The sequence below is a fragment of the Neolamprologus brichardi genome, chromosome 22, assembly GCF_056152115.1.
Source record: "Neolamprologus brichardi isolate AB-2024 chromosome 22, ASM5615211v1, whole genome shotgun sequence".
Classification (NCBI taxonomy): domain Eukaryota; kingdom Metazoa; phylum Chordata; class Actinopteri; order Cichliformes; family Cichlidae; genus Neolamprologus; species Neolamprologus brichardi.
The window spans coordinates 18,957,910-19,029,998 of NC_142124.1; the positions used below are offsets into that span (position 1 = coordinate 18,957,910).

General features: G+C 41.4%; 3 protein-coding genes across 6 annotated transcripts in view; all 3 read right to left on the reverse strand.

The window, feature by feature from the left end:
• The window catches only part of elmo1 (engulfment and cell motility 1 (ced-12 homolog, C. elegans)), a 100,396-nt gene extending 78,620 nt beyond the window's left edge, over window positions 1–21,776 (reverse strand). For 2 of the 4 annotated variants that reach the window (XM_087834578.1, XM_087834574.1), the window contains exon 1: window positions 21,624–21,775. The gene's annotated coding sequence lies outside the window, so the exon portion shown is untranslated. Of the gene's footprint in view, window positions 1–21,623 lie in introns of all 4 variants that reach the window. The other 2 variants (XM_087834576.1, XM_087834577.1) reach the window with 2 other exon arrangements.
• A 6,466-nt stretch (window positions 21,777–28,242) lies between these two features.
• Window positions 28,243–36,834, reverse strand: rp9 (RP9 pre-mRNA splicing factor). Its single transcript, XM_006787726.2, has 6 exons — window positions 36,542–36,834; window positions 36,307–36,337; window positions 36,066–36,195; window positions 33,004–33,095; window positions 32,526–32,587; window positions 28,243–29,515 (listed from the first exon to the last, which is right to left on the reverse strand). The coding sequence occupies exons 1-6, from the start codon at window positions 36,685–36,687 to the stop codon at window positions 29,305–29,307; spliced, it is 672 nt and encodes a 223-aa protein (XP_006787789.1). The 5' UTR covers window positions 36,688–36,834; the 3' UTR covers window positions 28,243–29,304.
• Window positions 36,835–37,828: 994 nt separating this feature from the next.
• rmp24 (ribonuclease MRP subunit p24) lies at window positions 37,829–60,033 on the reverse strand. The gene is made up of 5 exons (XM_006787725.2): window positions 59,721–60,033; window positions 53,789–53,811; window positions 52,419–52,639; window positions 39,338–39,531; window positions 37,829–39,037 (listed from the first exon to the last, which is right to left on the reverse strand). The coding sequence occupies exons 1-5, from the start codon at window positions 59,813–59,815 to the stop codon at window positions 38,836–38,838; spliced, it is 735 nt and encodes a 244-aa protein (XP_006787788.2). The 5' UTR covers window positions 59,816–60,033; the 3' UTR covers window positions 37,829–38,835.
• Between the last annotated feature and the right edge of the window lie 12,056 nt (window positions 60,034–72,089).

Below are 72,089 nucleotides of genomic sequence, written 5' to 3' on the forward strand. Positions count from 1 at the left end.
CAGCAACCACTCAACAACTGGATTTAACATTTTGCTCTGATTCTTCCTTCCCATGATTATACTTTTAAACACAACTCTAAAACATAGACAAACAAATGAGAAGTGGCCCGATAACAGATGCAAAAAGTTGCTATGTATGTACCTTCATCTCTTTACCAATGTAATGAGTAATGACTGAATGTATTTATTTATCTAATTATATCAGGTGTTTACAGCATCCATGCATCATAAAGCGCTGAGAAGTGAACAGACAAATATGGTGACCCACTGATCATGAATGAGGTTCATCACTACTCTGTGATCAATCTAAATGGAAAGTGTGATATTTTAGGATATGTAAGCGCTTATGAAACATGAACTGCATCATCAAAAATACCCCTGTGTGTATATTTAAATCAGCACTTACAGTGCGCGTTGTCAAGGGTGTTGCATAAGGTGACTATTACACGTTGTTTTTTTCCCTTACTGATACACAATAGGCAATGTACTCTGTTCAAACACAATCCCTTTTCTCTGTAGATTTAAAAATAACATGCCATCCTCGCCCATTACATAACTCAATATCAGTCAGCACCAAGGTCGGCGGCGAGAGCTTTAAAACAGAAAAGAAGCGCGCAATTAGGTGTTTACCCCGGAAGCCTTTCCACTGCTGGCTACAGGAAAAAAAGTGTGTGCGAGAGTGTGAGAGGGACCTTCTGCTCTTGGGCTTCTTAGCAGCCTTTCCAGGTCAAACACCCAGTCTCCACAGCTTATTTATTCCAAACAGAACAGAACAGCAGGACTGAGTTATGGAAATACTTTGTGATCCAATATTGTCTTTAAAACTAGATCCAAACTTGTAATCTGTCGCAGCGGTAGGAAACATTAAGTTTGCTGGGATCCAGCTGGGTTGAAACCCATCAGTGTGCCGGATTGTTACCACTGCTGACGTGTGCAATCAGCAAAGAGACCTTAACGTCTACTTTAGTGGAAGGCAGGCTTAGACCCTTAGTAATAATAACGGGATGCATGCTTAGAATTATCATAAAAACACAGTACCATCACAAATTCCTCCAAAGAAAATTCCGCATACTCAACCAGTGGTCGGTTCAGACTTCACCATCGGGATTTTTAAACGGACCTCAATGAAATCCTGAGGTTGATAACAGCGGTTTCTGAACCTTAAATTACCTCAGCTAGAGATTCTGGTTAAAGAGATAAAAATGTCAGTTATGCTATGCATGTCTCCAGTCTCCAGTGGCTGGTCTGGCTGTAGGCCCGTGGGGTCTGGGGTGTAATCAGCTTACATATTTTGGACTGTTAGAATGAAGCAGGAAAGAGGGGGCTGGATACTTAAAGGGACAGATTGACTACTGATGTGACTACATTTATAGTCATAACAGTAGAAATGGCTTTAGGTAAGGTATTCAAATGCACAAGCACTATTTAAATGTCATGTTCTAAATATATTTATTAGAAATAAACGGCTCCACAGAAAACTCAAAGAAAGGAGGCTTATAATCTCAAACCTTTGATGTTGAACAAACCCTGACAATGGTGCCGACTGACTTTTTACAGTATGTAATAATTGCAGCACAGACATATAACAAGTTATTTATTACAAGCTAACTAACTGCTTAGTGAGACAATATAAGATAAAGCACTCAAAGACCTGAAGAAACTGAAATCTATGGGAGATAGAAGACTGTTTAAAAGCTTATTTGGGGAAAATTCAGTGAAGTCTCTATGCTGTGTTTATTAGAGTTGACTTGTGAGTATATAGATGCAGTTCATTTAGATAAATCACTTTACAATAACGGCCCAAATGTGATACCATGATGACTACCAAGTGGGGAGTAGGGATATCTTGATAACAGAAATTTAGTAGTTGAGACCAACAGAATTACACGATTCTTAATACCCAATTCAATACCACGGAACAACAAAACAAAACAAATATAGAATCTTACAAAAAAAAGCAATTCTGTAAACAAAAACAAAAAAAAAAAATCAACAACAGCTGAAAAAAGAAGTTGCTAATATTAGATTTTGTTGACAGGACACTGAATGAAATGTTTGGATGGTTGCCGAGTAGCCTACTATAGTTACTACAAGGCACAATGTTAGTTACATTAAATCAGGTTAAGTATTACACGTTAGCCATTGCAAACATTTGAGCCTATCCAACATCTAACAAAAATGGTTAGGTATATTTCAGAATTACACAAGAAGGATAATACTTTGGATGCTGTTAGTGTATTTAGACCATGTGTCGTTCAGTTTCTCAAGCCAGCCAAACTCGTATTTGTATGATCGTATTTTATAAATGTGAGTTTACATTTGTGAATTAGGTGTACTACAATTATGTTGCAGCAATCACAGCAGTATTAACAAATGTGACCAATGACCATTTTCTAACTCTCTCATATCAAAAGAAAGAACAGATAAACCAGCCCCAACTCCCGTTCCATCACATGTAAATCTAATACAAAATATATTCTTTTGTCTTTCTCTGTCTTTTACATTTTTAAAAACTGAGGTAAAACAAACTTTTGGCTCAAAAATAAAGAAATAAATCAAAAAACCACTGTGGAAACGTAAATGTCCGTTCGCTGTTAACAAAACCAAATATGAAATCTCTTCTTCAACGCCATAAAAATGTGTGTAACAGTTGCCAAAGCCACAACTGTGTGTGATGAAGAAAAGCATTAAAGTGCAATGCTTCAAAAGCGGCAGAGAGTTGGAGCAGAAAGAGTTTGAGCAGAGCTCCCCTCTGACTGATCACTGCAGACAACAAAGGGCTGGAGCCTCAGGGGCCACGCTTCAAGGAACAAGCCATCCTGAAAAAGTTCCCTTGACCCCCATCTGTGTGTGTGTGTGTGTGTGTGTGGAGGGTGTTTAGTGGGGATGGTAGGCACACAACAAAACCCTGTCAGGTCACATGACCAAGGCGGGGATCTATGGTGCTTTTCGATTGGATAGAAAGGGAAGTTATAGAACTAGGTCTATAGTCCCATTGTCGTGCGAGGTATGTGTTGGAGGAGGTGGAAGGCGTTGTAACACAGGGAGGAAACCAGCGCAGCATTTTTCATTCACAACCAAAAAAATCTAAACCCGCCTCCATCATAGAGTGACCTTGACTACTCTAGCAGAACACTGAGCGCATCCGAGCACCACTCTATCACACAACCCTCCCGCCCCTCGCTCTAGGTGGGCGCATTTCAGAGAAGCAAACAACCACGTAAACATTTTGCCTATTTTAAAACACTGACACGGTTGAGGTTATGAAACTGGCCTTCATTGAAAAAACAACCGACCAACCAAATTTAGGACAGGGAATAAGTTATAACAAGCTCCAGTTTCATGCTATGTTACCAATCAACCCTCGTTTCTGGAGGGCAAATCAATAACTCAGCTTTTCCAAATGCCAGCTAATCTAGCTCATTGAACCTGCCACTGAGGTCATAAAAAAATCCTAACAAAAGCATCAATTGGATAATTAAATTGCTTCCTGTCGTGTTAAAAAAATACCTTAAAAAGGTAAAACGTTCTTCAAAGTCAGTTCAACAAGGTCAGGCTAAAAGCAGTCTCTCAAATGTGCAGTTTAGCAATAATCAGCCCTGAAATTTGTGTTCCTAAAATGCTAAAATTATACACCAGACGGCAGGAAAGAAATGCACCGGACAAAAGGTTATTACGGAAAACATGCATACATAACCACAAGCTGGAGACAACAGACATCACACTTGTCTTTTATAGCCTCCTCTGTGAGGTTTCTCATTCATAAAACACAGACGGTAGTTATCTCTTCGCAGCTAAGTGAAAACTGCTCTTGACGGGTATTCATCTCTCAACAGGATTATCATTGCTCGTAAGGAAGGAAGTGTTGGTACGGCTTCTGTGTGCTAAACAGCAAACAGAAAAGACAGATGCTTTGGGAAGTTACGTGCACACTCAGGATCCTACGAAGCTGCAAAAACAGAGCACACGCACTGTTGCCGACCAGGCGTGAGCTAAGTGTACATCTCAGAATAGAGCAGAGGGGATTATGCAAGAACAATACAGTAGCTAAAGGCTTAGTTTCACTCATTTTGGAGAGAAAAGAGAGCGGCACTGCCCTAGAGCACGGGCAGTATGGCAATGTTATGCTAATTACTGTGAGTGTTAGTCTTAATGTGTCACACAGCCCACCTTGCCAACAGAAGCAACGAGGATAGATGAAGATACTGTAACCAGGAAATATAAGCACAACTTTAAACTGCTCATCTTTCTGCTACTATATTTTATTTTTGCTGCTTGAAAATGTGCAAAGTAGAATGTTCCGGTTGTTCTGAGGTTACTGACAACAACTACTTAATACCATGTATTGTATTTCAGTCTCACCATTCGCCAGCCATATTGGTATTATCTCTTGTGTGGGCAGTTTTATTTAAGGCAATGTCTACATTAACTTTGATTTCAATGGTCACCAGGACATTAAAAATACTGACCAGTGGTACCTCTCAGCCTCCTAGTAGATTCATGCATGGTATCAATTTCAAAATCCTACATTGCCTTGTTCTCAAGTTATTGCATTCACAAGGTTTTCAGAAAACTTGATCTACCTCCTTAACGTCAAGGTCACTGAGAATCAAACTTGTCCAAGAGTTTTAGTAGACACGCCTATGGTATCAATTTGAAACTCCTAAGTTGCTCTGTTCTTGAGTTATCGCATTCACAAACTTGGGTGTCCATGTCGCCCGCCTGCAAGACAGGGTGATGACAATACCCCAACAGCCTTTTACGGCTGAGGGATAAAAAAACCAAATGACTAGAATCTGATTTAAAGAAATAAAAGATGGTTCATTCTTTCCTCTGACCCTGCTTTCTAAATTATCTTAGAGCAAACTTTCTCTTCTATAACCCCTGTGGTTCAGGTAAGGGAGGGATTACATGTCCGTTTGCCTCCACACCACGTAGATTTCATCAGATGTTGAACGTGAGGGTCCGTGCAGATGTCTGCGTGTCCGTGTATGTTATTGTGACTGCGCACACTTCTCCGTGGAGAATTTATATTACAATGCACCAAGTACATATTTGCTCAAGGTGGCAGACTTCAAAGAAGTACAACAGGACTAATAACTACTCGGCCATCGGATCTCCAGCTCTTCTTGTCTGCAGCTGAGTAAAATTGAGGCCTTAGGCTGAAAAAGTATAACGGTGTAAAGTTCACTCGTTTATACTATATACGCAGACCGTGTAAAACACGGACGTAGCTTAAACCTGGATTTTATCTGAAGGACACTGGATGGCGACAGCTGTAGTTGCTACACGTCTTCTGGTCCCATAAAAGTCTATGGGGAAAAGACTTTCTGACTTGACCTCAGTAAGAACTTTCCTGCTGAGTTTATGGCCTCAGTCACGCATTTATATCATACTAAAAAACACTGACGGCTGCTAAGGCTACACTTCAGCCTTCTAGTAGATGTGGTATAAATTTGAAGATCCTCTGTAACTTCCGTCTTGACTTTTATTGGATTCAGAAGATTTAAAAAAAAAAAAAAACAGAAAAAAACCTCTGACCTTGACCTTGAGGCTGAGGTCACTGTGATTCAAACTCGTCTAAGATTTTTAATTTTGGTATGAATTTGAAAATCATCTCGTTCTCGAGTTATCGTGCTCACAAAGTTGAGTGTCCACGTCGCCCTCCCGCCCAGCAGAGTGATGATAATATATCAGCTTTTTATGGCTGAGGGGTAATAAAAAAATAGCTGCCTTGGATAACGACTTGCGATTGACAAGTTGTTAGCCAATGAGCAAGCAGTTTCACAGTCAGACCCGCCCCTCTCATCATCTTTTACACCGTCTATGGCTAAATGAGAAACAACTGCACCCATTTCATGTGCGCTTTAAAATATCTTTGGTTATATGCCTATGTTTGTTGTAAAACCATGACAAGAGAAACAGATTTATGAGTGGTCACTGAAAAATATAAAAAACAAAAAAATTACTTGTTGCATTTCATCATACACAAACAGGAGCGAACACACCATTCAAGCCCAGCTTTCAAATAAATCCTTTCATTTTTAGTGAATGTGTGCCTGAACAGCCACAGTTGAACAGCTCTGCACCTTAACACGCTGGTCCACAAGTTAGATCTGATGATATAACCATCCTATTCCTATTACTGTTGTTCACATACTGGAGTGTTTGACTGTGATGCTTTGAAAGGTGCTGGTGTTCTACATCTTTTTCAGCAGCAAAAGAAAAAAGCTGTCACAGCAGTGAGAGCATACGCTGACTTACAGAACCAAAACTAGTTGTGGACGCTTTGAACAACTCACCAGGTGGAGTGTGGCGAGGTAACAAACAACTGAACAAAAGGAGGACTGGCTGCCTTCTTATCTGGTGAGGTATGTTTGAGATGATTTCAGATTTAGGTTAACCATTTACAAAAAGACAGGAACTATAAAATTGCTCATACAGCATACTATTTAAAAAACTAACAAAAAAGGATACAGATATTAACAGTGTGATGAGAAAAGCATTACAGATATGACTACAGTCTTCAGGTTTTCAAATGAAAGGTTACTGTTAAGCTGATGACTAGAAAGCTCTTTCAGACCTGTTTTGTTACATATTATGAGCTTAACTCGCTCTGTTCACTGCACTGGCAGAGTTGGCATGTGCTCCATTGAATCAAATGGGATGTGAAGGACTGGGCATCCCGGGTCAGGGAATTTCCATTGCAAATGATTGCTGCTGAGCTGCTAAGGCAAGGCTTTCTTTTTGTTCGGCATTTAGACAAACATACAAACCGGGACTGCTTTCAGACGGTATTGTATCGGTGTCAGAGGGACCCACACAGATGCGCACACAGGAAGATGCTGGATGTTCTCCCTCAAACTCTAGACTACATTGTAAAGTTTTCCATGAAGCATTGATTGACTGTTATTGGGGGATGTTTGTGTTGTTCAAATGCAGAGTTCAGTGTTTGTGTGCATGACAACACACATACACACACACTGAACATTGCTCAGGTAGGATTTTTTTTTCCAGTTTCTAACAAATAATGCGAGTTTTCCTTGATTAAAGCTCATTTTGTTTTGACTTTTTACTCTTTAGTATTCAACACTGTTTTTTCTCTCTCTTGCCAACACACACAGACACATATTACTTCTATTTTTGTTTCCCGATTGTGAAAAGCCTGTCATGCCGTGCACCACAGTTTTGTCATTTACTGATGCAATGTGGGGATAAATTAGAAGCACTTGGTTTAATGGGTAAGAGCTGTTTGCTGCTCCCTAACAACTGCAGAACTGTTGCCATGCAAAAACAAGTTGACATGAAATTATGGATAAATGAATCATGCAGCACTTGGGTTACATTTCAGTCATTAGTATTTGCACCGATTTCACAACAGCAATATACATGGAAAATATCACGGGAATAGGCCAACTCTAAGTTCTTTGCTGAAGAAATATGGGAATAAAGAAATGCTAAAAAATAAAGCAAAAAGTTAATATAAGTCCTTTTAAGTCTGCACTATAGTGCAAAAAGTATTCCTTGATGTGAATATGAACTTGAGCGATGTCCCATTCTTGATATATAGGGTTTAATATGATGTTGGTCCACCCTTTACAACTGTAAAAGCTACAACTCTTCTAGGAATGCTTTAGAAGTGTTTATGGAAATTTTGGCTCATTCTTCCAGAAGGGAATTTGTGTGGTCAGACACTGATGGTGAACAAGAACGCCTGGTTTGCAGCCTCTGCTCTCATTAATCTCAAATGTGTTCTATCAGCTGGAGATCAGGACTCTGTGCAGGCCAGGCAAGTTCTTCCATACCAAACTCGCTCCCTAAACTGTTCCCACAAAATTGGGACCGTGAAATTATCCAAAATGTCTTGGTATGCTGAAGCATTAAGAGTTCCTTTCACTGAAACAAAGGGACCGAACCCAACTGCTAAAAAGCAACCCCACACCATACCCCCCCCCCCCCCCCCCCTCCACCAAACTTTACACTTGGCACAACGCAGCAAGAAAAGTACTGTTCTCCTGGCAACCACCAAACCCAGACTCGTCCATCAGATTGCGAGACAGAGAAGTGTGACTCATCACTCCAGACAACACGTCTCCGTCACCACAACAACCGACACTTTGCATTGCATTTGGTGATGTAACGTTTGGATGATTGGTCATGGAAACCGATTCCTTGAAGCTCTGTACACGTTCTTGAGCTAATCTGAAGCCTACGTGAAATTTGGAGGTTTGTAGTGATTGACTCTGCAATAAGTTGCCAGACCTCTGGGTCTACAACTTAGTGGATTAGTTGCCGAGATTCCCAATCACTTCCACTTTGTTATAATACCACGAACGCTTGACTGTCCAATATTTAGTAACAAGGAAATTCCACGACTGGACTTGTTGCACAGGTGGCATCCTATCACAGTACCATGCTGGATTTCACTGAGCTCCTGAGAACGACCCATTCTTTCACAAATGTTTGTAGAAGCAGTCTCCATGCCCAGGTGTTTGAGTTTATCCACCTGTGGCCACAGAAGTGATTGGAACACCTGAATTCAATTATTTGGATGGGTGACTGAATATTTTTGGCAATATAGTGTACTTTTCGTTTAGAGTTTACATTTCTGGATTTTAGCTCAGATCAAATAGTTCGTGTGTGTTTGCGCGCCCACGCGTTTGCAGAGTTAAATACAAGTCAGCTGCTGCCGCTCATCCCCCTTTAAAGATGAGGTCTTTGAACGCCAGACAAGAGCAGCAAATGAGAGCAGCACAAGCATATGCAGATGAACATGTGGAAGCTGACACAGATGTGAATGAGACATTCACTTTTTAACGTCTCTCATTTTACATAGAGCCTCAGCAGTATTAGCTGAGGTTTATGGAAATTTTTTATGCAATGCAGAGCACCGAGGAAAATGACTTGCAAAAGAAGTTTAAGGTCAACATGTAGTTAATATCCTGCATTAGTATATCCTAGGTCAGAAAAATAAAAAATAAAGAGCAATCCAACAAATGGAAGGGCATACAGGCCACTGAGCTCACTCTTACAACCAAAAGCTGAAGATTTTCTATTTGCTGTTAACTGAGAAATTTTAGCGCTAAAAGAGCCTTTTGTTCTTAAGGTTACTTAAGGTTCGACAGAGGGCCCAAGCGGGTCGTGCTGTGAGGGTGGCTGAGGGCGTTGACTGTAAATGTGTGAATGAATCTTAAGGAAGTTCTGAGGGTGCGTTTGGCAGCACATATTGCATACATACTGATTTTTAAAATGTATTTCTCCATCAATTGAGCGTTTTTATGCTTTCACAGTATTTATATAGCACCAAGGCACAAGACACCTAAACAACACAACTTCCTACCATGTGCATCCTACATAAAACAATTGCTCTTCCCCCGCTTGAACGTTGCTTCTCATCCCTGCACTGAACAAAAACCACTCTGTATCGTACTGTGACATTTCAGGGGAACTGATAATTTGGTCTGCAGCTGCTACAGTGTTGCACACTTAACTTCACAAGGTACATCTTCTAACGGAAACATGGTCTGCACTTAAACTAAAATCAATTGTATCAGAGGATTACCATCTCCACTGAAGCATGTAATAACCAAAGGGTCGTATTATCATCATAACTCAACAAATCATAATCCGCCGCTGCACCTTTAATGGCTTTTAAAAGTATGTCAAAGTCCAAGTTGTTGCCACCAGTCATATATTTAATGACTGTGCCCCTCCACCGAAGTGGCAGTTATTCTGCCCAGCTTTGAATGCACTATCCCCTGTTGGGTTGTAGCCTAGATTGAGATGTGCAAAAAGCCCGAGAACATTTGGGATTGATTCATGGCTATTTTTACTTGTCCTACTTGAAATAAATGGTTCAGATACTCACAGGAAGATGTCAGGCACTGAAAGGGCTTATTGAACTCATAAAAAAATATCACTGGAAAGCTAAATGGTGTTGGAAGAGGGTATGCTTCAGTGTAGAGGTTTCAAAGAGGGGGAAAAGGCACCTTTTAATAGTAGAGAACAATAAGCTATCCTCTATCCATTAGCCTGTTATTGAAAGACTGCTGGTATTCTGACGAGTGAAAATGAACACGTTGGAAAATGTTCATGCGAGCAAACGCACACACACAAACACACAGCCAGAGGGCTTTAATAAAAGGTGTGGTGAAGAAGACGTCTCATGTGACCTTGCACCTTGACAAACTCAGTCCACGCGTTAGCAGCGTTTCCAGCAGAAGCCACACACATGCAGAACTCCTCTCCACCAGAGCAAAAATTACTCCTCTTATTAAGACATAACTCTGGAGAGAACACAGGCCCTCAACAACACTCATTACCTTAGCATATAGCAAGCACGCCACTGTTCAGTGTTGCTGGCGCTACAATTATGTTAGCGCTGATGACTATCATCACAAGCATAATAAACGCTCTACGGGAACACTGGCATTATGGAAGATGTTTATAGGCTCTCCTGTGGAAATCTCTTGCCGCCATTGCCACTTCTCTGTTGCATAGAGTCACACACACCCTGCCTGCACACACACACACACACACACAGGCTGAGTGTAAAGCTAAACTGTGTATCTGGTCTAGGTGCTATGAAAGGATTCAGTCACTTCACACACCAGCCATCTACTTGCTGTGACTGGCACAAGTGAGTAGGAACAAAGGAGTCACTGTGGCTGTCACACACACTCCTCGTTACACTCACCCTTTGCCCTGCCAGCTGTCTCTTCATCCCCTCCCACTGTCCCCCAGCTGTGGCTATACATCAAGCAAACCTCAATTCCACACGCAAACACACCCAGAAGCACGCATCTCCTGGGTGGCTTCAGGACCTGGTCTGACCAAAACACTCTCTTCCTCCCTGCTGCGTGGTCACTGCCTATCTGCCACACTGAATGACTGACTGACCGCACTGTTGGGGGGCACAATGTTTTTAGCCATCCACCGACGGCTCATCAGCGTCACACCACTGCACACATCCACAACAATGAACTCATGTGTGCCACGGAAAACATGGTGAGGCTTATTTTTGAGAATATTTTCCACATGAGGCAGGTTTTTTTTGTTGCTTTTAAAGTCTCCAAGATGCTTGTTATTGTTCTCTCTCTTGCCTGCTAGACTTATTTCCCCAGCCACTTAGGGCGTACTACGCCCTTTAACCACAATGCCCTCCCCCCTCTCCTGACAGTTGCCCCGTGCCCCACCACTGGGCTCACCCTTTAATTTGTTAACCCCCAAGCTTTGCCCTAAGCTTCCCACTCTCCACCCCCTTCCTATTATTTATTTACCCCCCCACCCCACATCTTTTTTTAACCATATGCTACAACCATGCCCTCCCCTCAATATGTTTACCCAGTGACAGCCCTCAGCCTGGTCTGGTCAGTCACAAACCAGTGACAATGCCAGCTCAGCCTCCACCCTAGCAGTGCGGTGACTGGCCACGGCTAAAACACTTTCATCCTGTATGCATCCCCAGCCCAAGTCATACAAAAGCTATTCATTTGGGCTTCACCCATGCCCTATAATTGTCAAGCTATGTAGTAAAATTGAGGGGTGAGGGCTTTGCTTGTGGTACAGTGGCAGCAAAAGCAGAAATGAGGCTGAAGTCTGGCTATTTATAAACTGGGGCAAAGGATTCAGAGGTTCATGTTTGCCTTTTATGGGTTAATTGCTTGTAACCCACATTTTTGCGAAACAGAGACAGAAAAAGAAGGAAGAGGAAAGAGGGAAAGAAAAACACCAGTGGTGGGTATTCCACAGGCCAGGCTTTCATTGCTGTGGGTGCGATGTCATTGGAATGATGTAATCGGTGCATATCAAGCCCTCATACTGTACATCTTTTCACAGAGTGTATGGAAACAGACACGGTTTGTTTCAGCTGGTCAGGCTGCCCTGTAATTCACACTGAAAGCAAATTAATATCTGATAACATTGGGCTGTGGAGTTCTGTCTGTGCTTTTTGACCTTTGTCTACGTACTTTCTGTCAACAGGAAAAGGATCGGTTTACACGTGGATATCGACAGGAAGTGGCTCACCTTGTACCTTCTGTTCAGATGAGGCTTGTGCTATATAGTAGCTTTAAGAGCAAACCACAGTAGCTCTTCTTAACCCCAATGGGAAATCGCACTTTGCATGTAGCAAACCTTCACTGCTTTTACAGAGTGTCCTGCATCTGACAGTTCCCCTATTATTGTAAAACTGCCCTCGGTATTTCCTGTACCTTTCTTCTACTTTGCTGTCTGGGCTGGAAAATGCAGCTCGACAAGTCAAACATGCACACACACACACACACACACACACACCAAAAATACAAACACTGGGTGTTAAGCTTCCCCTCCAGACAACAAAAGAACAGACACAGCAACAAGCCCCGAAGGCAACATTAAACCCAGCTTGTCTGCCACTACAATACCCCTCTTCTTTCAATAGAGAGCCATGCTGTGACCAAGCGAGCTGAGCCGTATGTGTTATTCCTCACTTCGACATAGCAGGGTAAAAGATAAGGGCTGAGCGCACAGTCGACGTGTGACATCCACAGGAAATGGAAAACTCTGATGTGTGGCCAGCACAGACCAGCCAGGGTGACACGGGGTAAGACAGGTGGTTTGCAGATGGAGAATCTGAGCGAACCACAAACGGCAGAAGAATCCCGAGCTCATCACAATGATTCAGCCGAGTGTGAGAGCAACAAAAAAACACGGTGTTTATTCTCAGATGGCACGAAGAACTCGTGTCTATAGACACAACAGTGTGACTGGCAGAACTAACAAGAAGCAGAAACTCTGATAAGAACTAAACAGAAGACAAAATATTTGTCTCTGCCAAAGAAAACCATCTCCCACATGGGTGTCTTGACATAGGCATACTCTGCTTTTGACAATGATGCATTAATTTTGTTGTGAACTCAGCTGGCACTCTTATGCTGTACTAATTACTCAGCTCACGAGGCAAGAAAGAGACACACAGAGGCGTTTTTCACACGTATTTCTGATCAACTTAACAAACCTGGGCAGTTACGTAAAACTAATATGTCTTTGATAGTTTATTGAGGTGGGATGAGGCAAGTTTGGACCAAGCATCCATTAGCTTTCTGTCTTAACAGCCTCCACTAGTATCTACTCAGCTCAGCCTTGATGGTTTTCCATTAGGTGTTACTACCTGGTACCAGGTACCTTTTTAGTGCCTACTCGTCCGGGGTTACAAGCTAGCTGAGTTAAGCTGAAAATGTGACATCGTCAGACTGCGTGCCACTGATTGGCCAAAGATTGTCATTCCTGGATGAGTCACAATAGTGACTCCTTAACATGAATTAAAGCCGGCATCTTTGAAACCTGCAATGACGGAAATAGCTACACACAAAACAACACGGTGGTTCAAGGATGAGGCGTAGACGTTTTACAGCACGAATACCATCGATGTCCTCTATTGTTGTGTTTGTGTCACATACAAATGACGACACGAGACTTTTGGCAATAACGACCCCACGCACATTGAAATAGAAAACTGCCCAAAGAAAGTAGAGTCAAGTTGAACCGAGCCGAGGTACTATTGGAAAAGAGGTAAAAGAGCTTCACCATCTGACCTGATGCTCTTTGACAGCTCGACATCCCCCAGAGCGAGGCTTTGGGAGGGCTTCTTTTCGCTGTGGCTGTTTTCCAGATCAAATACCCTGCTTGAGATTTTTTCTTCCTTCTAACAAGCGATAACGTTGCCATCAGGGTGTGACAACTAATTATGGTTTGTTGTTTTCCCGGCTGCTTAGAGCCAACAGAAACTCACCTCAGGCTGCTACTGAGCTGTACAGTGGCAGCAAGAGAGATGACCAATGAGGCTTGGAGCAATGATGCCCTGACGAATGCTGCTGCTGGTCAGTGTGTGGGTAGTGAGGGTCAGAGACTGGGCAATATGGATATGTGGAGCTGTATAAATGGAGAAAACATGACGATAGAAGATAAAGACGCGTCAGAAACACTGATGAGAATGCTAGAAAAAGAGGAGGAATTAAAGTCTTTAGGCCAATACATCGTCTTCATTTGCGTAGCTCTCCACCTACATGCAGGATAGAGAGTGGGATGACACACATTTAACCAACACAAAGGCTATGGGGATGCACTTGCATGCAGTCCTGCAGTGAAAAGTTCAAGTAGTAATTGGGTAAAGGGTTGGCCTGAACTGGAAAGACATCAGTCTTACCAGAGTTCACCAAAAGGAGGAAGAAAGTCCCCCTCCTCTGCTGAAGCAGACATAAAGGACTACCACAAACATGAGCAATAGTGGCCTTTGTTTGTAGTTTTTCCACATATTTTTGAAACTGGTCCCGAGTACCAGCAAACTGCTTGAACAGGCAGATGTGCATCTGCAAAGCCCAGCCCAGCTCTAAATCAGAACCACTCTTTAAAAGAGCGACATAAAGATTGGGTATCCGAGGGATGCAACCACGAGAGGGTGAAATATCAGAATGCTCTGCTTCTCAAACGCTCTTGCGCGTTTTGATTTATTCAGAGAGCCAGAAGCAGCTCCAATATAAAGCAACATATCTTCAATCCAGCGCTTGTAGTTCCCGGGCTTGGAGAGAACGTGCGAGCTGGTGACCTTGGTATATTACGAGAGGCCCTCCACTCCTAAATCTCATCTCTGTAGATGTAGCCTTGACTTGTCTAATAGAAAACACTCCTGCTGCACTGACATCAGAGGCGTCAAGCCAGAGAGGGATAAAATTCACAATCTCGGCCCATACATTAATTATACTGTTCATTTAGCCAAGCGTTATCGCACCGTTCCCCTCACCTCTATTCTCACATTAACAGAAATAACCAGAAATGAAAAAGCTCGCAGCAGCAACAAGAAATATAGCAAGCACCCAGAAAGGCTAATACATGAAAATGTGTTCATATTTATGTGTTAAGGCTTGTGAGGCATAAACACCATTAAAAAAACTGCAGCTACTCATTTTAACAGTATCTTCCTCTTTTTTTTTGCTTTCCTTCAAAGCATTAAATTAAGTCTTAACAGAGTTGCTTTTAACCAATACATAAATCAAAGAAAATTCAGACTTTATAATAATTGCTCAAATTCACTTTTAGAAACAGAAGAACAATGAAGACAGATAAACCCACAAAAACACAACAACACTGGAGATGAAGGGTGAAATAGGTTTGCGGGTTTCTCACCTCAACTGTAATTCACTCTTCTACAAAAATGTAAGATTTTTAAAGGCCATTTTTGGGTAATTCCTTCAAGCAGGCTCTGCTGGATTTACAGAGAGTTCCCAAAGAAAACCAAGAGAGCCTCAAGCTCTTGTTAAATTTACTGAGGGACTCGTGAGGACTTCTCGGGACTTTGCTACCTTCTATCTCATCCAATAACTGCCGAGCTTAAAACGTGCAGCCCTGAAAAGCCGTTTTCCAACATGCCCGTAAACTTTTAACAACGTCACTTGACAAGCAGCACATGTGAGAATATTAAACGGTCTTTAACCTGCCAGCTTCTTAGGACGAAGTCTGTGTGACATGTAATTGCACCCTTGTGAGAACAGCACGGGTGAGTGGGCGTCCTTCCTCATGCACACTCTGTCCAGGTAGCACTCGTCCCTTTAAACCACAGTACTTCCACTAGTGGAAGTATCTCTGAAATGGTCATTTTATGGAGTTAAAGTGTAAAAATGGCTGAAGTAAAAAGTAAAATAATAGAAAACTTTGGTTTCTATCAATTTACTAAAAAATACTCTACTTATTGCAGCACATAACACTCTCAGACCCAGTAAAGGACCATTTAAAGAACTGTTAAACTCTATGCAGCAGAACTTAATGTTTTCCTTACATTACTTTACCGTAATAAAAACTCCCACCAGCACCAACAATGAAACAGAAGGGCCACAGTCAGTCTGGTCAGAAATTTGGGTTTGTTACGCTGCATGTGGAGTAGCATGGAGCCGCTAGCCTCAAGCAGACAGAGGTCTAAGAGGTTTAATACCAACCGAGTATCTAAATAATCCTCAGATTCCACGCAGTTCCCTCTCTATCCAAAAGGCCTTCATTTATGCTTTTTTTCCCCACTTACGCAATAGTTCTCCAAAACCAACGCTGACATTTGCAACTGGTGGGGCTCCAACTTTAAAGAGTTTACATCAGATGAAAGTCAAATAAATGCATCAATAATTTTTCGTTATTTTAGTACGATGAAGTGTTTGCCTTTTATGTGCAAGGCAAACAAGTTCATAAAAGTCTCTCTCTCGACTTCCACAAATCTAACATCAAAAGGATAATAAAAAATCAAAAGCACAGTTCGGGGAGAGCAGCGCTGAAAACTAGGGCACTTCCATCAATTCACGCTCACTTAAGATCCAAGTGGACAAGACACTTAGGGGTACGCTTAAGAACCTAAATCCTCAAGTTTTTATCACTGAGAACAAGAAATGCACTTCTTAGCTTGGTAACGGTCTTTATTTTTTTTAGTGGATAATAGTTTTTTTAACCATTAGGCAGGTCAAATTAGTGAGTAGTGGAGTAAATGTACAGTGGTGGATTGTCTTCAGTTTTTGCAGGCTGTCCAAATTGGTACCAAGGGCACCTACCGGCCAGATATACCTAAAGAGATTTACATTCCCAACTTTGATTCCTTTTAAATTACTGAGATCAGGACTCAGCAGTGACTTGTGTGTTCTTCAGTTAATGTTGGCACATCATATTTTTATGGATTGACAGAAAGAGGGAACAGAAGTATTGATACAACCATCGATATGTGGTCACCAGAAGACAGATTAGGTGGTGACCTGTAATATTAAACACCACCCAAAGGCCTCAGAGACACACGGGGGGGTGGGGGGTGGAAGCTATAATTAGTTTACAACATAATAAAACCTGGTTGAAGCACCTGGGTCATACTGACACACGAGCAGCTGTGAAAATGACACAGGCAAGCAGTGGAGAGAAATAAAAACTGACACAGCAGAGAATTTTGCAAATCTTTGCAGCACCTGTGCACACGTGCCATAATTCATGCACCGAGTGATGCTGAAAACACACAGCACGTGAGCACGATCCAACTACAGCAGGCCCTAATGCCTACTCACAGTCGGGCCATCTGAAAAAGTGGCCAGCTGTAAATGTAAAATCATCTCGAGCCTCTCGCACAGCTAAGTGGGGATATAGTAGACAGAGAGGCTATCTATTCGTTTATCCTACTGGGTCAGTAGGCTCTAAGCCTGAGAGCCTCTTAGCTAAGAGATGCTAAATACCACAAACACAGAGCAAGAGAGCTGGCTAACCTCTCACTCGGTATTTACAGAGCTCTGCGGCAGAACCACGGCTGGAATGCAGCGGGCAGAGCAAACATACAGAGGGATCCGTATGAGTTTCTGGGTCATCTAGGGCCGCTTCGTGCCACATGAAGTCTAGACTTGGACCGAAAAATTCACCGATGGATGGTCTACGCTTAAACTGATTCATATTCTGAGAATGGATGGGCTCGGTGCCCGAGGAGCAGGATATGTATAGTTACACAAGCCCAACCAAGGTTAAGGGTCAAAACGTACCCACGAGCATGTTGCCTTATGCAACCGCCAAGACATCACGGTTTGTCGTAAAAAACAATAAGACTCTCCATCAGTTTTTTCTCATTTACTCTCATCGAGTTGTTCGGCTCTGAACTTAGCCCGAAGCAACAATCAGTAAAGTAAAGAGCAGAACATGGCAGCAGTACCGATGAGATCTCTTCTCACCCATCTATGTGTGATTGGCTGTCTGGCACTTCCCCACTGCACCTTCAGTACCTACGTACTGTTTTAATTAACTTCATACCACAGGGAGCAATTATGCAAGGCAACATTCAACTAATTTGGAACTGCAAATTAATCTCCCCTGAAGCTGTACAATGACAGGCCTATCTATGACCAGTGGAAGCAAGGATAACAGCAAGGATTTCTTTTTAAAGAGACTTTTTTTTATAATAATAATGTTAAACGTCTATTAAAAAGGCATAGAAAGTTGTGAAGCTTTTTTAAGCTCAGTTCATATTACACAGCCACGCTAATATGATTTTGCTCTAAAACACATGATTTTTACTATATTTATCCTGCATTTCAGAACTCCCAAAACTGAGACCTTTGGAAATGCTACTTCCTTTGTTTCAGTTTGAGAACTCCAGGATAGAGTTTTACTGGCGTCACACAGAAGCAGAGAGTCTTTGGACAGAATGACAGAGACCGATGGGGTCTTAATAGTCAGTTTGTGTCCTGCATTTTCACGAGTTCATTGTACCTGAACGGCAGCTCACTGTAATAGACCGAGATTGCTTCTGAACAGGTGCTAAAAGCACTCGTGGGATAAAGATCGCTTCGGTTTTAAAAGCGTTGTTTTAGGAACAACTTGCATTTACGCGGTTGCAGCTTAAGATGAACAAGCAGTAAGCTCGGGATACATGAGGGAGAAAACAATTTACATACCTCGGCTTCCCTTGGGGAGCAACAACAGAGAGTGAAAAAGTAAAGGGGGGGGGGGGGGGGGCAACGTGAGAGTGCGCAGCTGAGAGGAAACTGCAAGAGACGGATTGCATGTGTGAGAAAGGAAGCATAAGCGAGGGAGCAAGCTAATAAGAAAAAGGCGAGGGGGGGTTGTCAGACGTGAGGAGTAGGAAATTAACAGGGTTGCACTTGAGGAGGTGGTGAGAAGATGCCAAACAGTAGGGAGCATCAAATGGGTACAGAGAAGGATCTCACATGTGATGCGAGTCAAAGAGGCAAGGGCAGGCACCCATCCTCTCCCCAAATGCCTCTCCATCTCAGCCTCTGTGTACTAATCTGATTTCCTGGATTATATTTCGGGATTAAAAAAAAAAAGAAGGCCCAAGTACTCAATTTTAATTCCATCAGTTTGTTTGGTGAGTCACTGCTGCCGCATTTCATCATCCAACTTTGTTTTGCTCTTGTGTTGCAACACTCCATTTCTGCTGCTGATTTTTAAAACCCTGCAGAGCTAAAGAAATATTTACTCGGCGAGGGGAGCTAACAAGAATAGAAGGTTTGCCGCGGCTGATAAAAACTTAAGCACACGAGTCCCTTGTGTGGACGTAAACCTGAAATATGACGCTGCTGGACTAACACGGTGAACCTCGCAGCCAGGGTGATGGGGCTACAGGTAGCGCTCTGTTCCCCAGTATGGCTCATAAATGGCCTTCTTTGAGTGGTAAAGCTGTGCCAGACCTCTGCTGAAAATCTGTAACTCACAGTCATAAGAAGTCACGGGGTGCACATATAGGGCAAAAGTGCAAAAAATGCATACAATAATATTCTTATGGACATTATTACTGGAAAAACGACTCCACTGAATCCCTTCTGGTCAAGTTCTGCATCTCCAGTGTAACGACTGCGTGTGTCCCAGTGCTTTTGCTTCTAGGCTACAATCTCGCCATGACACAATGATGCCAACATGCTTGCGGTTCCATTACAACAGGGACATCTTTGGCGGCTAACGGGGCGTATAAACGAGCTCTCACTCTGCCAGAAGTTGCCCAGAGGAGCAGAGGGTCCGAACGCAGACAACAGCGCAGACCCAGGGCTGCACGATGACTGATGCGACGAGGACAGCGCCGAGACACGCCGAGCTGTCTGCTGTTGAGGTCTTTTTAGAACAGCTACAGATTGAAGTGAGGGAGGAATAATGAAACGGTGGTTACAAAAGTGGGATTCGTGGCATCAAATTGGTAGATTTTCTCATCTTCAGCATGGATTCCATCCACCTCATCTTATCTCACAGGTTTAAAAGCATTGTCAGGGAAGCATTATGGAGCTGTTTCTCGTTTCACTGCAGGGAAAACACAGTGCGATGGATTTGTAGCTGCACATCGGAATCAAGTCACAGCGATCATGTTACAGGAGTTTTTTTTCAGATTTAACATCCATTACACCCCTATAGCCTATGGATTCTGAGTCTGTTTTTCACTGATTTCTACCTATTCGTCGTGTACTCTCAATCACAGCATGAGGCGTTGAGATAATAATCACTCCAATCCACACATATCTGCTTATGAATTTATAGAATCTGCAGACAAGAGACAAGATTTCAGTGCCAGAAGCTTTTTCTTTTTTGGGGTTTGGCTGCAAACAGTAAACAATCTGTAGGGAGAACTAAAAAAAATAAATACATGTACCGGAAGAATCAAAGTCACAAAATCATCAGATCTCCTTTAATTGGCATTTAGGCTTTTAATTACTTTGAGTAATGCATTTGGATCCGTTATTAGATTATGACCACCGCACACAACAGGAAGCTTTGGGTCCAATACGTCCAGATATCCGCCGGCTACGCTGGAAGAACATTTGATATCATATTTTAATGAAATCAAAATTGATATACATCTCACATTAGCTGATCTACTCCACAGTCTTTCCTCGTAAGAGCAATTTGGAGACGTAATGCTTGGGAATGATGCACCCAGCCCCGTGTTGTTTATCTACAATATTAACATACTTTCTGCGGTAATGAAGAAGAAGGGGAGCTACTTAGGGCCAAATCTTTGCAAACAGAGGTCTAATGTGGTCTAACGTCTTGTTTCTTTCCACATGAGTAAGGCAGGAAAACAAAGCAGAAGTTTATTAAATCAGCAATGATGAAAAACCGATTAACTACTGTCTTTCTACCCAAAGAGATTGGATATCCAGCCAGTGCAATGGGAGGAGTGACAACAGATTCTTCTTCTTCATTTTTTTTTGTTTGGTTTTTTTTTGAGGGACAAGACTAATCAGAAGTTTGGGAAACAACACTCAATAAAACGCATTGATTTGAGTGGGAGGTCAGGTGAAAACCCACCGGAAGTGAAAAGAGAGAAGTGAAGAAGACCGCTTTAAAGGCTGTCAGTGAATCTCATGTTGGTATCGCAGGTTCTGATCCGTTTTGAGGATAGCAGAGAGCTTCTGCGTGCATCAGAGGCTGTCCGGCTTCTTCTCTCCCTCCTCTTGCCTAATCACAGGCCCGCGGTGTGGCCAGCGTGCAGGGCTGGAGTTACACACCGCGCACAATTAAAGCAGCTCTTTAATTAGGGGGGGGGGGAGAGAAAACGTACAGCTTTTTCTTCTTGTTCTTCTTTTCTTTTGCATTTAGCCATCAGCAGCATGCACTTCCATCACACAAGCCGGGAAAAGCAGAGACCTCTGCTGCTTCTTGGCTGTATATCTGCAGCAAACACGCAACTTGCAGCGTTGCTGTGCACTTGTTTCAAAAAAGGGGAAAACAAGAAACTAAACCGAGGACAAAGCCTGGATTTACTGGCACTTTCATTTATGCATCGCAGTTCAACATGCATGTTAGAGAGAGAGAGAGCAGTGATGCTTTAAAAAAAAGAAAATCAGAAAGAGCATGTCAATAAAATAACAGCGCCCGGAGCCGCTGTGAGGCCACCGAAAACAAAGTAGCGACAGGCAGGAGGAGAGAGCCGTGAGCGCAGGCACACTCGCTGCCTCGCTTCGGTGTAACGCACAGACACTCGGGCACACCGTGGCGAGAGCGCAGCGAACACACAAAAACACTGCGAGCCCCCCCCCCCAGGAACATTTAGCGCCACAACTCGAAGGAAGTGAGACGGAATTTCAGCAACAACAACATTTCTGCAGGAAGAGGGAAACAAGGCTTTCACCAACCTGACGACGCGAGGACGCTTCTTCCACTAAAAGGCGCCGATGTCCGGAGTTGTGTGTTGTGAGTGAGAGAGAGAGAGTGTGTGTGTGTCCGTGTGTGAGAGCGTGTCACTCACTGGTGTTTCCTCTCCCTCTCTCTCTCTCTCCCTCCTCTGCCGTAGAGATAGTGCTGATGTTTCCACTTCCTCTTTTCTTCTGCCGTCTGCTGGCTGGCTTGTGTTGCCAAACAGAGGATGCACGAATGCACGACAGCAGCAGAACTCAAGCATTCAGTGGTTAACAGGAGGAAGGGGATTTTTTAGTAATTGTTAATTTTTTTACAGGATGGAAAATCGTCATTTCACTATTTTAGCCCCAAAGCTCAGCTGTTTGGTAAATAACAGTTTTAAGTCCAGTGCCAACATACAGAAAGGGAAATGAAAACTTTATTCTTGTTTTACAGAGTATTTCTGAGTGGAAACCTTCACTCTGTAAAAGTAATCCTCTCCTCATCCCCCCCTGTCAATTTATTTACCTAAACATGTAGTGAGGGAGTGTGTGGTGACAGTGGTGTGTATGGGTGTGTGTAGGTGTAGTGTGTTGGATAAGGATGCAAGAGCAAAATCACCTAACAGGAATATCACAGAAATGTGGAAGCTGAGGAAACAGGAAGCATCTTTTCTTATGTGTCCTTCAATATATGTGCTGTAAAGATCAATTTATCATCCCAAAAGCATTTGATATCAGTGTTGGATTAGATTAATTGCCAGATAAGCAAGAAGATGACCATCCCAGTTTGATTTTTGTTCATCGGTTATAACATTCTTGCACAGTAAAGCACACTTTCTGAGAAAATGACAACAAATGGTGTGTATTTGATGTATTTTCTTCTTCTCTAATTTATGTTTGTTACTGTTTGTTTATATTCCTACAAGCAGGGCAATCAAAAATAACATTAAAACCCAATATGGCTCACGTGTAAAATCATGTGTAGGCTATCTGGCAGTTATTAAAAAGAGTAAAAAAAAAAAAAAAACAGGCTGGAAGAAAACACTGATTAGAGAAGAAAAGAGCAGAAGACAATAGTCTGTGTTACATCATATACTTAAATGTTACTTCATGCTCTCGCTGATTTTCCCTGATGTCTTTCGGTAACTACGATCCTTAAAAAAACACATCATTTTTGATAAAGAAGGGACTGTCTCCTCAAGAGAACTAAATGTACTTTGCAGTTCATCATTAATGACTTTGCACAGAGAATTTACAAGGCTGAAAATAAATACGCGCTTATTTTTCAGCTGAGAATAAAAAAATGAAATATTAGAAAGGACTTCTGCCTCCCCGAGTGAGCCTACACCAACATGTCAAATGGTGGGCCTGTTACAGCAACGATTGAACAGATTATACCTGACAAACAACTCAAATCTGAAGGAGACGTCTTTTTGTTTCACAGTAACTGATGAAACAAAAGCAGATCGGCCTTCAGTCTCTCGGGAAAGGAAAGACAAACGGGAACAGTGCTTTCAATAATTCATGGTTATTGAATGTCCTCCTGTTTGGAGGGTGGGATTATGACCTTCTAGTGTTACTTTATGTCTGGGAGCATAATGTTGCAGGCACTCTGTAAAGGCTGCAGCATCTCCGAGCCACGGCGTCCCTTTAATTTTGACCGTTAATTACCTGCTGTGCTTGGTACCAGAATGAGTGGCATTTGTGGCTGAAAGAGAAAAAGAGTGTGTGTGGCAGGCAGCTCTGCAGCTCGTCCTCGTCTCCACTCAGCGGGAGCAGCAGCAGGAGGATTAATACAGGAGCCCTGTTCGTCCTGGCAAACAATCTGGAGCGACACACCCAGCAGAAATCTCTTAGTCCCTCATTCTGTTTATTTTTCTCTCTGCAAAAACACAGGATGCAAAGCTCGGCCCGTTTAAATGGCAGCCCTCGTCCTCGACTTCACACCCAATCTGACTCCATAAATAGGCTGCGAGGACAGGCACACCTGACCTAAAAATGTAAGACGAAGAAAACTGATATTTTTATGGGTTTTTCAAGATGCGTCAACACATTTTGTTTTTCTGTGCAAGCATACAGATTTGACTCAGATAATAAATCTTTGTTTGACCTATGAATGCTGCGTGATATGTAATATGGTATGTAATATATTCTAAACAGCACTTACTGCTGCTTTTCTTTTGGGGAAGCAAACAAAAGCATTCTTTTATCCCTCTGTGTTATTTGCGTCATTCGGTCACTGTGACCTTTGGATCCACGACTCTAACTCGAGAGGGCTCAAGAGCAAATCGAAGGGCTCAGAGATGAGGACATATTTTCATCTTCTTTTTCTATTTCGCCATATAGCTTTAAGACAGCCCACACTTCTAAAAAAGCATTACATGATGCGTTCAATCAAGTGGAAACTCACAGTGCAAGCCGGTAAAACTGCAGTGTCACTCTCATTTCTGGCGTTGCACTCAGAAGGTAAGCACTGGACTGATTTCTTTTTATAGATGTCAGTTGTCACTTGTGTAACTCGCTCTGATTTGGACACATCCTGTTTCACAAACAGCGGGCCAACCTCCATTCATCTGCACGTCTGGTGTGAAACTTTAATGTCATATCAGATAACACTATCAAAACAGAGGGAAGCCTTGGTGCTGCTTAATTTTCCCTTTTGGCAAACATGGTTATTATTCATGAGTTAAGTGCAGCAGATCTGCTCATAAAGGTTTAATTGTCTACTTTCTTTTTTTCCTCCCATATTTTGGAAAGCAAATCCAGACCATAAGTATCTGAAGAGCTGCATATCTTTGCTTCAGATTTGATTTGATCGTTAACAGAAGACTGGTGTTCAGCAGAGAACGTCAAAATCAGATCGTACCTGCCTAAACACGATGCTCTTACTTTTAGACTTCAAGCTGAGATCAAGTGATTAAACGGGCCAAGATTTAGGATCATTGTTTAATAATGAAGCGTTGTCCACTGGGTTTCAGTGCATTTTGCTTAATTAGAGCACACAGAATGCTCATATAGACCACCCTGTTACATCCAGCAATAGACCAACAATAACAATAGATGGCAGCGTGCCAGTTCCTTTGGCAAGCCATACATGCTCAAACAGAAGCACCACCGAGTCTGATGATGAATGAGTGTTTCGGCTAGTGAGTCGTTCCTTGTTCTCTTCAGTTCGCTCTATACATGAATTTTTTTTTTTTGACAGATTCATGTTTTCTTTCAGCATCCCACAGAAATTGGATTCAAAATGATGCAGGGCTTTTTTTTCTAATTGCGAGTCCTCCGAGGCTTCGAGGTCTTTGCTTGATCGTTGACAAGGACTCATGACATATTGCAGACATAAAACAGGGTTTTCTTAAACACACAAATCCACTCATCCAGATAACTTGTATTCCACTGTATAACATTTTATTATTTTCATGTGTTCACCTACCTTTTAATAATAATAATAATGATGTGTACTTTATTGATCCCCGTGGGGAAATTCCTCTCTGCATTTAACCCATTCACTCAGTGAAGCAGTGGGCAGCCATTGGACACCCAGTGTGTAGGGACGGTCCCTTCCTCAGGGATACCTCAGGGTGGCCGTTCAGCGGATTCAAACCCCCGACCTTCAGATCATGGGGCCACCACTCTACCTACTGAGCTATCCCTGCCCCTTGTTGTTTTTAAATTAACCCAGCTGCCTATTTTGGGGGAAATAACAACCTTTAATGTCTGGAAATACATTATTAACTTCAAATTACAAGTTGAATCCACACACAGCTAACCTAAAGTCTTATACTCTTACCACGTTGAACTCCCTTTTCCCTTTAGGAGTGCTTTAATTCTTCCTAGCACAACTTCAACAAGGTGCCGATGGATGACAGCATCACACAGGTGCTGCAGATTTGTCAGCTGCACATCCATTTGGTCAATTGCCCGTTACGCATCCCAAAGGTAGAGTAAATTTATTGTCATGTTCAAGAAACCAGTTTGAGATGATTTGAGTTTTGTGACATGAAGCGTTATCCTGCTGGAAGCAGCCATCAAGAGATGAGTATACTGGGGTTATGAAGGGATAGAGATGGCCGGCAGCAATATTCAGGCAGGCTGCGGTGCTCAAATGATGCTCAGTTGGTACTAAAGGGCTCAAAATGAGCCACAAAATTATCCCTAGAACCATTATACCACCACTACCTGCCTGAACCGCTGATACAAGGCAGGATGGATCTATGGTTTCGTGTTGTTTAACAAATTCTGACCCTGTTTTTCGCAGCGGAAATCGAGACTCAGCAGATCAGGCAACGTCTCACCAGTTTTCTACTGTCAACTTTTGGGGAGCCCGTGTGAGTTGTATTTTCAGTTTTCTCTTTGCTGACATGAGTGGCACCCAGCGCGTTCTTCTGCTGTTGTAGGTTATCATTTTAAAGGTTTCACATATAGTGTGTTCAGAGATGCTCTTCTGCATAACTTGGTTGTAGCTACTGTTACCCTCCTATCAGCTCAAAGCACTCTGGTCATTTCTCTGTGCCCTCTGGCATCAACAAGATATTTCCAAACAGAGAACTGCCGCTCACTGGATACTTCCTTTTTTTGGCCTGTTCCCTGTAAACCCCAGAGACGGTTATGTGGGAAAACCCCAGCAGACCAGCCTGGCTGGCACCAAGCACCATGCTATATTCAAAGTCACTTAAATCACCTTTCTTCCCCATTCTGATGCTCAGTTTGAACTTCACCAGGTTGCCACGACCACATCTAAATGCACCGAGTTGCTGCTATGTGATTGGCTGATTTGCGCTAACGAGCAGTTGTACCCAATGAAGAGGCCAGTGAGCGTAGGCATGAATGAAAACACTATCCTAACAAACTGATGTGAACTTAAAGATGAAACTTGGCCCTTTAGTGTATTTTTTATTTGATCTGAAAGTGAATGTTGCAGAGAGACGCCGAGTTTGAAGAATGAAACATGTGCAACTGTTCCAATGCTCCCAATCTGGACTGCATGTTGAGGCTAAAACACAATCAGCATAGAGATTCGGGTCTGGCAGCTTGTCTGACCTGCACCCTGTCCAAAAAGACGGAGCGCTTTAATAAAGCCTCTCCACTGACCAAATTCTCTCTACGTGGCATAACCTCCCTCAGAGCTGCTTTCTGTGACTGCACCTCATCTGGGAGATTCATTGTGCTACTCAAAGAGAGACAGGGAGACAGAGAGAGAGAGAGAGAGAGAGAGAAGTCAACACGGAACAAAATGTTTCAGGGAAGCTGATTTATCCTCGTTTATTGGTCCAAGCGTCTAGAAAAAAAGAAATTTGCCACAGAAAGCAAGTGAGAAAAGAGTCAAGTATGACGAGAGAAAACTTGGATCTATGCTCTCAATAAGCAACTAAAACGCTCTCATGGCTGCATTATCTGTTACTCTTTGATGGAGCTGTAATTTCTCACAAACACATACAGTCCCCTGTGTATGAGCTATTCAGAAAGCCTCAAATCTAAATGGAAATCTTGCCTGCTTGTTCCCTGTAGGTCTACTGTAATTGTCTCTGTCAGGGTCATTAGGAAGAGGGAATGTGTGTAGTTTAGAAGAGAAGCAGCAGACTTCCTCAACTGTAGCTTAAAGAGTAATGCTTGTTTTAAGTAGCTACTGTTGGTCTGCATGCAAATCTGCTCTTAGAGAAGTCAATTTGAAGACTTCTTGATGGTAGCGAAGCACAGAGAGCAGGGATTCCTGTCCAGTGTGTACTAAAACTATTCCGTTTTTAAGTATCGTCAGACCGCTAGCAGGACAAGATGAAAAGAAAAATGTTGCTTGGCTATAAAGGTCAACCCATTACTGTGCTGTGTAATTTTTAATGGACAGCCTCTCTGTGAAGTTTCTAAAAAAAAACAAAAAACATCAAGTCAAAGGCAACATAAGCTATAGAGTCAAAAACTATTTTCTCACATGAAGGCCAGACAGTGTCAGAACAATCACATCCCTGAATCGCCCACCTGGAAACACTCATTCGGTTTCGGGAAGGAGTGACGCAGCGTCACTACAGCGTCCATGACACATGACAACAACTTTGTGAATTCCTTGAAACGATCCCTTTCTCACAGACTTTGTCACTATAGAGCTGGAATGTTTCTAGAGAACCTATTATGATCATTTCCTGTTGCACATTTTTATGCATAGACACCACCAGATTTGCTTTGCATTGAAGTTTAAAAACATTCATTATTTACACCATACTTGGTGCAAACTCTCAGTTCATTCGCTGCCTGAAATGAGCCTTTTCCTCTCTCCTGCTTGCTCCGTTTAAGGCTTTTGATTTGATGTCTTTCAGGTAGTTTGAACAGTAGGTGGGTGGAGCTTCTGCGCTCAGCTACAGCTGTGGTCTCCGACAGGGTCATATTAAAGACATCAACTCTCACAGAAATCATCAAAAAACAAACAAACAAAAAAACCAACAACAACCCTGTCCACAGAGCAGGGACAGAGGGAATCTCCCCTTTTTGTCAGTGTAAAGAAGTTGGACTACACATTTAATCCCTCAGATATCTTAATAGAAGAAAAGGGAAGTACAATTTCAAATGAAAGATCTGTCATCACGATTCTTTGGACTCGGAATTGTAAAATATAAAGAAAAAGTTCTGATACTTCATTGTGTTATAATCAGTTTTTAAATCACAGAAAGTTTTCTGTTATGGTTTTATTCATCTTACTGTGGAGTCATTGTAAAAAAAAAAAAGAAAAAAAAAGGGAATTTCTATTGGAATTGGTGAAAAAAAATGGGAACTTTTCTGTCATTTAGTTGTTTATTTTTGACATAATTACTTTGGTGTCGTATGAATGGTCATGAGGAAGGATTTTAGCAGTAGGAAATGCAGTAAAATGTATTAAAATACAGTACATACAATTTAAGCCCTCCTTTACATTTTCCAAAGCCATCCAGTGGGCCGGATGGGAGTCCTTGCCAGGCCGATTCTGGCCCATGGGCCTCACATTTGAAACCCGATCTAGAGCATTGCAAAGCCTGATCGTTATACTTAAAGAAAACTTGAAAACTTTAGTACTGCAGTGCATGTCTCTGTATACGGCTATGCAGAGATCTCAAAAGATTCTTTCCACATTTCTGTGGCTTCCTCAGAGCACATAAGCATATTCCAACCTCAAATCTTTCCAAATGTTTATGTACAGTCACAAGCATTCAAACATTTTGGCTCGTGTGGAAAAACATTCTAACAGCACCCCAACGTTTACATTTTTTCCACCCATTTTCATTTAATGCACTCTACAATCAAAGTTTTTAATAAGAATGCAATGCCAGAGAAAAATACAATCTCTGAATATGACCTTACCAGAATCGATGTAAGAACATTCTCTTAAACCAGAAGGCTCATTCCATACTCGCTGAAGAGTCACCACCCATGCAGCAAATCCTTTTTGACAAACATATGTACCAAGGCACACATTCATACTTAAGCTGCTGTTCCATCGGACTCTGTGCTGTGTGAGCCGACGGAGAGGACGTAAAGGCGAGTTGTCGCCCTGGGGGGGGAAAGAAATGTGAGGGAGAAGTCATCATGCTTGGTGCATAAACAGCTTTTAACCTGAGGGGAAAAAGCTTATGGGGGCGTCTTCAGGGTGCAGGTCTCGCTGTGCTGCATTTCAGTCTCTTTCCTTTTTTATGTGCAAAACACGTAATACTCAAGTTCGCGTATCAGCATGCCCTCAGTCTGAATCGGAGGAGTCATTAGTTTTGGACTTGTGCTTTCGCTTCCTCTTGCTCTTCTTTTTGTCTTTCTTCTTTTTGTCCTTCTTCTTTTTCCTCTTCTTTCTGCGATGGTGATCAGAGGAGGAGGATGAAGGAGAGGAGGAGCTGTCTGAGTCGGAGGCGGAAGAGGAAGTGGTGTCCTGGAGCAGTTGCTGCAGCTGCTGGATCCTACAGACAAGGAGGGAAGGCAGGAGAGAAGAGGATGTGGTATTTAAGTCAAGTGCAGGGAGGAAAGTACAGCTGAGGCATACTGATGCCCAGGTTGGCAAGCATCTCAAATGTCACTGAGCAGCACACTGTCTTTGTCCTAGTACCAGCATTTCCAGAAGGCGGAGTGAGCCACGTGCCCGCTTGTGGTTGCGTATTTCTAGTAATGTTAGCAACCCTGTCCAAGTAACTATTAAAACTGCAGGTCTGTGAAGGATTTTAAAATACATGACTTGGGCACATATTTAGTTTTCAATTAATCTTTTTTAAAAGGTGTCCATTATTGCTTAAATCCAAAGAGGAGGAGACAATAATGACTTCATCGTCAATTTTGTTTTGGTCATGCACTTTCAGGCATTTTTAAATGGTTTCTTCTAAGTTTTTTGGGAAGTCTGATTCACTCATAGATATCTTTATCTTTACCAAACAAGTAAAACTCATTTTAATTTAAATGTTCACTTTTGTTGGAGTGCTCAGTTTTGTAAGAAAACATTCTGTACACACATATGATTTGGGGTTTAGTTTAATAAGAACACACCAAATCTCAGACTACTATGGAAACATTCAAAAAGACTTACATATTATTATATCTTTAGCACCTGCATGCTTCGATGTATTCTCTTTTACATGAAACACACTTGAGAAGACAAGTGCATTACAAATGAAGGCTCAGAATCACAGAACTGAGACTACTGGTGTCTCAAGCTGCTTTCTTAAACTGGGCTAGGCAGCCAATCAGACAACACAGACTGAAGGGCAGGACTCAAAGAAAAATAAAGAGTATTGGAGGGCCCTTCAGTGATGCAGGACTCCCTTAGAAAAAATACACAAGCTCTAAAGGACTCTAAAGCAGAGTGGATGAGAAGAATTAGAATAATCTTCAGAAAAATCACAAAGTCTTTGTCTTAAGAGTCTAAAACATTCAAAAAATAATCATCAGAAAGAGAAGCCTAAACAGCCATGTTTTGGTCTACATGACCTTTAAACTGAGGTGCTAAAACAGCTTTTTAGTTATAATTCCTTTACTTGATTGTGCTCACACTAAAACTTACATTACACAGAAAGCTAGGAAAAAAACAAAACAACAAACAGGATTTAAAACGAGACCATGCAGCTCTCCCCTCTCCCCAATCATACCGAACAAGGCCAAAGACTCCTGTCACAGAGTCAGTCTTCTAAAGCCTGAACCATCCAGGTGGTGATGGTGGTGCTGGTGCAGGAGGTAAGGTCCTTCTAAAACAAGCTCAACTGCAAGATTTTAAAAGGTGATTTTGGGCTACTTGTCCAGTAACACCAAAGACTTCCTGCACATCCTGGCTATAATTTGGAACAGAATTTGTACTTTACAGATCTAACAGTGTATCTTTAATATTTTGTGACTTTGGGTTACAAAACATTAGATGATGGGTACACTGTGGTCATAAAGAGATGGAAATGCCAACAATACTCAGGCAAACTGGATTTCAATGACGCTCATCTGGTACTCAGGGACCCAAAGAAAATATTCCCCCACACCATTACATCTCCACCAGCAGCCTGATACAGGATGGACAGGTGTACCTAATAAAGTCCAGGGGTTTGTCTTGTCCTCAGACTCAATTTCTTGCTGCAGCTGTACCAAATACACAGAGTAGAGTTTGTGTGTACTGACGATGTTATTGGAGGAAGAAAGAGCTAGCAAACGTTGTCCACAGATTTCCACTGAGAAATTGCTTCAACTGGGCATCAATACTATGTTTGCAAAAGCCCATTTCTTAGAAAACAATTGCATCAGCTTGAGACACACTGCGAGAATAAGGCTGAAGGACACTGCTGTGCTACGATCAGTTGTGCGTACAGCAGCTGACAATTCAAGTGCAAAAAAAGACAAATGGCATGTGTGAATTATCACCAGAGTAAATTTAATAAATAACATGAAGCTAAGCAGGATATTTGTGCTAAAGAAGCTGCAGCACGATTAGATTTTGTTATGGAAGCATGTGTCAGAGTACGCTATTCAATGTCTGGCATAAATATTAGTGCTCATACTGCATTTCTGAGTCACGCTGTAACACGTGAGCAGTAAGGTGACAACAAAACTTACACGGCTCCAGTAGAATCCTTCTGCTGCAGCGTGGTAAGGCACTTCTTTCCAGGGAAATTTGTCCTAAATGGACTGTAACTCTGAAAATACCACCCCTCTTTAGCTTAGTAAGACTGTTACTGCTTCACGTCAGGCTCAGCCAAACTCTGGAGTGAATTTCTGAACAGGATGGCGGCTTCAGATTTTGTCCCCTATTTCTTGAACTGAAGCGGTGCTCTGAGAGAAAAACGTCATCATATTCAACGCAAAAATGTGGCCCTCCAAAAAACTATTTGGGCGACATATATGATAAAATTAAAAGTCATACACTCAGAAAATAAGCCAAAAAGTAATTCTAACAAAAAACCAAAACTCTCTTTTCCTAACTTCTTCATCAATTACCCAATTGTGACACAAGGCTACCGCATCAAGCACAATTTAATAGACAGCACCTTACATGCAATTAGAAAGCAGGCTGGCAGAGGTTGGACTGTTTCACTCCCCTTTCAAAGAAGATGCCAAAATTAATGTGGCACAGACACGCAAGTAAGACTTCAAAGCGCCACTGGCCTTTAAATAACCTTTTTGATATGCATGCAAAAATACACAAGCATGTGTGCGCGCGCACAATCGCGCACACTCTTCTTCCTGAACTAGCCTCAAATTCAAACATCCTGGTGTCAAACAGTATTTGCTAGAAACTGGCACAAGCAGCCAGCAACCATGAGAGACTTTCCAGGTCATCTGAGATTGTCCCACTCCAGCGAGAGGACACAGTGGAAAACTGAGTTTTCAAGTATATGATCTGAGTATTACGAGTCTCCAGTGTGTCCTTTAATAGCGGTGGAAAATTATGAGTCTTTCTCTGGGAAATTAACATGCACACAGCAGGAAAATGACTGTACATACCTGGTTTCCTTCTCATTCCTTTTGTTTTCCCGAATCAGGTCGTACATTGGGTCTTCGTGTGCCTAATAAAATATAACACAATGTCGCACAAAAAGAAGGTAAGGTGCTACAATTCACACTATATCCAGGAACTATAAATTCCAAACAGTATTGTGTCAGCACTTTTAGGAATATCGAGACAATAGAAGGAAAATATGACACAGTTGCATTTATGGTAATCATTGCAGGGGCTGAGCGTTCCTGCAGCGAGCACTGTTTCATTAAAAGTACACTGGAACGAGCTGTGTGCAGAGATCTGCTGCCCACATGTGTAAACTAAATGTGACCTTACTTAACTTTAGTCTCTGACACAAACTGTCTCTGTCATAGCTCCACGACATAAACGCGACTACTAACTTTTTTCTACTGCATTCACGCATTTTTCTACTGCAAGGAACCGTAGGTGGGCCAACTATTCTACAGCAGTAAACAAACTCACCACTCTGAAGTGCTCCAGTTTCTGGTTGCCTGTGATGAAGAAAGGACACTCCCGATCACCTGTCCTGTGGCCGTAGCGCTTGCACCTCCAGCCTTTACAAAAGGAAACAAAAATCATTGTTTCTCTAACGAATCAGACATTTCATGTACATGGCAGCAGATTTGCTATTAAACAGATGTCCCACATAAAACTGGCAAACTTTAGTTTGCCAAAATAACCCGAACTCATGGTGCTTTCAACAGTAGTTCGATAGAATATGCTCAGTGTCATGGTTATCGTGAGTTGCCATAAATGACTACGCAGATGCACCAACTGGTCACCAATCGCGTGGCAGCCATCATGTGCATTCAGACATGCAGAAATGATCAAGACAAGCAGCTGAAGTTCTTAATGTGTTTGAACGTGGCATGATTGTTGGTGCCAGACAGGCTAGTCTGGGTATTTCAGAAATTCCTGATCTACTGGGTTTTTCCCCAGACAACCAGTGTTGGGTCTGAAAAAGAAGGAAAGTTGTCCTTGTTAAGTGCTTTGTTAATGTCAGAGAAGAATGGACAGACTGCTTGAAGCTGATAAGAAGCCAACACTAACTCAACAAGCACTTGTTACAACCAAGGTAAAGTTTACACACGCTGGTGAAAAATGAACAGAAGAAGATTGGAAAAATGTTTCCTGGTCTGAGGAGTCTTTCTGCTGCAACACTTGGTCGGGTTCAGAATTTAGTGCAAACAACACAAAAGCAGGAATCCACCCTGCACTGTTTCAACAGTTTAAGTTGTTGTTGGTGTAATGATGTGTTTAATGTCTTCTTATGCACACTCTGTGCCTCTTAGTACCAACTGAGCATCATTTAAACGCCACAGCCAAGCCGATTATTGTTGCCGACCATGTCCATCCCTTCATAATTACAGTGCCCATGACAATCTCAAACATGACAATCAAGTCACTCTACCTTTGGGACGTCGTGAAATTTACATGGAGGATGATCAGCCGCAACTGTGTGACATTATCATGTCAACATGGTTCTCTGAGGAATGTTTCCAGCGCCTTGTTGAATCTATGGCTACGTTCATGTATACTAACAAGGATTTTTCCGCGTTCATTCTGAAAAACATTTCGGTCCACATGAAAACACCAAAAACAACTTCAAGTGGTGTCAAGTGCTTGCCAAGGGAACGTGTGGTGTTATAACCCCAACTGTACAGAAATACTGGCCAATCAAAAACCTTACAAACAATAACATGGCCACAGTCTGACGTCAAAAAGGGAGATTAAGTCGCACACCTTTGATGTTGCAAGACAAAAATCCCCATTTTTGTTGTCCACATGTAACCGCAGAGTTACTGGAAAGCCTCGCCCTGAAAGGAGCTTTTCAAAAGCTCAGTTTAGGCATCTAAAACTGACCGAACATCTAAAACTGACCGAAACTTACTGAAAAACCTACATATGCAAAAATCCCCGTGTACATGTAGACAGATCTACGGCATGATGAATTAAAACAGTTCTGAAGTCAAAAGGGGTTCCAAGCTGGTATTAAAGCGTACCTAAGAAATTGATTGGTGGATATGTATGCAAGCCCAGTCTAGACCACCCGTCATCTTTCAAGTTTAAGTTCAATACTTACTAGCTAATAAAGCAAATCAAGGACAACTCAAACTGCATTAAAAGACACAAACTGTAAAAAAAACTTGAAAGAAATATTATTTTATTAAATTGGATTTTGTTGAACAGCAGTCGGCGAGGGACACAACAACCCCACGCAACAGCAACTCAAGAAACGCACACGAAAAACCCCCCAAAAAACACGCTGCTCATGATGAGGCGCCTGATTATCAGTGACAGATCATCTCAAATTCATTATCACTTTTTCTGCCCTGAAAACAAATCAGCAATTTATATCCAAGCTTCACACCGATTAACTGCTCAAGTGGCAGCGTAGCATCTGTGAACGACTCGAGTGTTTTTAATGCGAGTCTGCATGAATTCTGTTCACCCCGTAAAAGAAGTAATTTCACCCCCCTTTTTATTTTTAAACACTTTAAGCAGGACGACAAATGTACACGTTTTTCACAAAGGATTAAGAAAAAAAAAAGACACAAACACCACTTTTTTGTTTGCGTGCGCATGTTTGTGTCTGAGCTCTTGCTGTTCGCAGCACGAAAATGTGTTGGACGAAAGAATGAATGGACACTGAACATAATGACATTCATTGTTTTGGGAAAAACAGACAGAAGATAATCTCTGCAACACCAATTATTAGTCTTCGGGCCATCACTCTTGTCATAAAAACAATAGACACAGTGATAAATGTCAAGATCTGGCAGTTAACATTTATCACCTATCATAACTGCTGCCTACTCACAGTGGAGATTTACTCCCACCTACAGTTCCAGACCTATAAGTGCTGCTGGTACCTCACTAATAAACCGTACTCAAAACATTTCCCAGCATCCATGTGAGCCTGTTTAACAGATTTTTAATTTTTCAAATAATTCATTTTAAGTAAAGAAGCATGAGAAATAAATACTATCAATAAGATTACAATTTCTGTTACAGATAAAAAAAATTAATAAGGGGTGGAACGGCTGTACTTGAAATCATTTAGGTTCTCAGCAAACCACATTTCATACATTTATAGGACTTGCAGACACCCTGTAGTGTATGCACTGTAAATTAAAAACATAAACTAAAGGACTGAAACTTGCCAGGCCAAAAAAAACTGCACAGCTCTAGGAGATTAATAATGAAAATATGTTAGAGTCAGCACTGAAGACAAACATAAAATTTTAAAATAAGCACGCTGAAGTGAGCAGCTGAGTAATCACTACTGTCATGTGTCTTATGCCCCCTGTTCTAAAGGCAAGAGGCTGCCTCCTGGGATAGATTTCCTTCTGTTTGCCTAATTAGCAATGAGTGTCACCTCTGATATCAACACCTAACTCCTGTAGCAGTGAAAAGATTCCCGAGGGATGTGAAAAACTCAGTTAAAGACTGCATTTGCACCAGCAGAACTGTAAACAGCATGTTTATTCCCGTCAGTGCAAACTCGGGCACACTATACTCACACTGCATCACCTTCACCTCCCTCCCTAGAGGCATCCACAGCCCTTTGGTGGGAGCGTGGGCCAGGAAGCTCCTAGCTTCTTCATTTCCTGGTTCTGCAGGGATACAGTCCTCTGGTTTTTCTTCATGCTCCTGCAACGCAAACCGATCACTGTCACCAATTCTCACGATTCGTCTTGCCTGAAAAAAGCCACATGCAATTTACTTCTTACTCTTAGCTGTCTATTACTGTGAACACGTTACCTTAATAAATCCCGGTGGAGGTTTCTCATAGCTGCATGAGAGAGAGATTAAAAATGGTTAGTATGCTGCCAAAAACATTAAAACAAAAAATAACAACATGAAGTTGCTGCCCCTCGCTTATTGTGGATAAGCTTGATCAACTTGAAAATGAGTGTCAATTAAGACGCATTTATAATTCATGCACAAGTTTGCGGGATTAAAGAGGAAAAGCCAGAGTGGAACTGGAGTTACTCACAATGTCTCGATGTGTTTCAGTTTCTGGACTTCTTGGCTGACTTTTTTCGTGTGCTTCTTCAGTTTCTCCAAATCATCTTTTGGTATCTTCTCCCTCTTGTGGTGTCGTCTGTCCTCCTTCTCTCTTGCTCGCTTTCTGTCCGACATCTTGCTCTGAACAAAATGATCACCGGACAAAAAAACCCCGTTGTTATTAAAAGTGCTTGCGGAGCTTTTACGTTATTAATTCCGTGAAGATGAATCGTGCTAACATGCAGCTAACTAGCAAACACCGCTCCAGCGCTTCTGCACTTCCTGTGCAGTCAGATTCGATTGTTAAAGTCCGGCGCCACCTGCAGGACACCGGCGGTAACACAGGAAGTGCGCCTGGATTGTCTTTCTCTCCCTTTTTATTTTTAAACACAAATTACAGTTTCTCTCAGCCGTAAACACTGATAAAAATGTTTATTCTTCCCTTATTGAATCCGTTTCCCAACCCATTTTCTATGATTTTCTAGTTTGGCAGTTTTAATCTTAATAACAGGATACTGGAAACAAAATGTCACTGTATGTTTTAGATCATCTGTGCCTCGTTTAAGTGACCTTTAACATCAACGGAACAAACCATCAGCGTGCGCCTTTAGCCTCTTTTCATGCATATTGCGTTTCAAATGCTTCCATTTGAAGGTAAAGGTTTGGCTTTCCTAAAATTAGTAATAGATTCAGATGGCTCCAATCTGCTTATTGCATTATTAAATAAATTTTGAATAATTTGAGTCATGGTGACATCGGAGTTCATCTGGATATAAGTTTTAAATATATATATTACGTTGGACTAGTGTCTGCAAAGCCTTTTTCCCCCATGAGGGCATTGAAGATCTCTATAAACACATTCTTTTAAAACTGCATTTAGGCATATAGACATGTTGAAGAGGACATGGTGACGTATTTCAGAAGCTTCCAATCCACTCGTATTTTCCCACAGAAGAGTTTGAAGAGTTTACTGACAATAACCTGAAAAGGAGAAAATATCCAAAGAGTATCCAACCTGGTACTAGCAGGGTGTACCTAATAAAGTGGCTGATGAGTGTATTTATTTCTTTTTTTTAAGCTAATTTTTCTAAAGCTATTGATCACACTTTTCTTGCAGCCATATCTTAGTGTCTTAAACATGGCTCAGTTTCTAGATTGTAGGCAAGAACTGATAATGCATACTGAATACCAAATATATAGTCATATAATATGTGCATTTATCAGCAGACAGTACATAAAAGCAGCAGTAAACAGAGCAACAAAGTAAAGAGCCGACTTTTACAGACTGAAAGTCACAGTTTTATTTCAGGTATTTCACAGTGAAATATAAATGTGAGGTATTTCAGGATTTAAACAAATGTGTGTTCACTGAACAGCTAATCTACAACCGTAAGTAATCACACATTACAAAAAACACACAAGTCATATTTAATAGAGCAATGGTGCAAAAGCATGTAGCCAAAGAAAGTATCAAAAGAAAATGTAAAGTTTAGAGGACACTAATTGTAAGTCTACAGATGTTTGGTAGATGTGCCTTTTCATTGTAAACAGTGACTGGTGAGTCCCATTCTGAATGATAATCAAATATTTTCATTGGTGATTGATTTCTATGCATTTACAAATATGTAACAATGAGATATTTACATTTATCACTTCTATATTTCAACTTTGTAATAAAAAAAAAAACAAAACAGAAAAATGTTCCCACTGGAGATAATTGAAAGCTGAAATAAGTAAATAAATCAAATACAAAAGTTTGAACATCAAATAGCATGAATAGTAGTTAAAGATATATATTTTCTATATAAACCTATTTTTGTAACATTAGAAAATGGAGAAAATATATATGTAAACCAGCTCGTCATGCCACAAATGCCACCACAGAGAAAAGCCGTATTTCCTGTGATGCTTCGGCAATTTGATAAATAAATACTTTATAATCCTTCAACATCCACAGTTCAGGAGTTTACAAACGGGGGATGTGTTAAATTAGATGAAAAGAAGTCTGCCCGTCTTTCTGACTGTGCAGAAGATGCAGAAACTGACTGACAGCTGAAATAGCGACCTCCGGTTACAATTCAGGATTCCAGGAGCGCCACTCCAATCCGCCCAGCAACTGTCGCGCTGTTGGACAAACTGTGTGCCTTTTCACTGGCTTGGAAACTCAACTAGTTTCTCAAGTTCTGATGCTCTGGAGTACACAGATTACAACACGGGCCTCCTCCCATTTCTTTGTTTTTTAAGAGTATTCACAAAGATAAAGCACATATAATCTTAAGATGCTCAAAGTGAGGAGAGAAAATCTTTCAAGCCCCCCTTCTTGGTGCCCTGGTTGTCCTCTCGCTGGAGAATCTTGCTTAGACGTCGGACAACCCAGTTTCTAATTTTAGAAGGCTTGGAGGAAGCTGAGCCTGAGCCTGATCCTGAAGTGGTAGTAGTGGAGGTGGAGGTGGAGGTGGAGGAGGAGGAGGAGAAGGAGGAGAATCTAGAGAGAAGGAAGAGTTCAGTTAAGAGTTACAGTAACTTAAGATTTTGTTGGTTAGCAGGAAATGTTAAAAGCAAGCTATCACCAGCGACACGATCCGAATGTGGAACCAACACGTGCTGCCCGCACATCTTGTTCCCTTAATGCTGATTTAATAGAAGCTCAATCACTCAAATCCCAACATGCCTGACACATCACTGTCTCATATGTCTGCAGAACCAACTAAGTTTAATCAAGCAAGGCTGTAACTAAACTTTTGGCTCTACGCATATTAATAACAGCAAACCAAAATAAACTTACCTAGGTGTATGAGCAGGCGCCCTGTCCTTGCCAGGAGTCTTGGGGGCATTCATGCTGGATCTGCTGGTTGACTGTGGGGTTTTGTGCTTGCCAGCACTCCCTGGTGTGTTGTGGGTCTTAGTGCAGGTAGCTATAAAATCCCTGTTCACCCCCCTGTACCTGGATGTCTTATTGCAGGCATGGCAGGTGGCCATCTGGGATAAGGAGAAGGAAAGGAACATATCCATTAATAATGCATGCTCTGCGTCTACACTGCGCTCATACACAATGAGGTTTTGAGGTGAAGGCATACATGCATCCCCAGAGGAGTACTTGGAAGGAAATCCGTTGAAACTTCTTTGTATAATTTCAACAAATTATGTAAATCCTAGAGAGGAAGGTGAAGCTTTTTGTCATTCTAGTTATTATTTTTCATCAAAACTCACTATTTCCACAGTTAATTGCTTTCTCTGGGACGCACAACAGTTTGGTGTGGACTTGGGCCTGACTCGCTGTAATAAAAATGATGCACATGCCACAGGTGACGCAGGCCAACCCGCAAGCCTCACAGATGTCAGGGACACGTACTGACATCTCACAGCTGAGGAAAAGTTTACAATGAGGTAAAGGAAGCTTACTCATGACAGGAGATTCACTTAACAGCTGAGGCTCTTCCCACTGGCTGTGCCAAAGATAATTTTACCTATGAACATTGCAGATATGAAAATAGTTGGACTGCTTGAAGCAGGATGGGAAAACAATGTGTTTAGCCTATGAGACGGCAAGGTGGGGCTGTTGCTATGCAATTTCGCCTATTCAGGGTACACTGCAATGTGGAAAGATTACAATGGGTAACAGATCAAAGACTCGCAGAACTTTGTGCTCAAGAAAAACAAAACTGTACTAATCAATAAATTAGATGTACCATGCTCACATGCAGCTTCATATTCTTATTCTGTGATTTAAAGGTGTAGCTGTGCATGATTCACAGATGCTATCAGAGCTGTTGAGCTGAGCCTACTGTTTTATGTAATTCAAAATAAGATACACTGTATTCAAATAAAATATAAACTCCATGTAAGGCACAACAAGTAGCAGGAAAGTTGCAAGGTAGAACTACAGGTCAGGAGATCCTTGCAATTTAAGACAACATGCATACTAACTCTTGGCCTATGACTGCGTGTCCAAGTGAAATGGTGCATGAAACAGCAGTACATGTCATGGTGTGCACACAGGCTGTTAATAAACCAGCAATGATTAATCAAATAAGTTATGGAATCATAATGTGACTCGGACAAACAGATAAAAAACAAAACAACTGACAGCTATTGTAAGCCACAATTACTTTATATATACTCTTCAGTATTAGGCAGGACTTCTTATCAATTGCAGCCCATTATAAGACACCACAGAATGGACTGAGTGATGGTAACAATATAGAAAATCATCCCAGCATCATGACCCTGCTATAATTATAAGATATGACATTTTTTTCTGCTGTTTTAACAAACGTCAAATAACTTCAACTAACTCCAGCACAGGAAAATTAAAAATCTTGAACAGAAGAGCCATTTACACTTTTTTCCCCCCTCTAAAGTAAAACTTTATTCAAAGTAGCAAATGCAGTGTTCAAAAAAACCTCAAGTTCCCTCCAAAACCTAAGCTAAGAAGCTATCCAGAGTTGCCACAACATTCGAACTGGTTTGAACAGACCACCGCTGCAGAGGTCAGCAAGTCTGAGCCAAACTGTTGACAGTCCTGAATGCTGATGAGATGGAAAACTCACCGACACAAATGTAGCCATTTCAGATTCTGACAGGTGTCAACTGCCGAGTGTTGGAGAGTTGGGTTTCAGTGAACCAGCACTTAGTTCTGGGTTCCTCTTCGTTTTTACCGCACCGTTAGAGAAGTGTTTACTACAGGAGCCTGCAAGTCCCGCTTTATAGAGACAAAGCCAAGCAACTGACCCACCCATCTGTGCATAGGGGTGTGGCTCAATGAGGACTGACCAATGCTCTGTGGAGCACATGGACTAAATAACCCCAGACTTTCTCTAGAGGATGGATCGCAGTATTACTAGTGCATGCAAGATCTTTTGATTAAGTCTATTTGTTAACAAAAGATCCAAACTTAGAACACCTGCATTTAGTAAATACTGCTGAATAACTGATGATTTAAATGCTGTTTATTATTTACTTGTACTCTAGATGTAACGTGAAACAGATTCAAACCTCACAGAATTTTGTGTTCAAGCAAAAATAAAAAATAATATAAATAAAAAACCTGTACTGAACAGGAGCAGCTTTGCATAAACACACCTAACATGCAGCAATTAATAAAGCACAATAATAGTGTGCTATAATCATTATTTCTGTTTAAATAAATGTGCTTGGTGTGGCCCATCACGTCATCTGATTGACATGACGGGCTGGATCTGATTGAAATAAGACATTTTAGGTAGTTTCCTCTGGCCTTTAAGCCACCTTTCTTCTGACTGGCTGCCTCTTGCAAACTGAAGGTTTAAATCTGACGTCAACTGTGCTTAGATATAACTCTGTACCCCGAGATGAGGCAAAGCACATGTGTTGTGCGTGCGCTCACTAACTGAAACATTAGTCCATGTTTAGTATGAGTCCTAAACCGTTGTAGCAGTACATGTAGGACAAATAAATAAGAAAAGGCATAACTGGCTGCCTTTTAAGAAGTTATTTTGGGTCAGTATTTTAGAAATGTGGAATTTCTAATCTATGCATTGTATGTGGTTTGAATATGAAGATTTTATTATTAATGGTTTTTGAGTAGCCATGTGATGGACTGGTGACCTCTTCTGAGTGTACGCCACCTCCTGCTGTATGACAGCTCAGACAGGCTCCAGCCCTCGATGGATAGATGGATGGATATCTCCTAAACTGCAGTTATCTTATAAGGAGTCCAAAATAAATGTAGAAAGGCCCATTCAGCTGAGAGAGAACATTCAACAGTGGAAAAAAAACCTTTCCTCAAACAAAGTATTCCAAACTTGGAATAACTGGTGCTGTTCAGTAAAGTAGGCACACAAAGTCTGGAGTATCTATAAGCAAAGTAATGCACTAATATTAAAAAGGTGCAGGTGTATAAAGATGTTATACTGGAACTAGTTTTGGGTCACATAGAGACATTTCAGACAAATGGATAAAATAGTTATTAGTTTTGCAGTAAGAATCCATCCCGCTTTTCCCCTCAGGCCAAACAGATTAGATCTGATTAGTTATGAATTTCGTTTTCACAGTTAAAATATTTGCATGGCACAAACCACTGAAAACAATATTTGGTTGGAGTAACTGACTTTTTAAATAACATAGTTTTTCGCAGCAATGTAAAATAGTTCATAAACACTCCTTGCATGCAGTTGCATCATTACTGTGATGCACTTGAATAGAGGGTTGTAAGCTTTGGCAGATTCCTGGCAGTGACCTCCAATTGTGTTTGAGTTACGGGATGTGAAACCGCCAAATTCAATGTGGATAGTTCCAGTTTTAACCTCCTCCTATCCCCTTATATAAATGTTGTGATGCGTACTGTTTGCTTTATTGCACTTTCATATAATCTTTCCATCACCACTTCCTGTTTCTGCAATGATCAAACAATTTCTTCCCATACATCATTACATTTTTATCTAACCAAATCTTAACAGGGGGTATGGAGGTATATCATTAAACAGAAAACTAATTGCTGTTCTGTTATAGATGATATAGCTTCAACTGTAACACATGCTGTAAGTAATAAGAGCTGGAGACATTTAGGTGACAACGCAGATTTTAGTGTTTCAACTTTTGACGACTATGATTACTTCAAATGATTACTCCAGGGGAAGGGAGGGGTGCACATAGTTAATGGTGGGCTAGATCAAACACAGACAGACAGCTGGTTGCAGATGGATGTTTACAACTAGGAGGACCTCATGCTGTTTATCCTCTCCTGGCCTCGCTGTCATTAGCCAGGTCGAATGAAGCGCTGATATGACAGGATCTAAAAATCTTTCCCTAATAAAAAAGTGTGTGCATGTAAGTGCGCAGCGGAGATGCTAATCAGCAACTGGAAAGTGCCTAGGAAATGACGCTGTCCACTCTCAGGCGACAGTGACGGTAAAGTTGTTGCGTAGTGATAAGAAATCATGACAACCTAAAACGCAATCCTTCTAGTCACGTGTACCCGTTTAATTTACGCTAATCCTTCGACATGCGGCGTATGCACTTGCAGAGCCACACGTGAATCGGTGGCAGAGAGAGATCTGATTTCCTCATCTTGGCATTCTGGCAGCAGACAAACCAGCGCATTGGCCAACCAAGCATAAGGCTAATGCGGATAAACAACCACCTATATACACCCCAAGGGATATTAAGCACATTTTATTTATTTTTTTATTTTTTTGCAGAAAGTAAGGTTCCCGTTCAATTTCATGCCATGATTTTAATACTTGCCAGGAGTGTGTAATTGCCTCTAAACTGTGCAGTCTTACAGCGGCTCTTTCTGCATATAAAAATAATAAAGCGAGCCGCGAGCTTTCTTTCTTTTACCATATCCACATTGTGTTTTTGTTTAACATGAAATGCGAGCTAAAGCAGACAGCCGCAGTAACATATACACATCCATGATCCCCTACGCATATATCACGGCTGTTTAGCTCTGTCAGTCACGCAGGCGCATGCCTTCAGTCATGAAGAAAAGACAGCGTGCAATTGTTTGAAATCATTTTAGATTGATAGCGGCACTTATTTAAATCTCCTTTCTATCATTCCAAAGACCGAATAAAGCTCAAGTCATAGATTAATGCACAATTTCCTGAACGAAAGAACGCCAGGTTTAAGTTACGAATGGTATAATGGTTTAGACGTTAAATGAGCAAAAGGACTGTGAGATAGTTCACAAAGGTGAAAACTTTCAATTTAAATAACCTGAGATCAATGAGATCCTGCAGCTGTAATTCTTGTAGTTCAATCTCTGGCAAGCTGACTGTTGTGTGTAACCCAATACTGTGACAAATGAGAACAGAGTTTAACATTCTCTGAGCCTAAAACAAAAAATCTAATAAAATAATCTGCCAGAACTTTTATTTTCTCTTCCAGAGCATACTGTACTTCTCTCCCAGCATATGACAAACATTCCTGCACTTTGCAATTGCTCATTTTCATGATTATAAGAAGTAGTCAACATTGTTTGCAACACACACACACACACACACACACACACAGCCACATAAATCAATTCTGCAGATGGACCTTTCCTGCTAATAATAGCCTCTGCTTCATAAATACCTCCCTTCCTAGCTTTCTCTCTGCTGTCAGAGGTCAGCTTTGGTTGATTAATCTGACCTCAGCAGTGCAATACTGCCCAAGAGGAGGAAGATGAGCAGAGTAGCAGAGTGAGTCACAGAATGAGGCGTCTGTTAGGACTCCTAAAGTAGAAATATCAGTCATATAATTGTTTATCAGTGCTAAATGTCTATCGTGTGATGAGATGGTTCTGTTTTTGTGAACATCAAAGTATGATTATCCACATTCACTGTGTGTGAAAGTCATTCGAGATCGCATCAATACAACGCAATAAAGCTGAAAGCAGAAGAGCAGTTGGGGATCAATACGAGGCAAGAAGTATAAACTTTCCTCTCGCCATGGCCTTGCTCTGTGATTGGGTGCATGCAGCCACTTAGTCACACTGTCTGGAGGCAGGCAGGCTGGTAAATACACAGACACCTGATCTGAATGCAGATGTCCTACATGCTGCCATAAAAACATATCTATTTCTCTCTTTCACTCTCGCTCTCTTGTCAGTGATAAAGGTCACGCTTTATCCTGTGTCGCACAAGCCGGTCAGCCTCAAGAGCCAAGAACAGCAAATGCCGGGAAACAGCTTCAAAGACGTGAAATGATGGTTTACCTGCAGTCCTCAACAAACTTATTTCCAGTCAGCCAGATTAAATAAAGAAAAAAACATTCTAATTCTTCATAATAACTCCCATGTGAGTTTTTATCAACATCTGCTGCCTATGCTAATCTGATTTCTAATACTCCAGAGTGAAAAGTGTTTGTAGGTTCTTTTAGATATGGTGAGGGAAAAAAAACTACAGTAATGTATAAAGTCTTGAGGCATGCCTGAATTATTTATATTTTGCTTCCAAGGTGCCAGACTTTCTTGCAACTTTTAAAGTGGTCTTAAACAATAGTTCTGCAGGCTTTCGAGCGTCTTTCAAAGTTTTTCTTTAGACATTTGTTGTTTTTCTAAGAGGACTGTTTTCTTATTCATGAAGCCACTTAACACTGACCTATGAATCTTTAACACAAGCAGCTAACTCAAGGGACGACCCAATGTTGCATCTACACATAACACACAGCAGAGAACCCAAATTGTCACAAAAACACATGGCAAAAATGAAAATCTGGGCTATCTTGGTATGGTGTGCAGTGTGTGCTGACAGAAAAAATCCAGCAAACATGTCACAGGACTTGAGAGATTCATCTGGACATTCACTTAAATCTATCTATTACCTCAACCCGGATTGGAAATGGTCTCAGTGGAAGAGTGGCTGTCAAGAAGCCATTCTGGAGAAAGGGGAACAAAGAGAGAAGGCTGAGGTATGACAAATTACACAAGAACTGGACTGAAAATCAGTGGCAACAGATCTGATGGAGTGATGAATCCAAACTTGAATTTTTTGAATTGTAGTCAGTAAATGAATGGGATTATTTTGCAGGGATTATGTTACTTTGGGAAATATACAAATGTTTATATTTCTTGTTTTTGCTTCTTTTCATTTCACTTTTGTCTTCTTTTTTCCTTTTATTTCACAGCCTTAAAGGTACGGGCTAATTACCTCGAATGTACAGATCATCTGTAATCCTTTTCTTTTAGTTTATATGTATAAAAGAAAAGCTCTTGTAGGAAGGTGGTTATGAGCAGTGATGGGAATAACGGCGTTACAAGTAACGGCGTTACAAGTAACGGCGTTACTAACGACGTTACTTTTTTCAGTAACAAGTAATCTAACTAATTACTATACCTATCTTTACAAGGCCGTTACCGTTACTAACAAGAAAATGCGGTGCGGTCGCGTTACTATTTTTCAACAAACAGACGGTTGAAGCTGGCAAAGTAAATAGTTTTTAAAGGTGAAATGTAGAGGGAAAATCAAAAGTAGTCAAAAATGGCCAATTATACCCTCATTTTTCAAGTAAAGCAATAGTTACTTTTCAAGTAATTAATCACTTGTATCTTGTAACTCAGGTTTTTTTTGAAGAAGTAACTAGTAACTATAATTAATGACTTTTTCAAAGTAACTTGCCCAACACTGGTTATGAGAGACGTACAACAGTGAGTGTCTACAGCCATCTATAACACACGGTGGAGGCTCTGTCATGGCTTGGGGCTGCGTTTGAGCCAGTGGTGTTGGAGATATTGTCAAAACTAGAATTATGAAAACAGAAAAGTACCGTCAGAGTTTGCTAGACCATGAAATACCATCTGGAAAGCATCTAACTGGCAACGACTTCCATTTTCCAACAATACATGATCCCTTTAAATCCAGGTATCCCAAACATACTGCTAATGCAATAAAAGCATAGCCGGATATAAAAACGCATAATAGAACACCATCAATCACGGACAGGCCTACCAACAGCCCGGAACACAATATTATTAAAGCAGCATGAGAGACAGAGAACAGAACAAAAGGCAACCAACATTCAAAAAGAGCTCTGAATAAATAATAATAATAATAATAAAAAAAGTGACAGAAATACTTGTCAAAGTCCCTCAGACATTATCTGTTGAAGTTTATGCAAACTAGGCACTACACGCTTTTAATATATTTATAAAATCATGCAGTTCTGAGTAGTTTGAGAATACAATAGCAACATTTGATCACCTAGAGCTGTCTGCATTTGTAAGTTTAAAACAAACAAACATAACCACAGAGTACAGTCTGCATTTAAATTTACAAAAATCTTTACCTTGGAGATATATCTCAACCCATCAGGCTGTTCAAAACACAGGTGAAGTTTTGAGGTTGAGGAATAAAGAAAAGAGCCCAGAGACAGATCTGGATTTAGAACTCTGCCCTGATTATTATAGAGATGACGAATGGCCCGTACTTGGCTTTACAGAAGACATGCAGCGAATGCCATTAATGCACACACGTGCTGACAGATTCAATTTCAGAAACCGTATAATTCAAATGCTGGTGAGTGAGGATGTGAAAGCCGAACAGAGGGAACGCCAAGTTCCAAAGCAGACTTTTTAATAGTTGCATCAAAACAAAAATGAAGTGAGGCTAAGATGGTAATTGAGAGATGACATGCTGCAGTGGTACCACTTTAAGTTCTCTATATGGGGTTTATCCCGCATGTGTACTCAACTACAGACATGATGACAGTGGAGAGAAGAAAGTGTGGATGCTTAAAATAATTGAACTGTATGTTACATTATGCATATTTTGGTTTTCGTTTGCTCTTCAAGGATGTCAGTTCAGCTGGCATCAGTTTCCCGTGACTCCTGCCATTGCTACGTACAGTATGTAGATGTTAACATATTTCAAATGCTTTACTTAAATACCCATACACGTGGCACAAGAGTGAGTGTTTCCACCTCCCACTGTGACTCCTCTGTTTGTATCTAAAAAATGCTTTCATCTCTAATCATCTGTCTTTCCCAATATTTTTCCCCCTCTTGTAATCCTGCTCCCCCTCACCGGAGCCTTTTCTGCTCCCTGACAGCAAACAGGCAAAACACCAGCTAGACATCGCTGCCTCCTGTTTCCTGTCATTGCCTCAAGCGGCACATTTTCCACTAAAGATAAATGAAAGCGAAATGTGGTGAAGACATGGCCAAGAAAAGAAGGAGAAATGGAGAAAGCATAATGTGAGAGGTCAGATTGTGGTCGGGTAGATGAGCTGAGATAGAACTTAAGAGAGAAGTAACAAGAGAGACTGGAGTGTGTAAAGGTACGAGGATGAGAGCTGGTCAGTGAGGTCAAGAAGAAGCAGTGACTTAAAAAAAACCCCACAGATTTGAGTCGCATCAGAAAGATGGCTCCGTGTGCAATGTGCCAAAAACAGAACGACCTATGGTCTGTCACTTTGCTCCTTCATATCTGGTTTATCTTGTATTCTGAAAACGCACTGAATGAGAATGACAGAGGAAACGCACATTCACTAAATGTACCTATCTATACACCTGTCTTAATAAAAGGACCAACATAAATATTTAATCCTAATGCAGACATGCACTAATCACCCGAAAAAACATAAAAGCACAGAATACATTTTCCTTGTGACAAGCAACTCTGATAGTAAGTCTAAAACTAAACTCAAGGAGGAAGAAGAGAAGAATGCAGGAGGAGAATAGGCTATTCTTCGCTCCATTTAGGGTCTCTGCTTCTTTTGTGGAGCTGCATCCAACCTATTCCCAGATCCACTGCTGGATAACCCGCTCAGCACGCATAAACAAAGTGATTTATCGCAGCACTAAGACACAACTTCACAGGGCTGAGGAAAGCCTGTCATGCACTGGCATCCCACCACAAGGGCAGTACATACACACACACACACCCCCCAAACGGCAATAGCAATACAGTGTGAAATCAAGGGGATTTACGCCCTGGAGTATAAACGCTGCAAATCGCTTGTGTATATGACTATAAATTTGTATTTACTGGTCCAGTGGTCCCTTCTGATGTTTGCATGCTTACATTTTAGCTAGAAAATGTGCTCTTTTAAATTTACTGCAAAAATACACTGTTTTAAGTCATGTGCATTGAAAATGGCACCTATTACAGCAGGGTGCAGCATGCATATAGGGTGCAGCATGCACATAGGGTGGAGCATGTACATAGGGTGCAGCATGCATATAGGGTGCAGCATGCACATAGGGTGCAGCATGCACATAGGGTGCAGCATGCATATAGGGTGCATGTTCAGGATTATTCACACTGCTTCAATGTTAAAGAGTTTAACTGATAATTCGTGCAAAGACTTTCTAAATGCAGGGAAGTGAGAGAAATGCAAATATGAGACTATAAAAGATCGATAAAAATATTGACATTATTGACAACAAATCTCATCCACAAAAAGGCCCTGTAATTGTTCTGACACTTCTGAAAACAAATGAGCGCACAAGAGAAATGAGTCTTTGCATCTACAAATAGTTATACGCTGTTTAAAATAAACACCTGTCTCCTGCTCAAGATAAAAAAAACACACAAAGGTAAATTTACACAACAGAGTTACGTGGCTGACCGTAAGAGGAGACTAATATACTGTGTACACAGCCATAACACTTGACTCTGGCCCACTGAAATGAAGCAATTAAAAAATGAAACAACAACAACAACAGGTGCCAAATTCAATGGTCACTGTGACACATTTCATTTCTCATTCTGTGGATTATTTTTCATGCATTTGAAAAATAATAAAATAATGATTCCCCTTTTATGCTCTAACTATGAAACCAAGTGGATGCCAATCTTTTTATCCAAGCTCGTGCTGAGCCCTTCTTCCTGTCAGAGCTGCTTTGCTCTTTTCATCAGCGTCGTGTCAAGGAGGAAACGCAAAGGAAGCTTTTCACATTCCACCTCTTATCGTCACTACTCTATCAATGTGCATTTTAAGCATATCAGCTTGCTATCGCCCTTTTACTGAGCACAAGTCTATCATGACCCGCATGTGTGGCTTGACTTGCTGTCTCTTGAACATTGGGCAGGCTAGTGAAAACAGAGGTTAAAAATACCTTGGAGGACATTCTTGGCGCCGTATTGGTTTACGAGGAAGTCATGTGATGGACAAACATCCACACTGTTCATTGTGATGATTGTTGACAAATGAGTCGGCGGAAACGTGAATAATCATGACTCAATGTCTTTAAGAGTGGCCTTCAGTATAAAACACACAGCATAGTTCTGTTTAGCTACGAGTTTAATAACAGGGGAGCCACACACGCTTGCAGGCACGATGTCTGGGACTGATTGGACCACATGTGTGACAGCAGATCCATGATCCCACAACCCATGCGCTGGCTTTGGAGGCCATTAAAATACAGTGAACTAATTGTCATGTTCAAGAAACCAGTTTGAGCATGACTTGAGTTTGATTTGAGCTTTTTAACAAGGCGTGGTAGTTCTTTTCAAGCTCCTAAGACCTACACAGACACTACCACAGAAACCTACACAGACATTGTGTCCAGCCCTTTTTTTTGTTGTTATTTTATCTAACAAGTATGGCAAGTGTAGCTTTGTTCACCTTACTATCATGTTGTGTATCCTTCCTTGATCCAGGATCTGATAAATCTCTTTATCAGACCCCTAATCTCACCTTCACAACAGCCCTTAAAAGTAGAAGTGCTGCATTAGAAATTATAATACAAGGTCCCAGCTCTTTTTGCAGTCCATGATTTGACTCCTTTCACCTCATCTACCTGCCTTTCTCCCTCTTGCCCCTTTTAATATTTCGAACTTCATTCTGCATTTATTCCTCTCACTATCTTTCTTTTTTTAAATCCTGCTACCGCTCTCATTCTCTATCTACCTCTTAGCCCTCAGAGTCAACAGATACAAAGTGGAGAGTGGGTTCAAAGTGCTTTGTGTCGTGAATACCTGCATACTAAATGAACCAGACCAGATTTTAATGATGCAGCAGCATTTCCACTAAAGCTGCTCTTCATTAGGCTGATGTCAGATCGCTAGAGGGGCTCTTCAGTGCTATCACCGGTGCTGGGGAAAATGACCCTATAGCTGCATGCTCCATCACTAGCTTCCTCATCTAAATGGGCTTATCAGTAGAGTAGGTGTGTGGTGGCCAAAATCTGTTTTTACATTTTATTCTTGCTTGGTGCCATCCATTAAGACGACAGACAAAGGGGACCACTATAACAATTTGGGAGAGGACTGTGGGATGAACAGAGTGAATGTTGACAAAGCACTCTCTAGCAACATTAGCTCTTACAGTTAAGCCTAATGGGACCACTGTAAGGCTGGAGCAGTAAGTGGGGCACCATAATGATACCAGACACTTTCTGTGGAATGAATACTAATGACTTCATCGATTTAAATGACAAAAATGGCTCAAAAAATAGATTATGAGACAATGCAGGACTAGTTAAGTTATAATAAACTGATCATTCTTTTTCTTTTGCATCCAGGCTTCTGCATTTCTTGTGGAGTTTTCCTGTACTTCATATGTCTGTGAGGTTCCTCTTCAGATACTCTGGCTTTCTCCCGCAATCTTAAAACATGCATGTTAGGAAAACCGGTGATGCTAAATTGGCTGTAGGTGTGAATGAGAGGATGAACGGTTGTCTGTCCCTCTGTGTTAGCCCTGTGACAGACTGATGACTTGTCCAGGGTGTACCCTGCCTCTCGCTCTACAAAAGCGAGAGGCAGGGCAGTGTAGATCTCCCCTGGCTCATTTATGCTCTGAGGTCAATAATAGCTACAGAATAAGCAGTCAAGTCCACACTAAAGTCCAAGTGATATTTAAGAGAATACAATCATTAGAATATGGTGGGTTATCAGAAGCAGCCGTATTACCAACAATTAAAAAAAGACACATTTCACAAATAAATCACATATTAGCATATATCCCACATATCACAAAATAACTACTGACCTTTAGTTTAACATCACTACAGCTGAGGAAACTGTTCAGCCTTAAAGCTGGGATTACTTGGTTAAACCGAGTGAAGACTCAACATGGAGAAGCATGCACCATATAACCAGAATAAACTCCCAGACATAACCAGAGGTGTGCTCTGCTCTTTTAAATCCATGTTTGCTATGCGTTGCTTCCTTTTTTGGAGAGATTTCTTTATATCTCGCACTGCACTGGACTCGTCTGTGATGTTTACTCTTGTGTTTAATCTTCCTTACACTTTGGCTTGGTGCTATCTTATTTTTTATTCTTTGTAAATACATGTGTGCCTTTCTTTTATGCTCCTTTGGCCCTGAATGTTTTATGTAAAGCACCTTGTGTTGCCTTGGTTTTGAATTGTCACTTCCATTGTACTCCTGAACAATATGCTGCAGTGCAGTAAAACACATAGTCAGGTGCTTAGATTTGTAGTTTGTTTGCCTTCTCACCAGTACCGACGAGGACTTCTGGAAGCGGCGGAGCAGATTTTTCTGCACCAGGCTGAGCCGTTTGCCTCTGGCCTTCCTAAGCAGGACACTTTGCACCCGTGCTGATGGACGCTGCTTGGGCCTCAGCCGCACATGGTGATTGTCAGGGTGGAGCCACTGGCAACAGTAAGGACACACCACAGTGTTGTGCAGCATACTGGAGAATTTTTGTTTCGGAGGTTCTGAAAGCAAATGAAAGACACAGACGATCTAAAATGTATCTTTTGAACAAAATAACAATCAACCAAAAATTGCTGAAATGTACAGTACTGCACAAAAGTCTTTTGATCATTTGATTGTTGGGTTTTTCTCTGTATGTATTATTGTAGGGTCCACACTACAATATAAAGTGCCTTGAGGCGACTGTTGTTGTGATTTGGCGCTATATAAATAAAATTGAATTGAATTGAATAAATTGAATTGAAAGTCTTGAGCCACCCTCCTTTTTGCCTTACATTAGCTTCCAAGTAACTAGATTTTCTTGGAATTTTGAAAGTGCTCTTGAGCAATAGTTCTCCAGGCTTTCTTAAGGCCTTTTAAAGTTTTTCTTTGGCCAATAATTTGTTGTTTTTTTGTTTTTTTATTCCTGAAGACTACTTAAAAATTGAAAGAAATAATATATAATAAAAAATAAAGGAGATCACACCAGATATTGACTTTCAGACTCGTTAGAATTGTACAAACATTTTCATGTTTTTCCAAATATAAAGAAGCGAGAGGTAGCTCAAGGTTTTTCCACAATACTATATGGAAGGGTGAAACTGGCCCCTTACAATTTAAACAACGAGGAAATGAGATTTATAACAGAAAGGTGATAGTTTGATCTTGGAATTATCATTTAATAGTCCATATTTCTATTTCCACAGAAAAATGTGATCATTTTAATAGAACAAGGAGACTTTAGAAAATTCATTTAGCAATTTTTTTCTAACTCCAAACAAACACCACGTTACTTAGTTTGGGACGAGTCCTTGTGCTATTTAAGGAGAAAAGTCTGAGGAGCCTTACTAAATGGCACCACTCCCGTTTTATGTGGTTTCGGCTGGCATGGGTCTGAGAGTTTGTGTGTCTGTGAGTGTCTACATGTGGGTGTTTAATTCCACTGGGCAGTCTGTTTGAGACAGCTGGCTGCCTCTGAGTATTTGGCGGAGGATTTAGTGAGTTTTATCAACCTTGACAAGCCAGTGACAAGGTCCTACTTACTACTGCATTCTGTGCGTGCTCATTACACTCTGGGGCAGAACTGATGAAAACATGCAAAAGTGAAACAGGAAGAAGAAGTTTAAATAAAACGGGAGTTCGTTCAAGGACTCACGTCTCCGTGAACTTACCGTTAGCCTTCAAAGACCCCTGCCTGGGAATGAGAAAGACGAGATGAGTTTGAGACTTCAATTATAACCGAGTTATGTCAAAACACAACAACAAGATCATGAGGCATTTTAATAATGTACATCTTGTATATGTGCATTTTTAAAATACTTTAATTGTAAATTAACGTGCATATCATGTATCCTGAAATGCTCCTCTCAATTTACATCACAACAGCTCCTGTAACGCTGGACCAGTGAATTAAACAAGGTAAGAGACAGTGTGATGGAAAATATTGAAATAAATATGTTTATTGCTTGCGTATTTGCATAAAATAGATTTTTGCAAACACACAAATTACAAGATGGAAAGAATTTTTGGGGGCGGGAAAAAAAAAAGACTATCTATTCCCATTATGTGGAGTGGAAAACATGCAACCGGAAAAACTGGTCTCTCCCAAACAATACGGGGCAGCTTTCCAAACCAATTCAGTGGCTTCACCGCCCATTCGGCTGCCCCCGCTTTGGGAACACTCGCAATGAGATATTTTAACTAAGCCACACTAAAATTAGCTCAGGGCTTAAATCGATAAAGGGACATTTATTGTCCGGCTGCACGTGTGTCAGGGACAGACAGAAATAGGGCTGTCTGTTTATGGAAAGGGAGGAGGGCACGCGGGGTCGGCTTTAATCTGGAGTTAACCTACGGGCCTTTGCTGCGGCGTCTGGTGGCAGAGGTTTGTTTATACGCTCCGCCGGCATTCTCAACCGCGCCATATGTGAAACGGTGCATCGTACTGATGGATGATTTCAGATACAGCTGAGCACGCTGTGGGCTTTGCAACATATCTGTCATCAGTCACTGCAGTCTGAATCACTGTCTCTAGATACTACCCCCAATTTAATAATCAGTGACTGGATTAAGCTGTCAGATTATATAGACGACCTGTCAGCAGATAATACAGGAAATGAAGAGAAACTGTATGAGGCCGATTGTCACTCTGTTGTGAAGTGATAATGACTCATGGACCTTGAACAATCCCAGAAATGCAGTTAGTTGTTCGGAAAGCCATTTAATCATTCTCCGCTGACATTTAAAAAGAAAAAAAATCCTTTTCAGGAAGTTAGTTGATTTACATTTCCCATGGTAGTTCCCATCACCACTATACAGTATACAGTTTGATAACAAAAGCAAGAGCTTTTTGTTGGCATGAGATGAAAGCAAATCCTCCAACAACCAGCCTGCTAAAAACAACCGAATGACTCAAGTTCGGAGAAGAGGAATTTTTTTAGGGAATCTTTTTCTCCCTCACCACAGCTTCCTGGATGAGCCAGCTCTCCGAAAGGCTGCACCGCAAAGACTGCTTCCAGTGTGCAAATCTTATTAACATACTTGTCATGCATCTCCTTTTAAGTGCATGCTCGGTTGTGGCGATAAACGCTGAAGATACGCGTCCTACGGATGAACTGCTGACAGCTGGGAGATCAACGAAGCGCTAGAGGATGCAGTAGGGCAGTGAGGGGAAATTATGTGTCGGCTACAAGGTAATAATGTGATTATAGACAGAAGTTCTGTCTGAGGCATGAAATGAAAAGCATTATGAATATTTTATTGCTACCATCAGGGAAAACAACAGGGCTGCTGGCATATCTTGAAAAACCTTCACTGGAGATTGTAACTCATTCAGATATTTAGACACAAAGGCCTAGCACAGGTAGCAGCTTCACAATCAGTCCTTGAAATACTCTAGAAAGTGTGCCCCTCTACAGCACCGATTCACATGGTTTCATTCATCACCTGGACCTTACAGCGAAAGAGGCCAGCAGGTCCTTCTCAGTCTGAGGATCATTTGCTCCTGCTGAGAGAAGATGTAACAGGAGTGATACAGTACGAGAGGAAATGAGGGCAAGTGTTGGATAAAGGGAACGGAAGAGGGAAAAAGGCCTTTAAAAGGTGGTGACAAACAGCAGGAAAAAACTGCAGTGACAAATTTAACAAGACAGTGATGCCGTGCTTAGTGATGCTGCCCTACAGGAGGAAGAATGGGTTCAAATCTCCTGGATGGTTGAATTTGAACTTCATGCCGCAATCCAAAGACATGCATGTTAGGATAACTGGGGATTCAAGAATCGGTTCTGGATGTGAGCTTCATAAAGTGTTTTGAATAAATGTAGCTTTTTGACTTAAGCACTCGAGTGGTCAGTGAGGACAGTCAGCAATAGCTCAGCCTGCATTGACTCAACTCTGTTTTTATGGTTTCCCATTAGGTGGTAATACCTAGGACCAAATATTTTTTGTAGCCACTTGCCCAGAATTCCATGGGCGTTCATCAGCATGCCACCGATTGGCTAGTCAGTGGAGTTACTCAAGGACTCATGAGAGTGACTCCTTCACAAAAATCAAAACTGGTACTGTTGAAACGCAGCAACGAGGGAAATGGCTACACAAAAAAACAACACAATGGTAACAGAGTCTGGAAAAAAAGCAATACATATAGCCTGTGTCGTATACAAATGATGTCAGAGGACTTTCGACCCCCTTGCTGTAATGGCTCTACGCATATTGGAGTCAAGTCAAGTTGAGTAGGTACTAATGAAAAAGAAGCTTAAGAGAATGCAATCCAAGCATATCTGGATTAACCTTTAACTCTTTGCCCTTTGGATAATTCTTTTTTTTAATGAGAGGTTTGTCATATTTCAGGCCTGCTTCTAGAACGAAATGACTGGGTGGGCATCAAAGATTGGTGAGGATGATCTCTGTCTACACAGCTTACTGGGGCTGGGGCTCTGAAGAGGCTGAAGAGGTCCACACTGAAGATGTTTTCTCCCGCTAAAAACACAGTGTCCAGATGAACAGAATCGACTTTTTGGGCTTTCCTTACCTTGATGATAGAGCATACATCAAGAAATGGCAGATATGAGTTGAAATAAAAATAACAAAAATGCTTTGTTGGCAGGTCAACTGGTGAACAAAAAACAAAAAAGGCAACAAAATCATTGCTTCAAGCTAGCAAACAAGAGGGTTAGATTTCACTGTTTACTTTGCAAATGTGGCATATAAGCTGATCCCAGGGTGAGCTGACAACACGTGGCTGATATCCTTCTACAAATCTACTTGTAAATCTGATATAGGGCTTTCTATCAAAAGCTACCTCAGCCTACACTCAGTTGCCTTATGCACTCCACATATTCACATGGAGAGGCAGGGAGGTCCCAAAACAGAGCCATGCCACCAAATATAAACTACTGCAGATGGAAATATCAACCTTCTTTTGACTACATTGGTCCTGAATTAGGTTTGTTAGGCCGACTAAGTAGGTGATTTCTTTTGGGAATGTGGTATGTCACAGCCAAAATGAAGAAAACAATCAGAAGTTATTAAGGAACAATCATGCCTTGAAGCCCTCTTGCTTTCGCTATATATTTCTCCCACACTAATTACTCAAGAGTTCCAATAATATTAACCAACACACGGCAATTGTAGCTGTACTTCTAGACTGAAAACCATGTGAGGCCTGTGTGAGGACAATAAAAGACAAAACGAGAAACCAAAACAAGTTTCCAAATTGTTTGTCCAGCAGACGACATGCATATTTATTTTGGTAATCAGAACAGTCAGTCAGGGTCTAGTTACCAGACACGCAACTATGATTACGAACTTACTGGAAAAAGCTTCACTGATTCAACAACGTGAGCCACAATAAGCACACCAAGTACTTGTACATCGGATTCAACAATAGGTGTAATGCCCCATGCAAACATACATACTAACTCATTCAGTCATCGGCCTGGCAGAAGGTGAAGACTGTGGCAGGAGGCAGTAACACCATCTCCTGTTGGAGTATGAGCGTATGAGTAATTACGCACCCACAGAACAAACACTCCAGTGACGCATTGGCCTGCAGAAAGTGGAGACAGTGGAAACCCCCAAAGGAACACATGGACATGGTCGTAATTCCTCAGGATTCAGAACATCAATGCACTCTGATCACGTACACCAATGTATGCCGACTCAAATATTTTCAGTTCCTCTCCTGTCGCGGGTGCACAGTTTGATCAATTGTGCATTCAAAGCATGCGTCTGAGGCTTTCATTCATAGCATGAGTTCCTTCCTGTATGCTGCCTCTCATATTATCACTCGGATCACTTAATTAGCTCATGGCGCTAAGTGTACATTTTGGCAGTGGCTGTTCATTGTGTCTTCTCTGCCAGGCACTTTGGCATAAAACCAGTGTGGTCTCTGAGTTACAAAGCCAAACATTTAGATTTGTGTCCTGCCTGCTGGACAGCTGGTCAGAGTTAAACGTGTTCAAAATATTCTCAACCACAGCTAATCATAGCCGGGGAATCTGGGGAACAGATCAATGTTATTAAAGCAGCAGTGGGTTCACACACATCCGGAAAACGACCCGGACTGGGGTTTTCACCATTAAAACCTCTGTTTTTCTTTCCATTCATGGTTCTGCCCACAAATTTCCTGGCTCAGGTAAGAGAGAAGACAAGCCAAAGGACACAGGGACATGGCTGAAACCCAACTAATGCACGAATCACAGGAGTCCACACATATATGCACAGTCTAAGGATTGTGGAAAGAGCCTACACAGACATATGTACATTTTAAAATATTTTAGATGCATTAATGTTCAATTTAAACCCTAATAAAGAAGAAAAGTCAGCAAGTGGGCATAGCCTGAGCGCATGCATGAGTGTGTGGCTTAAGAGGATTTCTCTTGAAATTACTTCCAGCTTTCACCGCAACATGGCAATCACCAATGTCTGGAACGGCTATCAGACACCAAAATTTTGAAGTTCAAGAAGTGAACTGTAAATGATGAAGAAAATCATAAAGTGGCTAAAATAATGTGTTTAATTCTGATTAAAAATTCAAAGACTCAATTACAGGAATCTAAAAAGAATAAGACACCTTGGGAATGCTGGATCAGGGCTCTGTTTGGGTTTGTTTAACCATACAAGGATGAGGCTGAGGCTTACATACTGCCTGGCTCTCTTACCCGATGATTAGAGGGACTGTCTGCACCACCGCCACCACTTTGTTTACTTCCTTGTGCTTTGATTTCAGAGCTTGTTAGGAAGATGTCTCATTCTCACCAATTGAAACCATTTTACCAAACTGTAATTCATTTAAATTGAAACTATCACTGAGGCATTGCAGACTTGCCCACAAACACGAGCAGCCACGGCTGGGACTCTCACATGGGCTCATGTCCAGCTACAGTAAGTCACTGTTGTAGAAGAACTACAGCAGGCTAAACTTCAGTGCAAAAGTACAACAATTCATGCTCCACAACTTCAACACTATTGACACCTGAGGCACCACTAAAGACCAACGTAAGCAGCAGCCACATCTTATTTTTAGACTTCACTGTATTATGTGTTTCTGCAGTTTCACTGTACCCCACAGTGATCCGATTATCCCTGAGGTGACTGTAACACAAAAAGTTATAAAAAAAAGCAATGAAAGCACGAGCACATAACCCATTCTTATTTAAATTAACATGTGAAAAAAGAATGAGAATTAAACAGTGGCTTAATATGTTAGACGTCAGAGCTCAACCAATCCCAAAATGATTGACAGGACATCAGTTACAAAGCTATAGTTCCTTATAACTGCGAAACTATAGCCTCAGTAATAAGGAACTATAGTGGGGGGCTACAATCATAATTTATTTTCAATTTCCCCAATACACACACACACACACACACACACACACACACACACACACATATATATATATATATAAACAATAACGATATTTTGAAATTATAGCTCTAATTCTAAAGCCCTGACATCATCGTCGAGCTAGAAACTTTCCCGGTCACTCTGGGCGAACACCTCCACCTAGCGTCCACTTGCTAGCATCACAACAATAAAGGACTGCAAGTAAAATATACTTTTAAGTGATATTCGTGTTTGGTTATAGTGAAGTATCTTACATGTAGAAGCGAGATAACTCCGGGCAGCTATCCTTATACAGCCGAGAAGCGTCCAGCAGAAAGCTGTTTGATTTTATCTCAGGAGAAATCTCCATTTTTCTGATGATGCACGTGAGAAAACGGAAACTCTCCTGCGAATGCAAATAAAAACTTCCTCCGTGAATGATTAGCCGGCTTAACAAGTACAAAGTGGAGACTAGACGGGCGTCCTTTACACTACTGGAGAAGCTGCCGCGGAATGACTGTAGAAAATGTATGAATTCTCATCAAGTCTGCCTTGAGCTAACTAGCGTTCCAGTTAGCCACCTCCGGTCGCGAGATTCTGACGTTACTTGCATTGGATTATGGGAAACGGAGTAGTTAGGGAACACATGGCGGAGCGTATTGATTTCAACACCATTCTCTCATTTGATAATGCAAAAAAAGAAGACAAAAACTAAAAGACGACAATAAAAAAAATAATCGCATATCACTTGACACTGGGAATTAATTGAATTTTAAAATTCGAAGTTTTAAAGATAAAGGCTATTTAGTCTGAGGCTATTTAGTCAATGACTGCACTAACGACCCTGTTTGCAGTCAACACTTACTGAGTTAAATGTCATTAACTAAGGTAAAAAACAAAACAAAACAAAAACCCAAAACGTAATTGCGCAAGTGCCGTCATCCCGGTGCTGAACAGATACCCTTTGATGTCATCATTCCTTGAAGCTTATTGGATATCATGACTTACCAATGTTAAATGGCCATGAGATATGTTAATATCCCCTTTTTCTGTGTTCAGAGCTTACCAAAGCAATAGCAAACCTTGCAAAACCATGAAAGAAACCACACATATATGCGACATGGATTCGGGTTCTTAACTCTGATAAAACTCCGGGTGGATCCAGTGAAATTATTGCACCTGCTCCAGAAGGGAATTCTGCGGGGAGAAAAGAGAGTCAGTGTGTGAAATTGGATATTTTGAAGCGGCAGAGGGGAGGAAGAATCTCCCCAGTGCGCGCCTCTGGGTACCCTCCTACCACCGACATCAAATGAAGGGAGCCGGTCGGTCAGATATAACGCTTGATGAACAGAACACAGACCGAAGATGACAAGAGAGAAGTTTGCAAGGATGTTTTACATGACATAAGAGATTTTATTCACCACCAGCGACAACACAGTCTCCCTCTCGTCCCAGCTTGTCCAAGCACTGACTGTCGGACCGGTGCGTTTTACGCATATCCTTTCCAGGTATGTCGATTCGGTCTCTCGGTAGGTTTCCACGCCTTCGTGTTGTACAAATACTGACATTCAAGTCAAAGGAATACTGTTTAGCCTTCTCTAAATTATCACGGTCCCACGTGAACCTGAAAGGCGCAATAACCTCTGACGACATCCCCTCAGCTGATAAGTTCAACATCATTTCCCATGAAGAAGTTTCATTTTAATATTACAGTATAATGTGTAGTTTGGGGCATTAGCTTACAGTGTCTATTTTTTTTTATTTATTTGACTTTGAATTTATATCAGCCACCGATTACTATCGCGGCCATTGCGGATGTTTTAGATATTCAGTTTTATTTTTCAATTTTTTTCTGTTGTGAATTTGACGGCCCATTAACACAGAAGTTATTTATCTTCACAGGTTGTGGTCACGCGTGCGTGTGCGCGCTTGCATTCGTTCGTTTAGGAAGGCAAGTGAGGGGCTAGGAGGTCTGCCGCCAGACGCTGAAACGACATTAAATCACTGGGCCATAGAGCTTTCAGAAACTGACCGAGTAAGCTGGAGTATGAGGGATAGCTCCTCACTTGGTGCGCGAGTAAATCTCCACTTTATCAGGGTCCGGCAGGCAAGCGCCTCCACGCAAGAATGAAATGTTCAAGTCGGTGCCTTCCGCGTAAAGTGTAGTCCACGGATAAAGGGATTCTCCTCTCACTGCAGGACTAAATTGACTCGCGAGTCCGAGGGAGAGTCAGACTGGGCGACACAAAGACAGTCAGAGAGGTTGATATGGTGCTATAAAGTACGACTACATCCTCATCCCCTCTTTACAGGCGTGCAACAGAAATAAAATTGGACCTGGACGGGGATGGGAAGGTAGGCATTTTGCTTTCATTTTCACTAACACTGAGATGTAGCAGTAAATTGGCAGAGATGAATATTGCTGCCGTGATGAGCCAAATAAATTCAGCTTGAACGATCAAAGACTTGTGGAATACTTCTCCCCTGACCTGAACAGTAACAATTTTCCTGCAGGGCACAGGAAACCTGAAGCCTATGGAGACTGATCACATAACTGCCAGGCAGTATTGTGGTGTTAGCAAGTCTCTGAAGGCGGTGTGAAAGTGAGGACATTTATATTTGCAGGAGAACATTAGAAAACATATTGCCGGCAGCTTTTTAGCACACATTTTTGCAGACTGTTAGAATTAGTTTCACCAGAAGGTAGTTAAAATTGTCTGTGCTCTGCTGACTCACAGAGGATGGAACCTGCAGCCCTGACGGCACTGATGCACTACTCGTTGAGCCATGTAGAACCACACCTGTCTCCGTAATGCAGTGGTGAGGCAGGTCTGGTGCCAGAGGGACTTTTCTTCCACGTATGGAGGACCTCGCAGTGGGGAGCAGAGACACCCCTCAAAGTGTTCTGTCAGCATCTGCAGGGAAACGCCAATCCGAGCAGCAGCAGCAGCATTGGCATGAGCTATTGAGCCAGCTATCGCTTCTGAAACGCAACACCAACTCCAATAGTGCTGAGATAGCTCAAGAGAAAAGGCACAATGCACTATGCTACTGTAAATGTATGTGTGCTTAAAATGCATGCACATCTCAGCTACAGAGTGGTCACAACTCAAGAGTCTACTTTAAGCAGTTCCCCCCTACACAGTGATGCATATTACTGATATTAATTGGTCTGCAGTTGTTATATGAGGGCATTCCCCTGCAGACATTTCACTAAACATGTCTCAAGCTGGAATTCTGCTGACTTGAACAGCCCATTCAGTAACAAGGCTAATTATATACTTGAATTAAAAATTAATAGTGTTAAGGTCACTCAGAGAGTCAGTTTGTATGCTGCATCCTTATAACTGGCTGCGTTTGTTTAAATGTTCTGTGTGCAGTCATCTTGTCAGTGCAGTCTTGTTAAAACTGAGCTTATTTGCTACTTTTTAATCAGCAAGTGCTTCTGGTTTTCTCTTTTTGTATCAGTGCAAACACGGATGCGCGTGCATGTGCAGGCAGACCCTGTCTTCGAGTTATGGAAGCATTTCCTTTGCAAATGCATCGTTCAGAGTCTGAGCTCTTCAAACACACCCAGCTTGTGATGCATTTAATCGCAATCCACAGTGTAGATGAATAGTCTGCAGAAAAACAGAGCGAGAGAAAAAGAAGATCAAGGTCACAGAAAGAATTTGGTTTGAACGCAAGTTGGATGTTGTCGGTGCTTTTCTGGGAATTATCACACACTCGCACACACGTTACTTCAAGGATGGCAGCTCATTCGGCTTCATTTACAATCAATAGTCTGGTTGCTTTGAAATGCTATTTCATAAAGCTGCTTTGAAATGAAAAAATTATGTTTTTTTTGAAGTGATTATTTCCTCCGCTGAGATTATTTGTGAAGAGGGCTGAGTCACTTAACTGTTACTGGAAGCTGCGCTTGTACAGGCCAACAGACTTTCTTCTTGTGCTATTTTCAACCAACCTTCTCATCGCTTATACTACGCTTGTAGACGGGAAAACTTAAAAGGAGGTGATCTGGTTATCTGACCTTGTTACATATTCCTCTTTTATCAACTTTTTTTTTTAAACATTGCCTTACAGCATAATCATTTATTGATGTCCATTTTTAGACAATGAGAGCATGTGTGCTTTCTGTGTAGAAGCCAGAGGCAGAACATCATTGTAAGTGTGTGCATGCATGTGTATATTTGTATGTGTTTGTGTATATAAGCACTGTGGCTGGTGTGTGTGTGTGTGTGTGTGTGTGTGTGTGTTTGTTTGTGAGCCAAAGCTGCTGGTACAGAATACTGCACCATGCAAATCTGGTTGAAGAGAACAAAGATGTTCTACAAACACTGTTTGTTTGGATCGGGACGATCCCAGCATCCAGAACCCGAGAGAACAGTGGCTCATTCACACAACATCAAGAGAAGGGACCCAGAGCAGGGACCAGCTAAGGTCTTTTTATAAAGGTTGTGTATCCCTAGAGAATAACAAGGAGAGGAAAAGTGAGGAATAGAAAAGCCTTCGTCCATTATGTGCTGTTCATAATAAAAGGGATTTGTAGCCAGTTTCTCTTCAAAGACATGCCTGGAAAAACACTAAAATCCTTCTTATAGGTAAACAAAACTTCCCTGGTAAAATGATAATCATTTAAACCTCTTTGCATATTACCAAACATGTTGCCTTTTAATATGTTTAATTTTAATTTTAATATGTTAATATGTTTGCAAATACACAATAGTCCCAAAAGTATTCACTCATCTGCAGATGTACTTGAGTGACATCCCATTCTTAGTCCATTGGGTTTAATATATTGGGCCAAGTTTTGCAGTTATAATAGCTTCGACTCTTCTGGAAAGACTTTCCACAAGGTTGTGGAGTGTGCTTATAGGAATTTGTTATCATTCACTCGGAATGACATTTGCGAGGTCAGACACTGATGTTGGATGAGAAGGCCTGGCTTGCAGTCTCCTCCCTAATTCATCTCAAAGGTGCTCTGTTGGGTTGAGGTCAGGACTCTGTGCAGGCCAGGCAAGTTCTTCTACACCAAATTAACTCCTTCTTGTTTTTATCTCGATTTGTGTTGGAACAGGAAGGGGCCATCCCAGAACTGTTCCCACAAACTTGGGAGGATGAAATTGTCCAAAATGTCTTGGTACGCTGGAGGATTAAAAGTTCCTTTCACTGGAAGTTAAGGGGTTGAGCCCAACTTCTTAAAAAGAAACCCACACCATAATTCCCCCTCCACCAAACTTTACACTTGGCACAATGGAATTAGACAAGCACCGTTTTCATGGCAACCGCCAACCCAGAGTCATCCATCAGATTGCCAGATGGAGAAGCGTAATTCGTCACTCCAGAGAAAACTTCCCCACTGTTCCGAGTCCAGTGGCAGCGTGCCATGGGAACCCATTCCATGAAGTTCTATACGCACTGTTCTTCAGCTAATCTGAAGGAGGTCTGCCACCAGTTGGTGACCTCACACACACTATGCACCTCAGCATCCGCTGACCCTGCTCTGTGATTTTTACCTTACTGCTTCATAACTCAGTTGCTGTCTTGACCAATAACTTCTACTTTGCTTAAATAACACTAACTGTGGAATATTTAGTGGCTTTATATTATTTAGAATATTTCGATATTTCATGAATGGATTTGATGCACAATGGTATCCTGTAAGAGTTAACAGAGTACCACACTGGAATTAACTGAGCTCCTGAGAGCAACTCATCCTTTCAAAAATGTTTGTAGAAACAGTCTGCAATGCTTGGTGCCTGATTTTATGCACCATGGAAGTCACTGGATGGGTGAGTGAACACTTTTGGCAATATGGTGTTTTATTTCAGCTCAGCTTGAGAGTTCAGAATAAGCCTTACTTATGTTATACTGGGCTTTACTGCAGCCCCTATGTTCATCTGCCTGAAACAAGCTGTTTTAGCTTCTCTCTGTTTGGGAAAATTTTCTTTGGCTAGATGCCCCTTGTAAACAGAAGGTGGATGGAGCTGCTGTGGTCACGGAAGGAATATCCCTTTTTGAACCAGCCCTCATTTCTTAGCCTTTTCCTTTATTTTTCAAGAAGCTCCACTTTCTGGTAGTTTTTTTCAAAGTGGTCTTCAGCAACAGTTTTCACCAGGCTTTCTGACGGTCTTTCACATTGGTTGCTTTGTGAAAGACCTTCAGTTATTTTTTGTTGGTCTGTTAAGCCATTTAATACTGATCTATTAATCATTCAAGCATATATAATGCTCCTAACTCAAGGGATGAACAAGTGTTGTATGAACACATCAACATTCAGCAAAGAACCAACTTCATATTTGATCTTAAGGCACTTTGTTACACATCATTTGTTGACAGTCTCTTTAGGTGAAAAATGTCTAAGTTAAAACAGTTTTGATGGGCACAAAGTTGTATTTTTGTCCAAGCAAAGTAAGAAAAAAATCCAACAAAAACCAGACACAGGACTTGAGAATTGCGCCTGGACCTTCAATTGATCCATGTGAGGGACCAAGCAGCCAAGGCATAGAGGACACAGAAAAAAATTTCTTCAAAATGGGTTTTCTTTATTTTAACCCCCAAAAACAGTTCAAAAAGACAAAATTCTAAAATATAATTAGTGGGCCCATAAAAGAGGTCAACTAAATATAACTCTACAAAAAGTAATTTCCAGAAACTTAAACAAACAAAGTGGACAACTTAACTCACAAACCAACCTAATTACACACAAGAGGGTAGCTTTTATAGTGGTTTGGCCAAACCCTATTACACACAATAGGGGGAAACAAAAATAAATACCAATACTAACTAAGCACAGAATAACACAAGTAAACCTAAAACACCCCTGTTTCTGATAAGCACATGGTTGGTCCTGCTGAGCAGGCATTTTGTTCTTAAAGTCCTCAGCCACACCTTTTGCCCAGACAGGAAACAGCCACCATCCCAAACCAGGTAACTCAAAGAAAGAGAAACATAATTAATATAACAAAAAACATTTTTAGAAAAACCACACAATGCTACTATCCGTGCGCTTCATAATATCAGTGTTAGATTCAAGTAAAATCATGAATTATATTAGTGAAGCAACTGCAAACCAAACTAATAAAGTGAACGAATGGACTTGTTTTACCTATGTGTGGCTGATGCCATCACAATCCATCTACTGTTCAGTAAAGCCTGATTAGAAATAGTCGCAGTGGAAGGGTGGCTTCCAACAAGCCATTCTTAATGAAGGGAAATAGGAAGAAAAGGCTGAGGTATGTCAAACAATACAAGAACTGGGCTGTAAATCAGTGGGAACTCCAACAGTCTGATGGAGTAATGAATCCAAATATAAGATTTCTGATTTGTCAGTCGTCTGTAAACATCGTGGATGCTCTGTCAGGGTTTGGGGCTGTATGTCAGCCAGTGGTGTTGGAGATCTTGTCAAAACCAATGGCATTATGAAGACAGAACAGTGCCATCAGATTATAATCCACCATGTAATACCATCTGGAAAGCAACTGATTGGCAACAGTTTCATTTTTCAGCATGACAATGATCCCAAATGTACTGCTAGCGCAGTAAAAGCATATCTGGATAGAAAAACACACAATGGAACACTATCAGTCATGGATGTTTGCATGTTTGAATAAATTGCTGCACGTTCTCCTCATTTTTCCTTGCAAGATAAAAAGAAATGAGGGTTGGTTCTATACTTTTTTTTTTTTTTTTACATATGAAAGGAAAAGCAGAATAGTACCACTTTGTATGTACATGGTGTAATATCTTATGAAAACCTTTACCTTTGGCTGTGCTGTGTCATATTCGGAGTGGTTTTCAGTGTGTTTTTTTTCTCTTTTAAGTCAAAGCCTAGATAAGCAAAGGGTGGTTGAAGAGCCAGTCTACATTCTCAAGGTCCTCATGCATACAGACACAGTTGTACATTTACACAGGCATGTTACACATGCACATAAGGGAATCTGTGCTACACTGTGGACTCCGTGACGATGACCTCTGCTGATGTGATATTAAACAGACTGGGTAATTGCCATTTTTAATCTGACATCTGTATCAGAATTTTTTCAGCTATGCCCTGATTTTTTTCTCTTGTCATAAGCAAGTTTATACAGCAATTTTGTTAATGAGCATAAACCGTCTATTGAGCAGAGGCAAGAAAGGGGCACTAACATTATGTAAATTAGGATATCGAGTATGCAGATTTTCCTCGTACCATTTCCTCATGATCTGCCGGCAAGGATTCCGTCTCCCTATCAGAGAGTGATTGGAATAGCCAGACCATTGTTAGCGCTGGCACAATACAGCATTATAGAGCCTCCTTTTGTGTGAATCGTTCAATAGTGTAGGATCTTTTCCAATGGCGAGGTTTTGGTGAAGGGATAGACGGCGCTCAGCGCGATCATTGTTCTGTTTATGGAGAATAAATGGCACTTATTACCTATAATCAATACTTCACTTACAATTCCAAATAACTGCACTCTGTGTCTGCAGGATTTTTGTCTGGCAAAGTCATTTCAGTAGTGTCAGAACCCATTGTTGCTGCCGTAATGAAAGGCAATTCACGTAAATGATTAAATGTAGAATCAGGGTGGCTTCTTTCTCACCAAAGCCAAGTTGCCTTGGGCAGATTCCAGTAGTATGTCAACCATTATTAGTCACCGTTTTTGTCATATGTCTTATTAACGCCCTGCAGTCTTGATTAGAAAAGGAGCTGGTGCCCAGTAATGCCATACATACTTGTAGGCAGTCAGATATTCATGAAAACACACTTAAAAAGGATTGTTCTCAAGTGTTAATGGAAGCCATTTCTGTCTTCCTAAAAAAATATCTGTGCAATTATATTTGACATTGTTACCTCTAAAACTTTCAAACTTCAAAACCTCCCTCAAAATATTCAGAGTCCCAGTTGCATGGTATTCTACTTTTCTTCTTACGAGCTTTTTTATTCAGAATAGAAAAAAAGGTTAAATGAATTGAATTCTGCCCCTGGCTTTCTATTACTTTCTTTGCTTGCTTCGTCCTTCAGCTCCTTTCATGTGTCCTCTGAGTTCATCTCCCTGTAGTTTTGAATCTAGGTTGGACCCATTTTCATACGCGGAACTAGGCGAGGGAAAGATAATCGTGTAATTGCCAGACCACAGTGCATCACCAAAGCAGGAGCCTGGTGTAACCGGTGAGGCTGATGTAAGCATCTTTGAAAGGGTTTGGAGACCGGAGATTTAACCTGACAGGAAACACAGCACATCAGAAATTTAGAAGAAATGTCATTGAAAAAAGGCTTCCCTTGATTATTTTTTTGGTGTTTTGCCTGCTGACGCAGATATGAGGACATATCTGTGAAACCGTGACATTTTCAGACCTTTGTTTGTGTTACACGCCGCTTAGAGTTTGCTCAGGTTTGACCTTTTAATGCCTGTTACATGGCAGACTCCCAGAGAGAGAAGAGCAGAAAATGATCGAGACTATCTGGAGCTTGGGGGTAATTTGGGAATTGATTGCATGCCTTCTGCCTTTCTGATGACAAACCACTTACCCATGAGACCAATACATCGAATAAATATTTGGTTTGCTGGCATGCATGTGTAATTTTCCCCCACAGATTAAATTTCTTTTCACTGTGTAATGCACAGCTAAAGTAATGATTACGTTTATTCCGAATGACGTGCGCCAATTCTACCACGGGGCGTCTATATAAGGACACCTCACACAGATCTTTCTCTGTGGGCCCATGGCACTAGCAGTCATTAACCTTCTAGTCAGGCAATTTGGGGCAGAGGAGTGTTTCTCTCTGGAAGTCGAGCAAGCTGGATGTGACTTGTAGACAGGAAGGCCAACATCTTCTTTACAAGGTGAAAAGGGACATTTTTATTGGCCGTTTGATGAATTCGGTGTCCGTGGTGTGGCACATCGTCCTTGTGCCTCTGTTTCTTGCTCTCATTTGCACTCCATTAGTATTTTCCTTCATTCTATTACTCCCATTCATTTTCCCCTCAAGTCACCGCTTTATTCTCTGGTCCCACCGCTTTCTATCGCCCTCCTCCTCTCATTTTCTCCCATCTGCTCCTTATGTTGCTCACACAGAATGGATTGTAACTGACTTTATCCTCACCCCCTACCCCACCCCCCACCCCACCCCTTCCCCCAAATTTTCTTCCCCTGTGTCTCCTAGTCTTCCTCTCCACAGTGGATCAGCTGTTGCTGGCCAGAGCTGAAGGTGACTTGCTGGCTGGGCCAACGGCTGCAACACAGGACATGGGTCCTGCCTCTCCTCCCCGCTCGTGTCTTGTGTTGCAGCCAGTGGAGCTGCCTGTCTGCCCACTGATGACGGCGTGAGCTCCAGGAGTGGACGGATCTTATCAGCCGCGGACCTGCCGACACAGCTCCCCATCTTACAGCTAGCTTGAGCCTAATCACTGTTATTCTGTGTAGTTATCCCATATCTAAATATGTTCTCTCCCACAGTTTAAAGCAAATAAACTACTTCAGCAAAAATGTTCCTCGTTGTGTTTGTCATGATAACAGTGGAGTGTTTTTTGCATCATAATGGGATGTCTCACCAAGCGTACAGCTGCAGTCCATTGAGAACAGCTCCCTGTTAACATTTGCACTGTGACATCTGAAGCAGAGCTAGACCCATCAAGACTATTATACTTTTCAAACTATAAACACGAGGCAAGCCAAATAGCTTTTTTATTAATCTGTGTCTCGCATCAAATGAAGCAGCACTTCTGGCATTTCCAGGGAAGAAATGTTATTATGAAGCAGTAGCTCTTGACAAGGTCAACAGTGGTGCTCCTCTATGCGAGGCGGGCAGATGCTGTGGAGGCACGCACAGGGTGTCTGAGCCCCTTTAAATGCATCCTCTGTTCCCCACATGTAAATGAACAGTATAGCTGAAAATTATCTCAGGCACCGGGAAAAGGACAGACATGCTGTACAGTGCCTCCTGCTACCAGATATATCCACTCACCTTGTGCTGTCACTCAGACTTGGTCAGCGTGTGTGTTTGTGGGAGACAGAAAAATAGAGAGATAGTGGGGTGAAAGGAAGTGTTTGTGCACATCGGGTGTTCTGGGTTTCTGTGTGTGCAACTTTGTAATAAGGGAAAGTGTGCGAGAGTGCGTGTGCTTCAGAGTAGGCAGGGGGTGTCACCTGATTAGAATGTAAATCTGAACGCGGGTTCTTGCTGTTTTTCAATCTCTCCCCACACGGATTGTTTACCAGATGGATTGAAAGGAGGCTGTGTGCTGAATGCTGCACAGCTGATATTGGCTGACTGTGTTTACCCTGCGTTCATACACACGTCTCAGAAGTATACAGATTAAAAAATATATTTAACATACCTTCAATGACCTGATCATAAAGTAGCCTTAAAGGGAAATGACTCCTTATTTTCATTGCCCTGGGAACTTTTTTTTTCCTGCTTGGATTCACTGTTTATAGCTGACTAATTGAATGCAAATGAGCTCAGCAGTCTCTTTCTGAAGACTAAATTAAAGAAAAGTTTAACATCCTGGAAAATATGCTCTGTAAAATATGAAAGCGCTGTTAGAGCAGCTTCTAGCAGCAGCATGTCGGCTTCACTGAGCAACGGGGGAAAACGGCAAATCTGACTTTAATTGTGAGAAGATTCACCTACCAGCAGCTAAAAATGTGCAGTTTATATGTCTTTTGTTACATTGTTGAACTATTTCAAGTTTGGGAGTGACGTTTTCCTGCATGATCTGTTTGTTACCTGCCTTGGGTAAAAAATTGTTTGTATAGATTATATGAAGAAGATACAATATACTAATTTGTGAGCCTAAAGTTGTACTGGAATGTTTTTTTTTCTCATCTTAGACTGAAAAACTAGACCAGATAACTAAATGAAAAAAAGGAAAAACCTGCACACAAAGAAGAAGTAAGAGGGGCAGAAGAGCAGATCTGTTCTAACAGATTGCCAGGTCTTAAGGTTGGATTTGCTGCGCTACAGATTTTTCTACATCAGTATACTTTGTGTCTGCAATCAGCAGTTACAGCTTGAACGAGAGAGCTATTCCCCTCCCACTGTGGTCTAAACTCCCCATCCAACAGCCTACTTGGTATGGTAATGCCACAGCAACAATATCGAGTCAAGAAATGCATTCAGTTCGCAGCAGGAGAGATGGAGACGGGGTCTGAAAGCAGGATCAGGAGTTGAAGGGTCTTGTCACAGGTGTCTTATCACTTTGCGTTATATTAGATATTTGTGCAGTGGTAGGCACCCCTGGCTGAATGTCACAGCACCGGGTTAAGACACTGACATTTGATTGATGATGACATGAGGTGAAATAAAGCCAGGGTTGTGCTCAAAATAAAAGAAAACAGAATTTGAGTGGGAGTGATGAAGTAAGAAAAAACGAGTTTCATCACATCTGCCGCGGCACAGCTCAGATGATGCTAACGGTTGCTGTGTTTTTCATATTGTGATAAATATCAGCAAATTTAGCACGTATTGACTGATATTTTGATGACAAAACTGTTTGGCAATCACGATCTTTCACACTTGTGGTCGTGGCATCTACTATTTCAAAATGTCTAAGAATAATTCAGAGTGAATAAGAGATTTCCACCCGTTTTAGGGCGGAGCCTTTGGTTATCAAACCTGAGGCAAAGGCTCAGTCATTAAAGAAGTTAAAGAACTATTT

What these genes read in the sequence shown, in the direction of transcription:
- rp9 (XM_006787726.2), bottom strand. Translation starts at nt 36,687, where the DNA reads ATGTCGGACAGAAAGCGAGCAAGAGAGAAGGAGGACAGACGACACCAC. An exon ending in CTGAAACACATCGAGACATT is followed by an intron (nt 36,338 to 36,541) that starts GTGAGTAACTCC and finishes TCTCTCATGCAG; the next exon opens with CTATGAGAAACCTCCACCGG. An exon ending in CTCCACCGGGATTTATTAAG is followed by an intron (nt 36,196 to 36,306) that starts GTAACGTGTTCA and finishes TTTGCGTTGCAG; the next exon opens with GAGCATGAAGAAAAACCAGA.
- rmp24 (XM_006787725.2), bottom strand. Translation starts at nt 59,815, where the DNA reads ATGGAGATTTCTCCTGAGATAAAATCAAACAGCTTTCTGCTGGACGCT. An exon ending in GAGTTATCTCGCTTCTACAT is followed by an intron (nt 53,812 to 59,720) that starts GTAAGATACTTC and finishes TCTCATTCCCAG; the next exon opens with GCAGGGGTCTTTGAAGGCTA. An exon ending in GCGCCTGCTCATACACCTAG is followed by an intron (nt 39,038 to 39,337) that starts GTAAGTTTATTT and finishes CCTTCTCTCTAG; the next exon opens with ATTCTCCTCCTTCTCCTCCT.